At 38.9% G+C, this 60,948-nt stretch overlaps 1 long non-coding RNA gene across 5 annotated transcripts; it reads right to left on the bottom strand.

The window, feature by feature from the left end:
• Positions 1-2,730: 2,730 nt before the first annotated feature.
• On the bottom strand, positions 2,731-10,804 carry LOC133803528 (uncharacterized). Of its 5 annotated transcripts, XR_009878001.1 has the most exons (4): positions 10,601-10,804; positions 9,127-9,207; positions 3,012-4,959; positions 2,731-2,833 (listed from the first exon to the last, which is right to left on the bottom strand). It is a non-coding gene; the product is annotated as an uncharacterized LOC133803528 (long non-coding RNA). The 5 variants fall into 5 exon arrangements; XR_009877997.1 differs by having other exon boundaries at positions 2,731-4,959; positions 10,601-10,797; XR_009878000.1 differs by having other exon boundaries at positions 2,731-4,959; positions 10,478-10,601.
• Between the last annotated feature and the right edge of the window lie 50,144 nt (positions 10,805-60,948).

The following is a 60,948-nucleotide window of genomic DNA, read 5'->3' as shown; positions in this document are numbered from 1 at the left end:
AGCAGTCTTAACAGCAGGGGAGTCAAGCTCGACATCTTCAGACCCAGAAGAAGCCAAATTAATGCCCTTAACCTTTCTAGTTATGGTAGGAGCAATATAACCTTTGACCTCTTTGACAGTGTAGGTAGAACCAACCAAAGGAGGAATTAAAGTCTCATAAGACTTTTCAAAGGATATTGAGAATCCAACAATTTGTAAAATGACTTGAGGAAACATAAAGTGTTGACCCTTGCGCTTGGCACCGCTCAAAGACACTATCTGATCAAAGATAGCAACAACAAGATCAACAGTGACACCAGTCCCAATTTTGAGCAATAGGAAGGCCATATCTTGGGTTATGGTCGAGGAATAACCATCCCCTTTCTTCTAATGTAATCAATACCCCAAAAACACGATGTGGTGCAAATGAAAATTTTGTTCACTAATGAAGTGATGATGCTCATAAAATGGCATACTTTTCTCATTACCATTAAAAAAAAGTAAGAGAATGGGCTTTGAAAGAGGAACCAGAAGAGTGAATTAGGACACCTTTGTGTTTGGAGATTTTGGCAGACAATTCGAGAAAAGTCAATGGAATTTCGCCTTTCAGATCAGAGGCTACAGGATTGGTTTCTAATGGGTCTTCTTCAGATTTTGTTTCCTCTTCCAAATCTTCAAGAAGAGGATCTGCATGTGGTTCTTCAAGAACTGGCTCAGTTAGATATGGGTCCAGCTCAGGCATCGAGTCTTCAGTTTCAGGAGAGACATCCTCCAAGGAGATGCAAAGAGGAGGATTGATTTTTGCCTTCATTTTGAATTTGGATAAGGGAGTGGAATCAGAGATGGAGCTAGTACCTTTCTCCCGGGCTACTTTGGCCTTCTTGGTCTACTTTGTGCTAGCGGCTTTGGATTTTCACTTGCCCTTTGCCTTGTGTGTCAGTACATCAGGAGATAATGAAGACTCAAAGTCTTGAGCAAATGGATCGGTCTCAGCTTCGGTGGAGACAAATTAGAGATGGCTTGGGGTCGAAGAGGGCTTCTATTTGGCAGGACCTTCGGGTGAGGCGAGTGGAACCGCTAAGGATAGACTTTGCAGCACATTGAGGTCAAGAAAGGTCACGCATTTACTTGAGGCCCCAATTAATGGAGACCCCTCAGGACCTGGAAGGTCAAGGACATTTTTCCTTGTTGTGGTTTTGGGTCGACATCTAGATGAGCAGATACAACTAGGGGCAGTGAAGCAGCGACATGTGGGGTCGATATTGGAACTAGTGGAGTGATCGAGGGAATCATCTCTGGAACTGTCTCCTTCTGAGACTTCATGGCTGCTGAAAGGAAATTAAAAGAGAAACACACAAAGAACAACAAGACCATAACCTTAGGCAAAAGTTAGCAAGAAAGGGGAGCAAGAAAATACTTAGAACTAAAAATCCAAAGGGAATCCGAATATATAGAGATTTCAGTGAACATACGAGGCAAGTTCGAAAATGGGTAATTGATTTTTGTATGATAAATGCCAAAATATCTCCTTTTTTAAAATATATTCTCTCACACCTTAAAATTGGAAACTTTTACAAGATTTTGAATATAATGAGATCAAACAAATAAATTGTATTTATTTTTGTTTCAAATTTGATTTGTCTTTAGTACTCGATCAACAAGGAATTGAATTATTTTATTTTATTATACTTTTTTAAAAAATTGCTGAAATTAAAAGGTTAAATTGTCATACCATATGTGTCCATGTAAATACCAAGTCCTGTTCAAGAGAAACAAGATAATCATTTTCTTAAAAAATTAGAAAAATGAATTATAATTAGAATAATAAGTGATAATGATAACCATAATTAGAAAAAGAATATACCAATTACAAAAAAAATATTTTAATTAATTCATTATGTGTATGAGTCTTACAACATTCATACTCAGTCTAGTCAACAGGCATTTGTGTGTGCATGTGTAATCAATTTGGCGTTTCTTTTTGGCCTTTTAAAGCTAGGGTCATTGCCCATGTTTGGAAATTGTAGCCTTTTTCAAATTGTAACCATAATGGAGGCTATGACTCTTATACTGATGGTAGCCCTTTACACTGGTAGAGTATCCTCCAATATAATTGTTAATTACCTGGTACCAACTTACTCAGTGTCGACTTCACACATCAATATAGGTAGCTATTTTCAAGAATGGAGCTTGAAGAAGAAACTGGATTAAGGAATGCTCATACTAAAATGGACATAATAATTTGATCAAATATAAATTGGACGGTCTACAACTTTTTCAAATATAGTTTTTATTCCTAAAAAAGTATATAGTTCATTTTCCAAAAATTTAAGAAATATGGTCAAAAAATTTCTTCCAAACAGGACAAGATATTTACAGAATAACATATGCAAGGCAAGGTAATCAATTATTGGCAATTTCAAATAGAAGAAACCCCAAGGATTTCTTGAGGGAATCAAATTTGACTGCGTCTAAAGCTTTAGTCAAAATATCTGCAATTTGTTTGTTAGTCTCAACATATCCTAAAATCAGAGTTTTGTTTTCAACAAGTTCCATGATAAAATGATGACGAATGTCAATATGTTTGGTACGAGAGTGTTGAACAGGATTTTTTGGAAATATTAATAGCACTTGTATTACCACAAAAAATGGTTAAAGTATTTAGATCAAACCCATAGTCAACCAACATTTGTTTCATCCATAGAAGTTGAGTACAACAGCTTCCAGCAGCTACGTACTCAGCCTCAGCTATTGACAAGGAGATGTAGTTTTATTTTTTACTATGCCAGGAAACAAAATTGTTTCCTAAATAAAAACAACCACCACTTGTAGCCATCAGTGTTTCCTGCCCAATCTACATCATTATAACATACAAGGTTAGAGTTTGTTTCTTTGGAGTACCAAATGCCTAATTCAATAGTGTTATTGATATAACGAATAATTCTTTTCACAACAGTCACATGAGACTCCTTGGGGTCCCCTTGGAAGCTAGCATACACTCCAACACTATAACTAATGTCTGAACGACTAACCGTTAAGTATAGAAGACTCCCAATCATACTCCTGTATAGAGTTGGATCGACTTTCGTCACATTCTCATCTTTAGATAGTTTGACAGTGGTTCCCATGGGATTTTTAGCAGGTTTGGATGCCTCAAGCCCAAATCTCTTCACCAAATTCCTGGCATACTTGGTTTGTGAAATGAAAATTCCCTCATCTGACTGCTGAGCCCTAAGAAAAAATTGAGCTCTCCCACCATGCTCTTCTCAAACTTTTCCTGCATTTGTTTCACAAATTCCTGCACTAGAGAGTTAGTAGAACCAAACACTATATCAACAACATATATTTGAGCTATCATAATATTGGTATCAACATTTTTTATCAAAAAGTTTCTTGTCTACTCCCCCTCTCTTGTACCCCTTTTAGACCAAAAAATAGGTCAATCTTTCATACCAAGCCCGAGGGGCTTGTTTCAACCCATACAATACTTTTTGCAGCTTAAAAACATGATTTGGAAAGTGAGGGTCCTCAAACCCTTTGGGTTGCTCAAAATAAGCCTCTTCATTTAAGAGTCCATTTAAAAAGGTGGATTTGACATCAATTTAGAATAATTTAAAACCAAGAACACATAAAACATCTAGCAATAATCTTATGGATTCAAGTCTTGCAACAAGGGCAAATATCTCATCAAAATCAATTCCTTCAACTTGAGTGTACCCCTGTGCAACTAGCCTAGCGTTATTCCTTATTATGGTGCCAAATTCACCAGTTTTTTTTTAATATCTATTTTGTACTTATAACATTAGTATGGCTCTATCTAGGGACAAGAATCCATACCTCATTTCTTATGAATTGATCTAGCTCTTCTTGCATAGCATTAATCCACGATTCATCATTTAAGGCTTCCTTCACATTTTTTGGTTCAAATGTAGAAGTAAAGCAAAAAAATTGAACCAAGTTTACATACCTCTTTCGAGTGACCATATTCTCTTCAAGATTTCCCAAAATAAGTTCAGAAGGATGATTCTTTTTTACTCTGGTTGAGGGTTCTTTTTTAATAGAGTCAGAAGAATTAACTAGAGTTTCCTTCTCTGTTTATTTAGTTATTGTCGCAACATAATCTATGTCTGATACATCATCAGCAGAAGTTCACTACTACAAAAATGGGCTTTCCCGACAGTTTTTAACTGTCGCTATTGAGCAATGACGACAGTCGACTAATTGTCGTATTTGCCTATGCCGACATAGGGGTACCTACACCAACAGTTAATAAGTATCGTCGTTGCTGGCTACACCGACAGTTAAGGTGTTGTCGTTGTTGGCAACACCGACAGTTAATAAGTGTCGTCGTTGCTGGCAACGGCGACAGTTAATAATCGTCGCCGTTACTGGCTACGCTAACAGTTAATAAGTGTCGCCGTTACTGGCAACGTCGACAGTTAATAGGTTTCACCGTTGCTGGCAACGCCAACAGTTAATAAGTGTCATCGTTGCTGACAATTAATAAGTGTCGGCGTTGTTGGCAACGCCAAAAATTGATAGGTATCGACGTAATATTAAATTTATATATATAAATAATAATTTTTCAATATATATTTTTTAAAACTTTTAATTATATTTTTAACAATTGAAGTTTAATATAAATTTAAATAAAAAATTACTCACATAATTAATTATTATTGCCATAACTTGTAAAAAAAATTATATTTATCATAATAAAAATTCATATATATACAACATTTATTCATACAACTGAAATATAAATAATACATCAAATCCCCATGAGACTAAATAATTCTCAATAAAAATTCATTATAATATTATAAATCTATAAACTTCAAAATATATAATACAACAAATCTCAACAAGACAACATAATTCTCTTCTCCAAATTACTGCAAACTCAATCATGTTTCTTTTCTTAATATTCTTCCTAATAAATCTATGCATTCACCTTAAAAGTCAGTCCTATGATATTCCCTGCACCAATGAATTAAAGACTTCAAATTATAATTAAATAGTATATCTTACAATAATATACTAATGAATAAATAAGAGAACCAACAATATAAATATGTAAAATTAGCTGATTAATCCCTTAGATATTATTAAACAAAAACTGACATTGTAAGAATGCCGACAAGGTTTGAGATGATTGGGAGACCAGTGACGTGAATTATAGTATACATATATATAAATATAATTAACCATAATAATAGCAGAAAGAAATATACAACAAAAACATATTTTTATATATTTATATATATACCAAAATCAATGTAAAAAAGTGAATCACAAAAAAGAACATAATTACAATAGTACACATATATACTCTAAATCTGAATAAACATAACAAAATCAAAGGTAAAGTATCCAACAAAAAATATATATACAGAATATATACTAAAATAAACAAATCTAAAAAAAAAATTAAGCACTGACATCAAAACACAAATATACCCTAAAGCTGATTAACATAACAAGATAATAAACAAAGTCTTCAGCACTAACAGAGTAAACACACAAATATGCCATAGAATACCAAATATAAAATTATATCACTACAACATTTCAGGCTATATATACCACTAAAAATTACATTTTCAAAAAGTGCTATTAATTTAGATATTGATACTGCATATTGGGTCGATAATATTATGTCCATATTAAGTTCTAAATAATTTTAAGTATTGGGCCTACCATTTGTTTTTTTCCATTATTTCTCTCTTAGCCTTAGATTCTCTCTCTCTCTCTCTCTCTCTCCTTTCCCTGCCCTCTCTCTCTCATCGGTGATCTTTTTCTCACTTCACGAAAATATCTCCTCCAATTCTCCGTCCTTTCTCCCGAGACTCTGGCACCGATGAAGCTCTTCTCTCCTATGCTGCATAAGATTTTCTATCTCTTTGGATTTGCGAGCCATCAGAGGTATCAATCTCCATCTCTCCTGTATTTGTGTGTATATATGTAGAACGTAGAGATTGATTGAGAATGGGCCATTCTAAGTATCAATCTCCAATTCATTGCTCTGTTTCTCTTTATGTATGTTATGCTCTTCATTTAGCTTATAGTTTTTACTTTGAATTAGATGTATTAATATGATTTAAGCATTATTGTGATTTGATTTTAGTGGAAATTGTTTATACTCTGTTTTCTTACTATATTATTTATGCTCTGCTTTCTTACTTTATAGTTTATGCAGATTGAATTGTATCATATATACTTAATTGATGCTATATTTATAGTTTAGTTGTTTTGTTTCTCTAAGCTGATTAATTGCTTGCAAAGTGTTTGATAAATTACCTCTTTCATTATTTAACTTACTTTCTTATTCTTATAAAGTTATATACGTATTAATTATGTATATGGATCAATAATCAAATATTTTAGAAAGTGATTTTCATTTCTCTTTATGTATTTTCTTGGTGAGATTTATGTATGAGTAACTTATTACTATGTCGTAGTGTATTCCTCTCAAGTTCCACATAATAATTAGGTGCGTTCCTGTAATTGATACAGTACATATCATATAATATTACAGCAAACATAAAACACTTTTCTTACAATGTCAACTCTTTTACATTCATTAGATTTGCCTATAACTTAAGGAATATTTTTGTAAAATTGTTGCCGTACACTCCAACATTACGGGATTATGGTTAACTTGCTTTCACGAAAATTATAATTGTGCTATGTAGGCTAACAGGCACACTATCATCATTGATGCATACTATTCATAATAGAGAAACAAAGACATGTATGGATTATGTTCAAATAAGTCAAGCTGAGACAATGTTCACCAATGACAAAACTTACAAAAGTCTTGGAAGGCGTCTATTTGATGTCTACATTCAGGTAAGTCAGATCAGAGATTGGATTGGTCTTCCATTGAAGTATAATAATATGTTGACTAATGTACAAGTATGTTCCAGGGAAATCTAGTGTTGAAGGATTTCAATACTGCCAATGAGGCTGGTGGGGTTTGTATTGAGTTTATAAAATAATGTTGCATTTGAGTGTGTGTGTGAATTATGTTATATTTTAGCTTGATTTCGTCCAAAGAAAAATGAGTTCATAAAAATGATGTTGTATTTATCTAAATATTTTGGTGCACAAAAGAATCATTTTATACTATTTTATTATTCCAAAAAGATATCTATATATGTATATATCATTATGTTTCCTAAAGCATCATCCTAATTTTTCGTGAGACCAATTTTTGTGAAATAAGAAGTGGTGAACTATTAGGCATGCACTTACAATCATTCACTAATATAAATATATATATATATTTATATATGTGTCAAGAGTACGACACTGCACTTTTGTCAAAACATTTTGAAACTCTATCTTCTTATTTAGTTATCTTTACTCGTTTGAAACACTTTATATATGTTTCTTTATAATGTTCTCTTTTTATATAAACACTTTAGATAAGAATTTTTTGTTCTTATCTCATATAATTGGTATTAATTTTAGACTATTTCAGTAAAAAAGAAAATATAGTACACCAGATAGTTGACAATTTAATTTTAGAGTTTGTGTATATTGGTGTAGACTTCTGCAGGAGATTATTTGGTGTGTCTATAATAATCAGGAGGTAATTTTTTCATAGCATTATTAATATTAATTGGCTAAAAAAAGGTTTAGTGCATATATTTTATCTTTTGAAAGTAAAAATCTCTTTCTCTTTCTTTATTAATATTATTGTTATGGCAAGGCTTGGCAATATTGCTATAGGTCTGTTCTATTTTGAATCAGTACTCATCAATATTTTTCAAAGCTCTTTATCAAATTTACTATCATTATATAATTGCATTGTCTTTGTTGTTTGACTATCATTTTGTTGTTTGAATACAGGTTAAAGCCATTGTGGCATAAACTTAGTTATTCCTTCTTTTTGGTTTATCCTTAAACTTTTAACTAAAATGTTGCTGTTGTTATGCTATATTCAATAATTGTGTGATTTTTTTGTATACCATTCAGAATAGTTTCTTGCTTTTTTTTTTGTAGGAATATTATTATAAGAACAAGTTTGTTGGGTTTATTAGTTATACATTGTTTAATATTATGGCATTTAGTACTATTAGTGCTTTAATGATGTTGTTGCTATTGTTTCATTTCTGACCCTTCCACAGATAGAGGGAATCAAATGGAAGGTCATGATACACTTTTTGGGCTCGGAAATAGGATTTCAAAGCAAATGGAAATAACAAAGCATCATAATATCTTTAGATCTCGTTGTTCACTTTTTGAGTGAAACATGAAAGTTTTTTCAAATTTTAGCTACACCTTTTAGCTACAAGTTTACCATGATGACTTTGATTCTATAAATTTACTTTTTGAAAGTTGTTCACTTATTAAGTTTAACATGTATTCAGACCGAGTTACTTAATATGATATTGATATTTTTGTAATTCTAATATATTTTTTCATTATTTTGTTATCAAGGTACAGAGTAAATTTTATTAAAATATAATATACATAAAAAAATAACAACCATAACCAAAAGTTATTATTAATGTATTATATAAGCACAAAATGTTATGAAAGAATGCATAGTCCAAAAGAATGAAACTTAGAGTCCAATATAACTATGAATTATCAACAAATATGCTAATAATGTCAAACTTTTGTATAGCACTTTATACTATTGAACCTAAACGTGATCACAAGAACCAAAAGTGATGCTCAATGTTATAAATCACCTCACCAAAGACATTAGACAAGGGACAAGAAGAAAACTAACATATATAAAACAAGAAGTACAAAAGGTTATCCTATATGTTTATGCCAACACACAATAAGTACATTCATACAAGTATGTGTTATAATCAAACCAATCAAATAAACACAATTCAATTATAGGATAATCATAGACAAGTCTACATAAAATCGAACAATATTTTCTTCATACTAGCAACCAACCATCTGCCAATATCAATTCAAACACACAAGTTTTCTTTCTTATCTCCGCAGCACACAAATTTCTCAGATCCTACTTCACTAAAACATACAAGTTCTCAACCTTCCGTTATTACCACAACACACAGTAACAATACCAGAACCTACTTCACTATGGATGAATATTTAAGATATTCAAACTCCTCTAACATTTGCATAGTATTAAAATAAAAGTTAGAGGCATACCTCTTGCAAACTGTTGAGTCAAATGCTCATCTTACTCTTTCATCTCAGCCTTGGGTTGAGTCAAATGCTTAGCTTGTCCACCTAAAATACATAGAAAACTACATCATAACTTAATTTATACTATTTTCAAAATGTAAAGATGGATTACACTTTTGACAGAAAACTAATATATATATACATATATTTATACCTACAATCTTTATAATATTTATGTGCATGTAGAAGAATCACCACCAACGATCTATATGTTATATATGTTGTAGCTAGAGTGATGATAAATATAACTAATGTTCCATATTTCAATCACATGTCCAACAAGTGCCCTACCATATCTCAAATCAAGTTTTCTTCAAATCTTCTTTACGCTGCTCAAGAAATGAATAAATAAGAAAGCTTTATCAAAGTGATTGTGACTTTGAGGATTATCCTTCATTTTTCAATTACAATATAATAACACATATACTAATTCTTATATATAACTAATTCTTTATGATTTCGAACCACCACACCAATACCAGATCGACCACAAGACTGAGAGATTGCATCATCAACATTGACTTTTAAATGTCATTTAGCTGGAGGAGTCCAAATAGGATGTAACCACTGCAGCTTTTGATCTTGAAATTGGAAAATTTGCTGAGCCTTTTTGTACTCTTCAATGTAATTCAAAGCCTAAACTGAAATTTCTTGAAAAGGCAACTTGAACTTCTTGTTGAAAAAAAAAAGTCTTTGGAAGTATCAAACTGTTGTGAAGCATTTATCAATAAGTCAAACAAATCCATATGAGGTTGTTTAAAGAGAAATAAATAAAACTCAGTATGTTTCCAAATTTTTTTTTGCTTTGGAACACTTACGTATTACTTGAGTGATATTTTCTATATTGGTGTTACAGTAAAAACAGATGAGAACATGAATAATCCTTCTATGCATCAAATTCATTCCTGTAGGCAGAGAGTTATGAATAGCTCTCCAAATGAAGTATTTTATTTTAGGTGGAATTTTTATATGCCAAAAGAAAGACTACCAGGATTTAATTCTAGTAGGGAGAAGACACAGAAGGAAGAGCAGCTCAGGAAAAGGATAAATGGTACCGTGCTTTTACAGAATAAACTCCAGAAGTAGTGTGTCCCCAAATTAAAGCATCATTCTTATTCAAACTGACTAGAGGAATGAAAACTAATAGATGAAGAAACATCAGGTGTAAAAAAACTCCTAAGCTTATCTATGTCCCGTGAGCCCGAGGGAGTTATAAAAAAACTAACTTTATCAGAATCGGGCCTAGAGTCAGTGGAATAAGAGAGATATCTGAAATTAGAAACTCAATAATCAATTAAGGTGGAAACAGTAGTACCATTCCCAATTTTCCAAATCAAGTCTCGCTTAAGTAAGTCTTTTCCCCAAATCAAACTCTTTCCAAGTATAAGAAGAATTTCGATCAGGCTTTGCATCAAGAAATGTAGAGGAATAGAAATACCTGCCTTTTAAAATACGACTGAGCAAAGAGGAAGGGTCTCCATGCTTGCTTAGCCAACATGACTTGATTATAATGAGAAATTGAACGAAAAACCCAAACATCTACAAGAGAAAATGGTTAGAGACCTAGAGAGAGAGCCGAGAGGTTAGATAGGTTTGAGAGATTGATAAATGAAATAATAAAAAAAACACAAATGTATGCATTGATTTCATATGGCGCCTATTATTTCATTTGCCACCTTTAATCTTGTTTTGTTCCAAAATTTTGTCCACGTTTTTTTACCACATATTTTAATAAACCATTATTAATGGCATTTGTTAAATTTTGTAATACTTTAATGTAATATTTGGTTAAAATTGTTGCAGTGTTTTAAAAGTTAATTAATACATATTTTTATAAATATATTTACATAATTCAGTTATTTTTTAATTATGTTTCTTGGTATTTTTTAATTTGGACTTTGGCAAAAGCTTTTAATAAATAGATACATTTTATAAATATAAATATATATTTACATAATTTAGTTCTTTTAAATTAAATTATTCATTAATTATATTTTTAGTTTTTTTATTTGAATTTTGTGACATTTTATGATTGTCGGTATTGGACTTTTATTAACTATCAGCGTTGGGGTCAATAGCGACATCTTTTAACTGTCGGCATTGGTCTCAAATTAAGTGTCGGCATTGGGGTCAATAGCGACACATTTTAACTGTCGGCATTGGGATCAATAGCGATACATTTTAACTGTCTGCATTGGTCTCGAATTAACTGTCGACGTTAGGGTCAATAGTGACAGTCAAAAGCAACGGTAATAGTTATTAGCTGTCGGCCTTGGTCTCTATGCCTACAATTTTTAACTGTCGGCGTAGAGTCCCGCTGAGCAATTATGACAGTCAACAGAGTTTTGTAGTAGTGCTTGTCGCCACTGAACAATCTTCTGTCAGATCTGGTATCCCTTTCTGTTGTTGAACATCAATGAACCTGTCAATTTCTTCCTTATGGTAGTGTTGGTAATAGTGTCCTTAAAGCAATTGCAGTTGACAAATATTTTAAATGAAATAAATAATTGAATTGAATTATTATATATATATAGACTATGTCCGATATTATGTTAATAATATTAAATAAATATCAGAAAATTCCAAAGTTCATCTATGTGGTCTTAATCTCATATTGGTATGAGAGGATCGAGATTGACATAAGAACTTGAAACAGTTCGCAGTAAAATAGTTTGGAATCTTTAGATTAATTACTGTTAGTACAGTTCGCTAGTATTATGAATACAAGTGACCTAAATCTGGGTCACTAGTGTAGTAGGACACTTTAGTGAATGTACTTTATATATAGTGATATATAGAACTGGACAAGATGTGATTTGTTCATATTTTTTTAAACACTATTTCGTAGTATTAATCAAACACATCAAATGTTGATCATATACACGATGATCTTAATCCTGAGGTTACTATGAACTCCTATATATGTCATATGATCATTTGATTAATGCGTTAACGTTTGTCAAAATGATCAAGGTAATAACAATTGTTTTGAGGACTCAATGATATATATGGCTGGCGACATAGTTTAACAGATATGGAATCTATACATTCTTATAGATTGAATAATGGTTCCCTAATGGGTTGACTTTTGGAACTAAAAAGGTTATGAACGCTCACGTCACAAACTTGTTGTGACACAACCTTCACTAGTAAAGTCAATGGTACACTAGGAACTAGATATAGTTAAAAGGGTAAAACAGTAAAACAATAATTTTATTCCCTTTTAATTATGAACCATTAATAGAAGATTAACTTTGTATGTAATGATTAACATTGAGAAGAATTTTATTCTTCGGGTCAAATATACAATTATATGATAATTGAGGTTGAATAATTAATTTGGAATTAATTATTAAATTTCGAAAATATATTTATTTATTTAAATATAGAATTTTTGAAATATATATAATAATAAATTAATTAATTATTTTATTTGAGTTGGAGAAAATAAAAATGGTAAGTCAAAATAGTTTTGATTTATTGATTTTTAAAAGATGATGATAATGATGATCATTGATTTGAATTTTGAATTTTGAATTTTGAATTTAAATTTGAATTATGGTTGTGATATTTTCCTTAAAAAGATAAATACCATTTTTTGTGAGAAGAATTTATTTAAATAAATAAAAGCAAATAGGAAAATTGTAATTTTCCCTGAAAGGGAATAATGCTGCATGAATGACACAGTCCAAGGACTATACCATGCGTGTATATGATACTGATAAAGTATCGGCATTGTTTTTATTGAATTTATTTAATTAATTAATAATTTGAAAATAGATATTTTTGAAATTTGGTAAGTTAGATATTACATAAATCAATTCCTATCATCATTATGATTATATTATTATATTATTATTGTTATTATGAATAATAATGTAATATGTAATCTATATATATTATGTGATAATAAGAGTGGTGATTCAGAAGAGTTTTCATAAAATTGTCAAAGAATAAATTCTTCATCTTCTTCTCTTATTATTCTAACATTTCTCAAACCATAATCCAAGTACTCGTGTCTTGAGATAAACTTGTGATTTCTAAACTACAAACCCTTATTCACTATGTGCCCACCCACATCTTGAGGTGTAGAGAACACTCGGGAAGATCGTGGTATGAGTACTCAAAGCGCTGGATAGGATGATCGTTATTTATACAAAAAGACTTCAAGGACACTTGATAGGCTTCAACAGGTAAATATTTTTTTTCTTGAATATTTGTATACATGTGCATATAATATATAAGTATGTGTGAATATATATATGTTGCATGATTAATGATATTGCATATTAATGAATCTTGTATGTATTCTTGAACATATAAACAGTTTATATGAGAGGTGATTTTTTTTTTGTAGTTTATCAACTGAGCCCACTCTGAATGTTTTTTTTCCAACATGGAGTACTCAGAAAAATCTTTCAAATCATCGACAACCATGTTAGAAGATTCCATAACTGTTTGGGTTCTCATGTTATAAACACGATAAGCCTACTACTATTATTGGAATAACCAAGAAAAACTACTAGATCGCTTTTGGAATCAAATTTTCCAAGATTCTCACAATCTCTAAGAATATAACAAAGGCACCCAAAAACATGAAAAAAAATTGACATTGAGTTTCCTACCTTTCCAAATCTCATAAGGAGTTCTATTTGTATCGAGACGCAAAAAAACATGATTAATTGTGTAGCAAGCAGTGTTAATTGCTTCAACCCATAATTTTTTTGTGAGTTTTTTGCTATTCATCATAACTTTGGCCATTTCCTACAAGGTACGATTTTTTCATTCCACTACCTCATTTTGTTAAGGGGTTTTGGATGCAAAAAATTCATGCAAAATTCCAAAAGATTTACAATATTAATTATAAACAGAATTTTCAAACACCTTACCATGATCACTTCGTATTCTTATGATTTTTCCAACATTGCAAAGTTTCTCAACTCTTAGTCCTGTACAGAGAGTTTTAAAAGCATCAAATGTGTCTGATTTTTCTCTTAAGAAATCTACCCAAGTAAATCTAGAAAAATCATCCACACAGAAAAAAATGTATCTACTACCATTAATACTTTAAACTTGTACATGACCCATGAGATTCATATGCAATAATTCCAACACATTTGAAGTATTAATATCAGATAGAGCTTTATGGGAAACTTTCAACTGTTTTCCCAATTGACATGATTCACACTTACCAGGTGATTCTTTACCCAGCTTGGGTATACCACAGATGAGACCTGTAATAGCAATCTTTTTCAAATTTTTGAAATTTATATGACTAAATTTTTCAGGCCACAAATCAGTATTATTAAAACTGGATGATGATGCATGATATGTGAATTTTTGTATGAGTGTGTAACAACATTGATTTACAACATTACACTCATCATGCAAAAAATTAACAAGGAAACTTTGGTCATAAATTTGGCTTATGCTAATTAAGTTAGCTTTCAGCCCATCAACAAGAAGAACATTTTTCAATTTTTGTAACCATTCAATATTTAGGGTACCTTTTCCTAAAATGTTTCCTGTCATCCTATCCCTGAAAGTTACTACTCCACATTTCAAAGATTTGAAGTTGGTGAGTATGCTGGCATTACCTGTCATATGTCTTGAACAACCACTATCAAAGTACCATGAACTAGATGCATGTATTTTATGACATGTAAAGGAAGTCAAACAAACCGAGTTATTTTTCTTAACCCACATTGTTTTTTTTCTTGAATTTCTTTTGGTCAAGAATTGATTCATTCTACCAAAGTGTTTAACATAATTCTTTTTAAACAAATTCAACAGAGAAAAACACTTAGGTCTTATGTTTCCTTTCATACCACAAAAATGACAAACTGGTACAAATCGTCCAATTTTTGTCTTCAGATAAATTCTCTTTAGTTGTAGATCTGTTGGAACAGATGACAACTGTGTGTTCTCCGAAGAGAGACTTATTCTTGCAAAAATGTTAGTTGTCACAACAGACGAATAATTCAAAAATTTTACAAAAACCGCTTTCATAGAAAATTCAACCATTAGATCCTAATCCACTGAACTCACCAGCTCTTTTTCCTGCAGAGAGAACATCATCCAAAATTCTAGATCTTGGATTAAGCATCTTGACACATTTTTGCATAAGATCAATTTCTTTACTCACAAAATTAATTTCATTATTTTTGGAAGCAATAATCAATTCAAGTTTTTTAATTTTTTCAACTGATTTCTTGTTATTGCTAGCCATTAATCGGTTCTCAGAGAAAACTTTTAGCCATTGATCATACATTATCTTGTAAGAATCTTTCAATGACTCCTCATTAAGTCAGATTCATCAGTGTCAGTGTAAGATTCTTCATCATTCTAAACAAAATTATTAAGGCATACCAAATCCTTGGAGTCATTTGAAGAGAAAAACATACATTTGTGAACAGAGGTTAAGGCAACACTATTGTCTTCCTTGTCACTCTGTTTAGAGTCTTGATCACTCCAAGTACCTGCCATGACTTTCTTTTTCTTTAAGGTATTGGCACGCTTGGATTGAATGTGTCCAAATCCATCACATCCCCTACACTGAATACCTTTTTTGTTAGTTTCAAAGGGTTTAGAAAAATTACCTTCTGGGTTTTTGAATATAGCATTTTTGTTTCCCCATTTTTTTTTTGTACTTTTGAAATTTTTTTATTAACAAGGCCATCTCATCATCCTCATCATTTGAACTTTCCTTCTTTTATATGGAAGATTTCAAGGCAATATTTTTCTCCTTGATTTCTTCTATTTTACCTTTTTGTTTGATTTGTTGATTCAGTACAAAAGTTCAAAGTGAACCCATCAATTCTTCTACTATTATTTTGTCCAGATCTTTTGCTTCCTCAATTGTAGTGAGCTTAGTTTGAAACCTGTTAGAAAGAATTCTAACAATTTTTCGGACCAAAACATTCTCTTCAAGTTTCTCACCAAGAGAAAAATATTCGTTAGCAATATCGACATTTTTTCATAAATTCCGGTGAGGGTTTCATATTCATTCATTTTCAAATTTTCAAATTTTGTTGTGAACATAACAAGCCTAGAATGCTAGACATCAGCAGTTCCTTTAAATTGGGTTTGATGGATTTTCCAAGCATCTTTGGCCAAAACAGATGAAGAAACTAATTTAATGTAACCTTCACCAACACCATTAAAAATAGCATGTAATACTTGATTATTATAACTATACAATTTATCTTCAACATTAGTCCAATCAAGGTCAGATTTTACCTTAGTTATGTCATTGCTTTCTAGTAGAGGTGTCCAACCACTCAAAATAGCTCTCCAAGCCTTTTCATCATGAGATTTGATTAAGGCTCTCATTCTAACTTTCCAATTTGGATAGTTAGAATCATTGAGAAAAGGGGAGCGAGTTTGTAATGACCCAACTACTCTAGACTTTGGACCATTAACGACAACTATACATAGACACTAATTCTTTTAATAAAACTTACGAAAACATACATTTGAAATAACATATCTTTATTAAAGGCTTAAAACTATATAAAATTCATAAGTAGGATATGGGATCCCATTGTTGTTAAAAGAAAAACATAACATGATTTTGAATAACTTGAATTACATAATAAAGTGCGGAAAAATACATATAAAATTTAAAAAGACTTCATCCTCGATCGAACTCTCGGTCCATTGACTCCATTCCGCCTCAACACACATCCCCAAGCTTCCAAGAACCTTTCCCGCCACTAACGCTATTTTCTTGCACATATAAACAAAAAAGGAGTGAGCCTAATGCCCAGCAAGGAAAATCTAACACATAAATCATATTCATAAAATTCATATCAACATATACTAAAACATATCATAACATATGTCACATATACTATAATGGCCATTATTACTTGGGGTCCCATAAACTAAACAAGTCATATGCCCATTAGATTAGTGGGGCTTGCTAGCTAAGCAAGTCATATGCCCATAATTTATTGGGGCTTGTTAGTTGTACAGGTCATATGCCCAAGTCTACAATCATACATATTATTGCATGTTACATAACACATAATCATAAGATAACATTTATCATAACATATAAATCATATAACATAACACATAAAATCCTGTCCTATTTTCCTTACCAAAATTACCGGGATATGAGAACAGGTTTGGGACCTTGGAACACTCCTAAAAACCATAAATGGAAGGGGAAGTATACTAAAGAGAATGAGATGAAAAGAATGGACGAACTATACCATTAAGAATATACTTACCAAAAACCTTATGTTCAAGATCTTAGATTTCCTAACCAAGAATAAAGAATAGCGTTAGGATGTTGAGTAGAAAACTATAAGAATTTTAAGGAAAACAATACAGAAATGGACTAGAGTTTTGGAATACCTTGAAGACTTATATGACCGATCTAAACCTTGAACCGAAATGAGCTATAAATCTTACTTCCCAAGTGTTTAGTAAGCTTATAATCCCCAACCCAAGTGTTTACACTCTCAATAATAACCTAGCAACTTACAACCTCTGAACTTAGCTTGATGAATGAATAAATAGCTGGGTACTAGGTCCTATTTATAGAGTTTAAGGATGAAAAGATCTTCATTTAACTTGAATAAAAATAATGGCTTTCTAAGTGAAAAATATTTGAATTATCGTTCAGCAGAGGCTGAAGACTCGGTTAGAAAGATGTTGGACTTATCAAGAGGTTAAAGATTTAGAATGGGAACATTTTCAAAAACTTTCAAAAATATAAAAAGGAGCCGATATATCGCCCCTTGTAGGCGATATATCGCCTGGGCTAGCATGCCCGAGGTGATCGTACGAAGTTTCGTGTTTTTCGTATCCCCGTGTTGCGATATATCGCCCCCTATAGCTGCGATATATCGGCATACACTGAATATTTAAACACGAAATTACACAATTTTAGCTTAATTTGAATTGAGTAAACAACCTTGACTAAGTCCTCTAACGTTTTCAAAGCTGCTGACAGACCCTAGGATATTCAAATATTACTCTTAATAAACTTATTCCTCAAAAATACTTAATTATCATTAAACATACACATGACAAGTGTTACTTTCTTATTGGGTCTATCTAAACCTTATAATATAATAAATATCACCATCAACATCAGTCATATTAATCAAACCTTAGGTTAAAATTAATATTCTTAAACTATAGGTTAAACTTAGAAAATCTACAAGTGTTACTATGAGTGTCCAAATAAATCCTGGTCTGAACCAAAGTCCATAGTCATAACAATAATACTACTATTACTATAATACTACTATCTAACTAGATAAGTAAAGTTCTTGGACTCTACAGAGTTATGGAACCTCATTCTGTTAAAAAAGACATTGGAAGAACAAGAACAACAAACGGAATAAACCAAGATCACACTCAGAAATGAGTGACCCGCTCTGATACCAATTGAAATTATTTTTTTAGTAATTACCAAATAAATTAAACTATGTGAATTAATTAAGGTGCGGAATGGTAATTATGATAGGAATAGTTCCTAGTGCGCAACGAAAATTGCGGTAATGGTAGAAATGTATACAACAAAAAAATTTCATATAAACAATTTTATATGATGATCCTTTAATATGCAATATATTAATCAATATAATATGTATATGTAAAACTAATACGAAATGATTTGCCTCTTGTAGCCTATCAAGAATCCTTGAATCTTTTCATATATATTTCGATCTTCCTATCCTCGCTAGAGTACTCACACCTAGATTTTCCAAGACGTTCTCTATGCCTTAAGATGTGGGTGGGCACATAGAGAACAAGAATCAATATTTGTGAATCAAAAGTATTCTCAACACACGAGACTCTTGATTATAGGCTAGAGAGAAAGGTTTTTCTTTTGTGTGAAAAAAATGATAGTTTTTATTCTCTATGTAAAAACTTGTTGTTGTCTTTCTTCTATTTTCTATCATATAGAATATACAAAAATTATTATCATAATAATATTAATAAAAAAAATTGATCATCTTTAATAATAATAATAATAATAATAATAATGATTAAATACAAAGTCTTACATTCCATTTCAAAAAACTTTTCAAAATGTTTTATTAATTAATTAAATAAAATAAAAAACAAATAACTAATCACCATCAGTAGTACTACACGCATAGGGCAGTCCAAGAAGCCCTATGTGTGTGGCACTCTCGCTGAAAAAATGGGATTTGATTTTTTCATGCATTTTTATTTTAATTAATTAATAATTAGAAATTCACATAAAGTCTCATTTTATCAAGGAAAAGATAGCAACTTAAATTTTAAATTTCAAAATTCAAAATTTGAATTTTCATTATCATCATATTATTAATTAAATAAATATAATAGTCAAAACAAATTTGCAGTATCCATATTTATCCTTTCACGCATAAATAAAATAATTGTTTCAAATCAATTACTTTTATTTCTGCACAATTTCGAAAATTGCACAAATGCAATAATAAATTGTGCAACTTCAATTATCACATAATTGCACTTTTATCCCAAAGAATAAATATTCTCTCAAATATTTCATTCACAATTTGACCCTTGTATCAACTCTTACCTTGATTAGTGTTGATAGAGTCGCCTCGGGGACCTATGGACCAATAATTCGAAGCTCCAATAAATAAAAGATTATTAACCAAAACTCTTTGATTCAATAATTATATTTATTAATCTAATGATTATTCCACTATAAATATGAGGCTGCATTCTTGAGAATTAAAGACATATATTTACTGAGTACTTTGTTGTAATTGTTATCCCCAAAATTTGAAAATGATGGCGTGGCAATAAAAGTGACAAGTGGCAAGAAATGGCTGGGTCAAAGGTTTTAGATTAATATGGTGATATTACTGGCATGAAAATTGTTTATCTAGTTTGGAAGTGATCTGTCCGACCTGGTAGAATTTCTGTCCGACTGGAATAGATTTTTGACTGACTAGTGAAGTGCTTGGCCGACCAGTCATCTATCTTGGCTGACCAGTCATCTGTCTTGGCCGACTAGTTATCTGTCTTGGTCGACCAATGAAGTGTGTGGCCAACTGGTTATCTGTCTTGGATGACCGGTGAAGTGCTTGGCCGACCAGTCATCTGTCTTGGCCGACCAGTGAAGTGTGTGGTCGACCGGTCATCTGCCTTGGCCGACCAGTCAAGTGCTTTGGCCGACCAGTCTCTCTTCAAGGAGTGAAGTTAGCCGACTAGAGAGATCATCATTATGCAGGGAGATTTCAGTACGGACTTCCGCTAGAATTAGTCGTACCCACGCGGGAATCCTTCATATTATCCCAAAGAAATCGCATATTGTTGTATTTTAAATTTTATTATTAATTAAATATCGTGAGAGCAACAGAAATATCCCGATTATGAGGGATTTCGGTTTGTACGATCCTGAGCCTATAAATAAAGAGCTCATGGCATCATTGAGAGGATTCGAATTCTGATTTTCCTGAGAGAGTATTTGTATTCTGAGAGAAATATTGTATTCTTTTCATTTACACTACACTTAAGAAACTTAGTTGACACAGGTTCATCTGATCTTGAGTGTAGATCCATAAATCACAACTCTAAGTGGATTAGGCTATTATCAACATATTGGGGTTGAACCACTATAAAAATTATCAGTGTCGTTTTTTCTCTTGAAGGTTTATTGTAGTTTTGACTTCTACTCGTCGTTGGCCAAAATCGTGGTCAACATTTTGGTGCTTTCATTGAGAGCCTGAAGAGAAGAAAGAGACAATTACCATATTATTATGGCCTCCAAGAACACCAATGCGGCCTCCAAGAAGCCAGGCTCATCTAAAGAGCCTGCAAGACTAGAAGGCCTGGCCCTCAAGACCATGAGACTGAGCCCAGGGTCTTTCTCAAGAAGATGACTCCAGAGGTTGAACAACTCCAGGAAGCCATATGGGGGCCTTCCAAGAGGAGATGGCGCAATTCAACGCCCGGCAGGAGTCATTTGCTGAAGAGATGGCTAGACAGAAAGCTGCATTTAAGCAGCAAAGACTGGAGATGGACGCCAGGAGCGAAGAGATCAGGCGACGGCAGGAGGAAGCTGATAGGCGACACCGCGAGGCTACACTCACTCTAGAGGCAGCTACGCAGTTGACCCAGGCCAATGCCCAAGCTGCAGCACGAGGAGCAGCTACCCAGGGAGCAAGAAATACAGATGCTGATCGAAAACCCACTGACAGACCAAATTCTCGAGGACCGAACAGAAGCGGGAGTAACCCTCCTAGTCGGGAAGATGATGGAGTCTGATCTGGCACTTCCTCGACTCAAAGGGGGAACTCTAGAACCCCCTCTAGGAGCCACCGATCAGAAACTTCTAGATCCGGGAGTCACCGATCGGGCAGTAAAAAGACTCCACCCGGGTAGGAACAAACCAGAACTCTTCGAGGTAAAGGAGCTTCGCACTTCAAAGATGGGAATGGTCGTGATGAGGCTGATAGTCATCACACCAACCAATCGAAGGAAAAAAGATGGCAACGACCAGTAAGGAGGAAAAGACTGCCCGACACAGACAGAAAGGCCACCACTGCATCCCAGCCAGTAGCACAGTGGGAAAGAGCACGTCCCGCGCGGTAAGCCTTCCGAAAAAACTCAGAGCATAGTGTTCGATCGATTGGGAAGACGTAACTCTTAGAAGGATTTAAGAGATGTCATTGCTGACAAAAGAAGGACTTCCCGGTCGAAGGGCGAGATCCGACCCGACCTGCCAGTCAAGTAGAAATACTTTATGTCAGTGCGCCAGATAGGAACGCCCGATCAGGCGGTCCAGACCTTGAGCCCTCAGCGGTCGTCCCAGGCATCCAGGCCCAGCTTGATGCGCTAACAGCTACAGTTCAAGGTATGTCGAAACGACCTTCTACAATCGATCTGGTAGACCACAGGAGTGGTAGCCCATTTTGTGCCTGAATCAGAGCAACCCAGCCGCCAGCAAAGTATAAAGCACCGGTACTACCAGTTTATACAGAAAAGGCAGACCCAATAAGGCATGTTGGGATTTTTGAAGACCAAATGGAGCTGCTCGAAGTGAGTGATGACTATCACTGCAGAGTTTTCCCCACTACATTGTCCGATACTGCCCAAGAGTGTTATTGGAAATTCAAGCCAAACTCCATTACCTCTTGGGAGAGTTTCAGGAAAGAATTTTGTAGACAGTTCAGCGCTGCTCAAACTCTTCCCATTTATGCCAATCACTTGGCAGATATCAAACAAGGGAAAGATGAATCTCTCAAGAACTACATATAGAGGTTCGTGAGAGAAGCCAACCGAGCAACTGCTGTTGGAGATGAGGGGAAGATGGTTGCCATATCTTTTGGTATAATCTATCGACGTCCCTTGTGGGACAGTATTCATCGCAGTCCAATTTCAACACTACAACAATTTCTTGACTGGGCGGACAAATATATGAAATTGGATGACGCGATTGAGAAAGGAGAGAAAGGCCTAAACAATCTGGGCGGATCAACTGATCCTCCTAAGAATGGTGGAAATGGACAAAATGGTGGGAAGACACGTGGAAATAACGGGTCTGACCACCATGAGGAAAAGAAGGCTAAGTCGGGACCAAACGACAAGCCAACTAAGTATGAATCTCGGTTCACCAATTACACCACTCTTTCGGCCAGCCGAGCAGAAATATATCTGGCGAGTCATCAAGAGGTTCCTTACAGAAAACCCCCCACCCATCAGGAAGGAGATGAGTAAGAGAGACTTGAATATGTTCTGTCGTTTCCATAGAGATTATGGTCACGACACAAATGAATGCAATCATCTCAAAGACGAGATATATTTTCTCCTCCGGTCGGGAAAATTAAAAAAGTATCGAGCAGAAAAGACCCAAGGAGAAGGAAGTAACAATAATCCTGGGTTTAAGTGATAGCAGTCTCCGCCCTTGCAACCTGAGCCTGTGGACTTCACTCTAGACACTATATGTGGAGGTCCACATCTGGCTGGGGATAGCAACAAGGCAAGAGAGTGATATGCTCGAACGCTTCGACATGAGTTGGATGCAGCATCGACATCTGAGGTCATGGCTATAGAGGAGCGACCTCCAAAGAGCCCACGGTATGAAAGTGAGTCTATCACTTTTACTGAAGATGATGCACGGCATGTGAGATATCCTCATAATGACCCCCTCGTCATTACAGTCCAAATAGCAAACATGAAGGTGAAGAGATGTCTGGTCGACACGGGGAGCTCTGTGAACATTATTTACAAGTCATCTTTTGAAAGGATGAAACTATCCATTAATGACTTGAAGCCATGCTCTCAAGTCATTTCTGGATTTACTGGAGAAGGGTTGTCACCGGCCGGAATGATCAAGTTACCGATCACAACAGGAGATGCTCCTAAGCACGAGACAGTTATGATGGAGTTTTTGGTAGTCGACTATTTGTCAGCTTATAATGTGGTAATTGATCGACCACTACTCTAGGCCTTACATGCGGCAGTCTCTATATGGCACCTTTCTATGAAGTTGTCGACCATTGCAGGAATAGGTTGTGTCCAAGGCGACCAAAGAGAAGCTAGAGAGTGTTGCAATGCCTCGGTAGCTAAAGCACGAAAGGGAGCTAAGGAGAATAATATGGCTGTGTGTGTAGATAGAGAAGAAGTAGAGGAGATGGATGTCAACCAACAAAGCATTATGGTTGTAGCCAATAAGGAAAGAGTATTAGAAGATGTTAACCAAGGAAGCACTCTTGGTTTCAATAAGCATCAAGCCCCATCCGGTGATGAGGTCACCAAATAGGGCATTGCCCAAAGCGAGAGAATGGACTTTGATCCTCGCTTTAGGGATTTCGATAGCGAAGTGGGACCCATGGAAGAATTAGAGGAGGTCTCAATAGATGAGAATGACCTGACCAGAGAGGTCAAAGTTGGAAAAAAGTTGAAGTTTGAAGTAAAAGCACAGCTAGTAGAATTTTTGCGGAGGAATCAAGATGTCTTTGCCTGGTCTCACAAGGATATGGTGGGTATCTCACCAACTGTGATTAGCCACATGCTCAACGGGGATGAAAGCTACCCAGTAGTGCAGTAGAAGAGAAGATTGCTTGACAAGGAGCAAGCAAAGGCTCTTAAAGAGGAGGTAGAGCGACTAAAGGAGAACAAGTTCATAAGAGAGGCTTATCACCCCACCTAGGTTTCAAACCCAGTATTAGTGCCCAAGTCCAATGGGAAGTGGAGGATTGTGTGGACTTTACTGATCTGAATAAATCATGTCCTAAGGACTGTTCTCCTTTACCAAGGATAGACCACTTGGTTGATGCGACCTCTGGCCATGAAACTTTGTCTTTTATGGACGCTTACTCGGGGTATAATTAGATTAGTATGCACCCTCCCGATGAGGAGCATACCAGTTTCTGAACAGACATAGGGTTATATTGTTATAAGGTCATGCCATTCGGCTTGAAGAACGCGGGAGCCACCTACCAACGTTTAGTGAATGGCATGCTCCGTGACTTAATCGGCAAAAACATGGAGGTGTACGTAGACGATATGCTGGTAAAGTCAAAGGAAGCTGAAGGACATGTACGAGATTTGGAGGAATGCTTTGCAGTACTGAGAAAGTACAGCATGAAGTTGAACCCCCTCAAATTCTCGTTCGGAGTAAATTCTGGAAAATTCCTTGGGTTTATTGTTAACTCACGAGGAATAGAAGCGAATCCCGAGAAGATAAAGGCACTCGCAAAAATAAAGTCTCCAGCCAGGATTAAGGATGTGCAAAGTTTGACTGGGCGGATTGCTGCTCTAAGTAGGTTCATTTCCAAATCAACGGACAAATGTGTCCCATTTTTTAACTTACTTAGAGGAAGCAAAAAATTTGAATGGACGGAAGAGTGTGAGCAAGCTTTTCAAGCCATAAAGAAACACTTGGCTCAACCTCCTGTTCTTTCAAAGACAGTAGATGGAGAGGACCTTTTTGTTTATTTGGCAGTCACAGAGCATGCTGTCAGCGCTGCTCTAGTGCGAGAAGAAGATAAAATGCAGCATCCAGTATACTATGTTAGCAAATGGTTGATAGGAGCGGAGTCAAGGTATCCCGTGATCGAAAAGCTGGCCTATTGTTTAGTATTTCCATCTCGCAAATTACGACCGTACTTCCAGGCACATCCCATTAAAGTACTTATTGATCAGCCCTTACGCCAAGTCTTACAGAAGCCAGAGTCATCTGGTCATTTACTTAAATGGGTGGTTAAGTTGGGCCAATTTGAAATCAAATATCAACCAAGGTCCGCCATTAAAGGACAGGCTTTGGCGGATTTTATTGTTGAATGCACTGAGATTCTTGATATTCTCGACCGACATGAAAATGTGACTGTGCAGAAAGAGAATTTTCCTACTTGGCAACTTTTTGTTGATGGGTCGTCAAATGAACATCATTCAGGTGCGAGAACTATATTGATCACACCGGAGAAGCACCGAATTCATTGCGCGTTTAGGTTCGGATTTAACACTTCTAATAATGAGGCAGAGTATGAAGCCCTCCTAGCAGGATTGCGCCTGGCTAGAGATGTTCGTGCCCGGTCGGTTGAACTAAACAGCGATTCCCAGTTGGTGGTCTACCAAGTCTTAGGGGAATATCAGGCAAGAGGTTTGTGCATGGTGGCATACTTGAATAAAAACAAGGACTTGCTAGCACAATTCGAGGAGTATACTATTAAGGTGGTACCACGTGAGCAAAACTCCAATGCAGACACTTTAGCAAAGTTGGCTAGTGCAAAAGATGCGGAAACTTTGAACATAGTACCAGTAGAATACTTGGCAGAGCCAAGTATTAATGAACGGGAAGCCATGCCCATCACATTAGCTGACACTTGGATGACACCCATCATTACTTACCTTGAGCAAGGAGTCTTTCTAGATAATCGTAATGATGCCAAGAAGATTATGAGGCAAGCTGCAAGATATATTATGATGGATGGGGTATTGTATAGAAGAGGGTACTCTATGCCATTGCTTAGATGCATAGCAGCCGACCAGTCACAAAACTTACTGACCGAAGTGCACCAGGGGTTCTGCAGAGATCATGCTGGGGGGCAAAGTCTCTCCAAAAAGATTTTGCGGCAAGGATTTTTCTGGCCTACAATGAATGAAGATTCCATGGAGTATGTGAAGAAGTGTTATAAATGCTAGAGATTTTCTAAAGTACCTAGGGTGCCTCCAAATGTCTTGAAGCAGATGCAGAGTCCATGGACTTTTGCAGTGTGGGGAATTTATCTGATCGGGAGACTACCCAAAGGAAAAGGAGGAGTGCAGTTCGTGATAGTTGCTGTGGATTATTTCACCAAGTGGACCGAAGCTGAACCACTAGCAATGATCACCTCGAAGAAAGTGTTAGATTTTGTGGTTAAGAATATAACATGTCGTTGTGGTCTGCCCAAGAAGATAGTCTCTGATAATGGCACTCAGTTCGATAGGGACTTGTTTACTGATTTTTGCACTAGACATGGCATTACAAAAAGTTTCTCCTCGGTAGCTCATCCGCAAGCCAATGGGCAGGTCGAAGCCGTGAATAAGACTTTGAAAGATACTCTAAAAAAGCGTCTAGAACAAGCTAAGGGTGCTTGGGCGGAGGAATTTCTAGAGGTTCTTTGGTCATACAGAACTACTGCCCGGACAGCAACTGGTCATACTCCTTTTTCCTTGGCATATGGATATGAAGCCATGTTGCTTGTCGAGGTCGACCCACCACCTCATCGAAGAACCACGTATGACCAGGAGGAGAATCACCAGTTGTTAGCTAAATCTTTGGGCTTTGTTGAAGAAAAGCGAGAAAAAGCAAGCTTGAGGGTTGCTGCCCATCGGCAAAAAGTGGCCCGCTATTTTAATTCTAGAGTTAGAGATCGGAAGTTCTAGGTCGGAGATTTGGTCCTTAGAAAGGTGTTCATCAAAGACCCAGCAGCTGGAGTGCTAGGACCAAATTGGGAGGGACCATATCAGATTGAGCATGTCCTGCCACTCGGCAGTTACAAACTTTCTCGATTAAATGGAGAGCTGATCAGGAACTATTGGAATGGCGAGCACTTGAGGCAGTATTATCAATGAATACTGGTTACAGAGCAGTATCTTAGTTTCAAGTGTTTAACTTGTTATTTAAGTTTTTTTGTGAACTGGCCATTTGCTAAACAGTCATTTTATTTTTGAACAATTTTATTTTGTTTAGACTCGTAATTAGATATGCTTTGTCCTTATTTTTTACGAGTAATAAAAGAGATCATGCGCAGCGCGGTCAAATCTTGCTAAAAAAATTTCATATGTGTTGATTATTTTTACTTTGGCAGTGTTCAACTGTCAATGCATTTTAAAAAAAAAAAGTTTTATGAGAGGAAAAAATCGGGCAGTGTTCAACTGGTCGGTATCCATTAGATAAATTGCCAGCATTTAAATGGTCGAATATTTTTGTAGTGTTTAACCGCTGAAATATCCTCTTTATATTCGATGTGTTTCAAGAGTAATAACTGCTCGAACAAATTCGGTCAAGTAGCAAGTGATCAAGGATTTTTCGACCCTCAATCACTTGGGGGCACATAGGGTATACTGGTATGTGATTCAACACAGGCAATAAGAGCACGAGCAAAGATATTTGTTTTTAGGTTGACTTGTAAATTTTTGAAGTCAAAAAAGGTCATTAAGCTAACTTGTTTGACAAAGCATAAGTAACTTGGAATTTTTTCAAAATTTTAAGTTAAGAACAACTATTCGTGTGTAAACAAAACACTATGCTCATAAAATGTTAGGGCAATAAGAATGTGAGAAAGCATACTTAGTAGTGACTTATGAAATGTTTAGAATTTCTAAGTTAGAAAACTAAGTACTCATATGAAAATGTAAGGCATCTATCAGAATAAAACTTTTAAATGACTCAAGTCTAAAAAGTAAAGTATTCATGCCAACAGCTCGGCCAAACGAGGAAAGTATAATAACAAAATAGTAAGATAAGTGTCTACTAGTCGGATGAGGGGTTCTCTGGTCGGCTAAAGTCTTACTGGTCAGCTAAGGGACTCCCTGGTCGGCTAAAAGTATGGTCACTGGTCTGGTAAACTATTAATAGGTTGATCAACACCATCCTCAACATCGGTGACTTCCTCTGGTCGGAATGATAAAGCAGGAGAAAAAGGCATAACACCAGCAGGATTGGCTGCCTCCTCAGTGGCCTTTGCCTCGCACTTGGCAAGTTCTTCTGCCCTGGCCTCTTCTGTGAGAAAGACGAGGTTGAGGGGCTTGTTCAACTTCCACACCTAAAGAAGCAGTTGAAACAAATCTCTTCATAGCGAGCAAGATCGGCTTCCTTTTCTCGCTTTAGCTCCTCCTTCTCGCACGTCATTTTCTCGAGTTGATCAGCCAACGTCTTGTTGGTTTGAATTTTTTTCTTTATTTCATTGGCCAGCTCCCTTAGAGATCCATCCCGCTCGGCAATGCTCTTCTTTGCCTGTTCGACCTTGGATCGAAGATCCCTTTCAGATGAAGTTAAAGTTTCTATCTTGGCTTGGGCTTCCACCAGCTGATCATTTAAGACCTTGATTAACTCCTTATAGTCTACTGCTCGGTGCTGAGCATGACTGATAGTAATAAGTGACTGCAGTGGAAAACAGAGAGTTACTACAAGTAAAAACAATTAATAACGAAATGGGATGTCTTATGATAAAATACTTACACTCATCAGTTGGGCAAGACCCCTTTGCAAGAGGACTTCAACACTGAGCCGAGGCAAAGATTCAAAGGTTTGAATTGTTGAAGCATTGTGTAGAGTTTGGTCAAGCAATTCCTTCCCAATGTCACCAGCGATGCGAAGGGGCTCACTTAAGCCAACCGAGCGAGTAGGTGTTAAACTAGCAGAAGGAGGAATTGATGAGGGAGTCAGCTGCTGGATGGTGATGGGCTGGTCAGGTAATCTCCCCTGACTGGTCGATATTTTCCTCGCAACTTTGCTTGGAGGGTTTGAGCTACTTCCCTCCCCAGGTTTCCTCTTTTGGGCAGAGGTAGTGTTGAATTGCTTGAACATATCTGAATCTGCAAAAGAGTGAAGCACAAGATTTGTTAGTAAAAATTGCAACAATATGTAGATAAATAAAAATTTTACTACTACCAGAAAACTCTACAGATTTCATACAACAATTCTTGAAGAAAGTTACTTATAACAAAACATCAAACTATGGTTACTGAACCTGAGTTTAGAATTTGATCAAGAAAGTCATCCTCTTCTTCAGATGATGAGCTAAAATCTCTATGGAGCTCAATGGTCTTCCCTTTCCTAGGCTGTGTAGGAATGACACGTCTACGCTGGTCCTCTGGAAGGGGTTCCCTAATAATAAGGTCGCCTGGTCTACGAGAGTAGGGAGATGGTTCAGGAGAGAACTGATCGGTCACTACTTCAGTGTCAGCGTTTGACTAGTTAGTTGCGTTCGCTTCTTTAGTAGTGCTGTCTCCTATGATGTTTTGATTGCTTGGTAACAACCCCACCATCTAAAGATTGTCCACGTTGACCAACCCTTTTACATCTTTCTCCTCGGTAGACATGTTAGCCAGTTCTTCTGCTCGGGAACACATTTCCTTGGTTGGCAGAGGTTGGTCGAACGGACCTGCATGCGTGAAGGCCAGGTTGTTGGCCTTAATATCTGAAGTCAAAAAATACTCTGTATAGTATTTTTCAGGATTTGATTTATGTGCAATACCATGTAGGTATTTGATCCCTTTATGCCTATGGAATAAGTGGAAGAAACATGTATTTTTGTGGCTCAAATTGGTCCTAAAGTCGAAGAGGTAGTGCACTTCATGAGGAGTGGGTGGATCCCAGCCTTGAAAGAAGTATAGAATGTATAAAGCAGATAATGCCTGAATTCCATTGGGAGCTATTTGGAAAGGGGAGACATTGAAGTAATCCGCTACTGATTGGAAGAAAGGGTGCAGTGGAATAGTAGCTCCTGGAAATACATGGTATCTAGACCAGGCACAGTAAGGTCCACCAGGCTTGTTGGCTCTCTGATGAGGTCGTGGGCATATCACATTTTCCCCTTCTAGGCCCGAAGCTTGAATGTGTTTATCGATCATGCTGGAGTTAAGTTTGGAAGGTTTGGATATGAACCAAGCAGGTGTTTCATCTTCGTCTTTTCTTGGTTTTTGAACAGCCAATTATTGAATCTCAGTTGTAAATTTCTGGATATTCTTTCTCCGGGGTTTGCTAGTTTTTTGTATCTGGCGCGGCGGTCTTGAAGAAGCTATAGTCTAGACTTCACAACGTTCCACTACCTTCTGTGCCGCTCTACGAGCCACTTGACGATCTTGGTCTTGAGGAAGTCGGTTGGATTTTTTCACCCTCATTTGTGGATGTTGAAGCTGTTGATTCAGAAACTGTTCTTTGTGAAGGAAATATAAAGCTGATCGGGGAAGGATCTTTTTAAGGCGACGAAGGCAATCTTCGGGAGTGCGACTGCTAGGGGACTTGGATGAAGAGTCACTACTTTGAGGAGTGTCGCTTGATTGGGGAATTGAAGTGTCAGAGTTTGTATGGTTGTCGCCTCCCTTGTAGTCGAAGCGATTCATCTACAAAAAAATAGTATGGGGAGGTGAGTAACCAAACAAACATAAATCAATAAGTGCAAAGGAAAATATTTATTTACTACTCAGAAAATATTTTTCTGGGTAGTAAAAATATATTTTACTCCCCAGAATAAACATGTATGAGGGAAAATAAATTTTGATGCCTAAAATGTATGGGTCATTTTTTACAAGCCCAAAGGCTTGGGGGCATTCACATGTCCAAGCAGATGTGTGCAAATGACTGATCGATTTGGGCACTGATCCGAGTGGATGTATGTGCCCAAGCGGATGGGCGTGTCCTTCGAGTGATCCGCATGATGCCCGAGCGGACGGGCTTATGTGTCCGAGTGGATGGGCGCAGTGTCTGAGCGGAGACGTGGCATATCCGAGCGGATGGTGTTGTGACCGTTTGGCTGGGGCGTGTCTTCCAAGTGGTCCGCATAGCGCCCAATCGATGGTGTGCCATCCGAGCGAATGTATGTGCACCCGAGCAGCTGGGCGTATCATCCGAACACGTCCGAAGTTACCTGATTGGATGGGGCTAGTCCGAGCGGATGCAAGGCGTTCGAGCAGTTGACATGGTGTCCGATCAGTTGGGCATTGATCCAAGCGGATTGGAGGAGCGTCCACTCGGGTGTCGTGCGTGTCCCAACAGCCAGGGTCGGTGTCCGAGCAGCCATGGGCATCTCCGAGTGATTGTGTCCTTGCATCCGAGCAGGAGGAGGCATGCCCGATCGACTTAGGTATACGTTCGAGTGTCCCAATGGTTAGGAAAGTATGGCCGATCGGCCACGTACATGCTTTCCCAATATACTGTTTTCGAAGGGACAAATCTCAAAAGGCATGGGACACAAACACATTTTTCTTACTCATAGGACACTACAACAAAATCAAAAGGTGGGATTTGAAAAGTTCATGAAGTTCTAGGGATTTTATTTGCTCATCAAATACCCATAAACCCAAATATGCAATTTGGGGTGAAAATCATTTTTTCTTCAAATTTTCATGAAATTGGAGACAAAATTGATTTACCCATAGCCTAAACTACATCAAAATAGCCACAATTTGCATCATTCACCAAAGATTCATACACAAATCCAAGAGTATATTCTAAAGGGGGTTTCGACATACAAGGGTTTTAACAAGATTTAAGTTTTTTTTTTAAAAAAAGCTTACAAATGGAGATGAGGAAGAAGAGCTTACCCAAATGTCTTGAATAGGTGTTGATTTCTTGAAGGACCCTTGGATTTTCTTGAAGAAAATTGGAGCCCTTCTTGGAGTTCTTGGAGGATTTTGGCCAAGAGGAGGAGATGCTTTGGAGCTTTCGGCCAAGGTACAAATTGGGAAGTTTGTGAGCCTTTTTTTTTCTTTTTGCTTATGGATTGTGAGCACTTATGGGTCTATTTAGAGGGAAGAGTGGAAATTGTCACTTAACTTTAGACTCTTGAAATTCTCTTGGCTATTCTCTCCCCCATGATTGGGAGAAGTTAACTACAATGATCGTGGTCTGGTAAGACGTCGTGGTTTGTTTGCAAAGGCGGGAGAATGTGTAAAGTCAGTTTTGTCTTTTTTATACCGTCAGCAGTTGGAGAAAAAAGTTTATTATGTGAGTATATCATATAAACTTGGGGGGCAAATGTTATCCCCAAAATTTGAAAACAATGAAGTGGCAATAAAAGTGACAAGTGGCAAGAAATGGCTGGGTCAAAGGTTTTAGATTAATATGGTGATATTACTGGCATGAAAATTGTTTATATGGTTTGGAAGTGATCTGTCCGACCTGGTAGAATTTCTGTCTTATCGGAAAAGATTTTTGATTGACCAGTGAAGTGCTTGGCCGACCAGTCATCTGTCTTAACCGACTAGTGCAGTGCTTGGCCAACCAGTCATCTGTCTTGGCCGACCAGTGAAGTGTGTGGCCGATTAGTCATCTGTCTTGGCCGACCAGTGAAGTGCTTGGCTGACCAGTCATCTGTCTTGCCCGACCAGTGAAGTGTGTGGCCGATCGGTCATGTAACGCCCTACTACCTTAGAGCCGTTACTAAGTGAGTTTAAAACAGAAATTGTGCATTTAATTGACTCTAAGTGGTTTCTAAAACCAAAAGTGTGAATTAAACCAGAGTTTAAGGCTGTACTCTTCGAAAATGATTAGTTTCATTGAAAAAATTAAATGTAAAACATCTGGGATCCCAAAATAAGGTTTACAAAATATTTACAACTCAAAAATAGATTTACACTTGATCAGTTATCAAAAGAATGATTTAATACAGCCATATACAAAATGCCCCCAACCAAAGCAGTCGGGCAGGCCGAACATGTACGCGCCGCCCCCACGCTCTCCACACTCATGGTCGGTTGACTGACTCCTTGCTTTTACCTGCCACACGGAGCACCCGTGAGCCGAAGCCCAGCAAGAAAACCCAAATAGTACATAACATATGCAAATCATATAGCTGGCATAATTCACTGATAAATAGGAAAACCATCATAATAAACAAGTACGGCCATGCCGCCCCAGAGGCCTTACCAAAGCCTGGGGTTTCGGTTCTCACCGCGAGGATAACTCATGTATCCCTTGGGTCCCACCCTGACTATAAGCATCCCATGTGCTGTGTGTTACTTTCGGCCCCACGGCCGTACCCGGCCTACGCCGCACTCGGCCCCTTGCCGTTCATTTCATTATAATCACACATATAGTACATTCGAAATAATCATTCACACACATCATGATTCATTTAAGGTTAAACATTTGCACATAATACAATCTGGGGTCATGCCCTGCAATCACACAGTGGGGCCATGCCCTATTCTCGGGTGTTACGGTTTTCTTACCTGTATCCCGAGCTTTCCGATGCACCACGGTCACGAGCACGGTCCACTAGCATGAGCCTCTCCAAAATCCTAGTCACAACACACATAAAACACTTTTAATACTAACCATGCCCAAAACTACTTCCCGGGACCAATCCCGTACTCTCGGGACCTCTAAAACCTTAAAACAACACCCCGGAGACATCCCCTGAACCCCCGGAGCAAAGGCCTAAAATTGCCAAAAATGATATCCTGAAATTGGCCTTGTGCCGCGGCACCCAGCAAGTCAGAGGCTCCACGCCGCGGCACGCAAAAACTGTGCCGCGGCACGCCTTCGCAGGCCCAGAATTCTGGGTTTTCCTTCGCGTTTTCCCGAGCTTCAACCTCTCCAAATCACCCCAAACCAATACCTAAACCCCAAAACTCAAATCCAAACTTCATATGAACAATCTATCAACCTATAGACACTAGAATCAAGATCAAAACATCAACACACCCAAGATCCACACCTTTGATCTCTAATTTCAGCAACCAACCCAAAACTTAACAATGCTTAGCTTAGGCTTTAAATTCCTCAAATCAAAACAGAACCCAAACTTAAATGTGTATAAAACCCTTACCTCAAATGGAGAATTCACACAAAGCTTCCTTGATCTCCTCCTAGACTCCCACTTCTCCTTCTCTTCTTCTTCTTCTTCTTGCCCTAACCTTTCTTTCTTCTTCTTTTTCTTCTATTCTAATTTTATCAAACACTCAAATTCCCAATGCCCAAACCGTGCCCCCCTAAATCCCAGATGCAATTTGTCTATTACCCTTGCCAAAAGACCATTTTACCCCTTCTTCATAACCCTTCCTAACTAAACCTTCAAGGGCACTTAAGTCCTTTCACTTCTATTTCATTTCTACCATTTTCTATCTAAAACTTGTTACTCACAGCAGTTACAAATGGTTACCCAGGTTACCCAATTACCAATAACTAACCACTCATTCTCAACTCACTTATAAGATTCCCGAAGTACCCCTAGGCTCCTCCCGAGCCGGGTACAACATCCCGTTGTGACTTTTAGACTAACTGGCTCACTAGGACCGTCTCGATGCGTGCATCCTGATAATAACATCACACTCACATGGCACGATCACATAATACAATTATCACAGTTGTGCTCTAAAATGGCCAAATTACAATCATGCTCATTCTAAGACAATCAGGTCTACATGCATACTAATTCACATAGTCATGCATCTCAAATAATCAAATAGTCATATAACGTGCAATAAGTCATAATCATGCATTAAATTCATAAAAGTCACACACAGAATCCCATTATGCCCTCCAGGCACACTACTCCAGGCCCTTAAGCCTTAATAGCGAATTTGGGGTCGTTACAACTATCCCCTCCTCATGAAAATTTCGTCCTCGAAATTTACCTGAACAACTCGGGATACCACTCCCGCATATCTGATTCCAGTTCCCATGTCGCCTCTTCGACCTTGCTATTCCTCCACAATATTTTAACCAAGGCGATGGTCTTGCTCCTCAAGACTTTGTCCTTTCTGTCAAGGATCTGAATAGGCTTTTCTTCGTATGATAAATCCCGATCCAACTCCAAGTTCTCATAGCTCAACACATGAGTAGTGTCCGATACATACTTCCGGAGCATGGATACATGAAACACGTCATGAACCCCTGATAGAGCTGGAGGCATTGCTAACCTGTAAGCCACCTCCCCAACTCGTTCCAGAACCTCAAAGGGGCCAACAAACCAGGGACTCAGCTTGCCCCGAACGCCAAATCGTTTTACTCCTCTCAGGGGTGAAACCCTGAGGAATACATGATCACCAACCTGAAATTCCACGCTCCTGCGTTTCTGATCTGAATAACTCTTCTGGCGACTCTGGGAGGCGAGCATACGAGCTCTAATCTTCTCAAGTGCCTCATTGGTCCTCTGAACCATCTTAGGACCTAAATACCTTCTCTCCCCTGCCTCCTCCCAGTGAATCGGCGATCTGCACTTTCTTCCATACAGCATCTCATACGGAGCCACTCCGATAGTCGTCTGATAACTATTATTGTACGAGAACTCAATCAGAGGGAGATACCTACTCCAAGATCCCTCAAAATCCAACACACAAGCTCGTAACATGTCCTCCAGTATCTGAATTGTCCTCTCAGACTGTCCATCCGTCTGAGGATGATAAGCGGTACTAAATCAGAGCTGCGTGCCCATTGCCTTCTGTAGGCTCTTCCAAAACTTGGAAGTGAAAGTGGGGTCTCTGTCGGATACTATCGACGTCGGAGCCCCATGAAGTCGAACAATCTCCTTCACATAAAGCTCTGCATACTGTTCCACAGTATAAGTTGTTTTCACAGGTAAGAAATGGGCGGACTTCGTATACCTGTCCACAATCACCCACACCGAGTCATGCTGACCCACGGTCTTTGGCAATCCAACCACAAAGTCCATGGCAATATCTTCCCATTTCCACTCGGGAATCCCTAGAGGCTGTAATAATCCTGCTGGCCTCTGATGTTCCGCCTTAATCTGCTGACAGGTTAAGCATCTAGCCACATAGTCCACCACGTCCCTCTTCATGCCTGACCACCAATACAACACCTTCAGGTCATGGTACATCTTCGTAGAACCTGGGTGCAAAGAGTAGAGAGTGGTATGAGACTCGTCCAGAATCTCTCGCCGAATGTCTGGATCAATCGGAACACAAATCCGTCCTTTGTACTTCAACAAACCCATCTCAGAAATAGAGAAGTCCTTAGCTGCTCCAGTTAGGACATTCTCTCTACGTTCAACTAACTGGGGGTCCCTTCCCTGTGCTTCCTTAATCCTCTCGAGGAGCGTTGACTGAAGAGTAATGTTGGCTAACCTACCAACCACTAGCTCTATACCTGCTCTGGTCATCTCTCCAGCTAATCTGTCAGATATCTGCCTCGAACTATACAACTGTCCTGGGCCCCTCCGGCTCAATGCATCAACCACTACATTAGCCTTCCCAGGATGGTATAGGATATCACAATCGTAATCCTTTACCAGCTCTAGCCACCGTCTCTGGCGCATATTCAAGTCCTTCTGGGTAAAGAAATACTTTAGACTTTTGTGATCAGTGTATATCTCGCACCTCTCTCCATACAGATAGTGTCTCCAAACTTTAAGTGCGAATACCACTGCAGCTAACTCCAGGTCGTGCGTGGGATATCTCTGCTCGTACTCCTTTAATTGCCTTGATGCGTACGCTATCACTTTCCCAGCCTGCATCAACACGCATCCCAGACCCTGTCTAGAAGCGTCACAGTAGACCACAAACTTCTCATCATCTGTTGGCAGGCTCAGCACTGGTGCAGTAATCAACCGCCGCTTCAACTCTTTAAAGCTGTTCTCACATCGCTCTGTCCACACAACTTGGTCTTCTTCCTTGTCAATTCTGTCAATGGAGTAGCAATCCTGGAGAACCCCTCTACAAATCGCCGGTAGTAACCTGCTAGTCCAAGGAAACTTCTAACTTCAGGAACATTGCTGGGTCTAGGCCAATCTCTTACTGCTTCCGTCTTGCTTGGGTCGACCAGTAACCCATCCTTACTGATAATATGGCCTAGAAATGAAACTTGCGATAACCAGAACTCGCATTTGCTAAACTTAGCATATAACTTATGCTCTCTTAACCGCTGCAACACCAAGCGCAGATGATGCTCATGCTCTGACTCTGACTGGGAGTATACTAGGATATCATCAATAAACACAATCACGAACTTATCCAGATAATCCTTGAAAATTCTGTTCATCAAATCCATAAATGCCGCCGGGGCATTGGTTAATCCAAAGGACATAACCAAAAATTCATAATGCCCATACCGTGTCCGAAATGCAGTCTTTGGTATGTCCTCTTCTCTGATCCTCAACTGATAGTAGCCTGATCGGAGATCAATCTTCGAAAACACTATACTCCCTTGAAGCTGATCAAATAAATCGTCGATCCTAGGCAATGGATACTTGTTCTTGATGGTCAACTTATTCAACTCTCTGTAATCGATGCACATCCTGAGCGATCCATCCTTTTTCTTAACAAATAAAACTGGAGCACCCCACGGCGAGAAACTTGGTCTGACAAACCCCAAATCAAGTAGTTCCTGCAGCTGAATCTTCAATTCCTTTAATTCTGCTGGAGCCATTCTGTAAGGTGCCTTGGATACTGGCTCTGCTCCCGAAGCCAACTCTATGACGAACTCAATCTCCCGCTGTGTCGGCAACCTCGGCAGATCCGCTGGAAACAAGTCTGGAAACTCACAGACAACTCTGGTTTCATTCGGTCCCACTGCCGCCACCTTGGAGGAATCTACTATACTCGCTAGGAATCCTATGCACCCCTCCTGCATCAGGTCCCTAGCCTTTAGTGCCGAGATCAGAGGCACCCGTGGTCCATTCACCGTCCCCACAAACACAAAGGGTGCCTCGCCTTCCGGTTCAAAGGTCACCATTCGTCGCCTACAATCAATTGTTGCTCCATACCGCGTCAACCAATCCATTCCTAGTATTATATCAAAATCGTCCATATCTAGCTCAATCAGGTCAACAAATAATTCTCTACCGTCTACTACTACTGGTAATGCTCTAACCCACCTCTTAGAGAGTACCAATTCTCCTGTAGGCAATATAGTCTGAAAACCCCTAGCATACAAAATACTAGGTCTACACAGCTGATCAATCACCTTAGCAGAAACAAATGAGTGCGTAGCACCAGAATCAATCAATGCAGTAAACAAGGATCCAGCGCTAAAAATCTGACCTGTGACCACTGAGGGACTGGCCTCTGCCTCCGTCTGAGTCAAGGTGAAAACCCTAGCAGGAGCGAGGCTGTCACCCTGCCTTGGCTCCTCTTTCTTAGCCTGCGGGCAATCTTTCTTCAAGTGACTGGTGCTCCCACAAACAAAGCATGCCCTGGCCCGGCACTCGCCCTGATGCCATCGCCTGCATCGAGGACACAATGGAGAGCCCCTCCAGCTGTCATTTCTGCCCTGGCGGCCACCCACAGAACCGCGAACCCTCCTGTCAGAACCATAAGGAGCAAATGAATCTGGTGCTCTCCTCTTCTGCTCACTGGGGCCGCTGCCCCGACTAGGCCCAGAAGAAGAAGGCACTACCCTCCTGGTATCACGCCTAGCAGCGTTATCCTTCCAGATCTGATCCTCAGCCCTCTCAGCAGTGAGGGCCTTGTCTACCACTTGCGCATAGGTAGTCTCTGGAGCCATTGTAATACTCACGTCACGGGTGATCATTACATTTAATCCCCGTACAAACCTGTCCCTTCTGGCCGTATCAGTCGGCACTAGCTCTGGCGCAAACTTCGCCAATCTGTCAAATACCAGGGCGTACTCAGTGACAGATAACCTGCCCTGAGTCAGGTTGTTGAACTCATCCGCCTTCGCAGCTCGAACAGCTACGCTGTAGTATTTCTCGTTAAAAATGCTCTTGAATTCTTCCCAAGTCATAGTTGCAGTATCCCTTCGCTGCCCTACTACCTCCCACCATATTCGTGCATCATTTCTAAGCATATAACTGGCACAATCAACCCTATCCCTTCCTTCAACCCTCATGAAGTCCAGGATTATAGACATTGTACTCATCCACTGCTCAGCCTGCAGTGGGTCTGCTCCACCCTCAAAGGTAGGAGGTTGCTGTTTTCTGAATCTCTCATATAGAGGTTCCAACTTGTTCTCAGTCACAGGTTGAACCGGAGCCGGTGCTACACTCGGCTATGGTATCACAGTGGCTGGTGGAGGAGCTGGTTGCCTCAACTGACTAAGCTCTTCCTCTGTTTTCTTCAACCTAGCCTCCATCTCGGCTAAGATCTGCTGGCAATTCTGAGGAGCAGGTGGAGGGTCCTGCCCCTGGTTATCATCCTCGGCCTGAATGCCGCGGAGTCTCGACGATTGGCGAGGCATTACAACTAAATGCCTGCAATCAGTGACACCGCTCATTAGGCATGATAACAAGGTCCAATTTCCACCTCTCAATCTCAACAACAACCAAGATCAATCGACCAAAATGTCATACAAATATCATACAGCATACAACAGGCCTTGCCCTAGCATCATGCATATGTTATTTCAATCATCATGCTCATAACAATCTAGGCAGGCACACAAAGCATTAAACACATATTCAAGAATATATCAATCGACCATACCAATCAACCCTGAGTCGAGCTTTTCAATGGCAGCGTGCGTACATGTTCGGTCAATCTCCAGAACCAATAAACCTTGGCTCGCTCTGATACCAAGTTGTAATGCCCTACTACCTTAGAGCCGTTACTAAGTGAGTTTAAAACAGAAATTGTGCATTTAATTGACTCTAAGTGGTTTCTAAAACCAAAAGTGTGAATTAAACCAGAGTTTAAGGCTGTACTCTTCGAAAATGATTAGTTTCATTGAAAACGTTAAATGTAAAACATCTGGGATCCCAAAATAAGGTTTACAAAATATTTACAACTCAAAAATAGATTTACACTTGATCAGTTATCAAAAGAATGATTTAATACAGCCATATACAAAATGCCCCCAACCAAAGCAGTCAGGCAGGCCGAACATGTACGCGCCGCCCCCACGCTCTCCACACTCATGGCCGGTTGATTGACTCCTTGCTTTTACCTGCCACACGGAGCACCCGTGAGCCGAAGCCCAGTAAGAAAACCCAAATAGTACATAACATATGCAAATCATATAGCTGGCATAATTCACTGATAAATAGGAAAACCATCATAATAAACAAGTACGGCCATGCCGCCCCAGAGGCCTTACCAAAGCCTGGGGTTTCGGTTCTCACCGCGAGGATAACTCATGTATCCCTTGGGTCCCACCCTGACTATAAGCATCCCATGTGCTGTGTGTTACTTTCGGCCCCACGGCCGTACCCGGCCTACGCCGCACTCGGCCCCTTGCCGTTCATTTCATTATAATCACACATATAGTACATTCGAAATAATCATTCACACACATCATGATTCATTTAAGGTTAAACATTTGCACATAATACAATCTGGGGTCATGCCGTGCAATCACACAGTGGGGCCATGCCCTATTCTCGGGTGTTACAGTTTTCTTACCTGTATCCCGAGCTTTCCGATGCACCACGGTCACGAGCACGGTCCACTAGCACGAGCCTCTCCGAAATCCTAGTCACAACACACATAAAACACTTTTAATACTAACCAAGCCCAAAACTACTTCCCGGGACCAATCCCGTACTCTCGGGATCTCTAAAACCTTAAAACAACACCCCGGAGACATCCCCCGAACCCCCGGAGCAAAGGCCTAAAATTGCCAAAAATGATATCCTGAAATTGGCCTTGTGCCACGGCACAACTTTCTTGTGCCGCGGCACCCAGCAAGTCAGGGGCTCCACGCCGCGGCACGCAAAAACTGTGCCGCGGCACGCCTTCGCAGGCCCAGAATTCTGGGTTTTCCTTCGCGTTTTCCCGAGCTTCAACCTCTCCAAATCACCCCAAACCAATACCTAAACCCCAAAACTCAAATCCAAACTTCATATGAACAATCTATCAACCTATAGACACTAGAATCAAGATCAAAACATCAACACACCCAAGATCCACACCTTTGATCTCTAATTTCAGCAACCAACCCAAAACTTAACAATGCTTAGCTTAGGCTTTAAATTCCTCAAATCAAAACAGAACCCAAACTTAAATGTGTATAAAACCCTTACCTCAAATGGAGAATTCACACAAAGCTTCCTTGATCTCCTCCTAGACTCCCACTTCTCCTTCTCTTCTTCTTCTTCTTCTTGCCCTAACCTTTCTTTCTTCATCTTTTTCTTCTCTTCTAATTTTATCAAACACTCAAATGCCCAATGCCCAAACCGTGCCCCCCTAAATCCCAGCTGCAATTTGTCTATTACCCTTGCCAAAAGACCATTTTACCCCTTCTTCATAACCCTTCCTAACTAAACCTTCAAGGGCACTTAAGTCCTTTCACTTCTATTTCATTTCTACCATTTTCTATCTAAAACTTGTTACTCACAGCAGTTACAAATGGTTACCCAGGTTACCCAATTACCAATAACTAACCACTCATTCTCAACTCACTTATAAGATTCCCGAAGTACCCCTAGGCTCCTCCCGAGCCGGGTACAACATCCCGTTGTGACTTTTAGACTAACTGGCTCACTAGGACCGTCTCGATGCGTGCATCCTGATAATAACATCACACTCACATGGCACGATCACATAATACAATTATCACAGTTGTGCTCTAAAATGGCCAAATTACAATCATGCTCATTCTAAGACAATCAGGTCTACATGCATACTAATTCACATAGTCATGCATCTCAAATAATCAAATAGTCATATAACGTGCAATAAGTCATAATCATGCATTAAATTCATAAAAGTCACACACAGAATCCCATTATGCCCTCCAGGCACACTACTCCAGGCCCTTAAGCCTTAATAGCGAATTTGGGGTTGTTACAGGTCATCTGCCTTGGCCGACCAGTCAAGTGCTTTGGCCGACCAGTCTCTCTTCAAGGAGTGAAGTTGGCCGACTAGAGAGATCATCATTATGTAGCGAGATTTCAGTATGGACTTCAACTAGAATTAGTCGTACCCACGCGAGAATCTCTCATATTATCCCAAAGAAATCGCATATTGTTGTATTTTAAATTTTATTATTAATTAAATATCGTGAGAGCAACAGAAATATCCCGATTATGAGGGATTTCGGTTTGTACGATCCTGAGCCTATAAATAAAGAGATCATGGCATCATTGAGAGGATTCGAATTCTGATTTTCCTGAGAGAGTATTTGTATTCTGAGAGAAATATTGTATTCTTTTCATTTACACTTAAGAAACTCAGTTGACACAGGTTCATCTGATCTTGAGTGTAGATCCATAAATCACAACTCTAAGTGGATTAGGCTATTACCAACATATTGGGGCTGAACCACTATAAAAATTATCAGTGTCGTTTTTTCTCTTGAAGGTTTATTGTAGTTTTGACGTCTACTCGTCGTTGACCAAAATCGTGGTCAACAGTAACCATACAATGTCCATTGATATAATCATTACATACAAATTAATCTTCTACTGATGATTCATAATTAAGTGGGAATAAAATTAGCGTTTTACCCTTTTAATTATATCTTAATTCCTAGTGTACCATTAACTTTACTACTGAAGGTTAATTCATAATCTGATTATGAATTTGACATCAATAACATTTTTAGTTCCAAAAGTCAACCCAATAGGGAACAACCACTCAATATGTAAGAAAGTATAGATTCCATATCTATTAAGCTATGTCCCCAGCCATATACATCATTGAGTCCCCAAAACAATAGTTCTTAGCTTGACCATTCTGACAAACTGTAACGCATGAATCAAAGGATCAAATGACATATATAGGAGTTCATAGTAACTTCCGGATTAATATCAGTTTGTATATGATCATCAGTTGATATGTTTTATAATACTACGAAACTATATTTAAACAAGTATTAGTAAATCACATATGGTACGGTTCTACATACTCTCACCATGCAAAGTACCTCCACTAAAGTGTCATACTACACTAGTAAACCCGGATCTAGGTCACATGTATTCATAATACTTGTGGACCGTATTAGCAGTAATTAATCTAAAAATTCCATAACTTTATTTTACTGCAAACTATTTAAGTTCATTATCTCAATCTCGATCCTCTCATACCAATATGAGATTAAGACCACATAGATGAACTTGGGAATTTAATGATGTTTACTTAAAATTATTAACAATAATATAGTACATAATCTACATATATACAATAATTCAATTCATTAATTTTTTTCATTAAAACTATTGTCAACTACAATTGCTTTAAGGGCATAATTCCCAACAAATTAAATGTTGAAACAAATTTCAGACCTGTTGAGACAAAATAAGAACTTTTCACGACATAAACTGAACACAATAAAAAGGCAGTGAAGAAACAATAAAGAACACAACGAATTTTTACAAGTTTCAAAAACATTTTCGGATAACCTACTCCTTGGGGCCACACCCAAAGAATAAAACCAATTAATAAAGAATCACAAGTACAAAATATTGACTTAAACAAAACAAGACACCCTCTTGAGATTTGCCGCAACTTTGTTGTACTTGTCTTCACTAATCTGATTTTGATTGAAATGCCTAACCACTTAACCTCCCTTCAATGGCCAGCGAGTTCTTGCATCCTCTCGATGCAAGGCTTATAAAAATCTTCTCCCAAAGACTATGAGAATTGTGTTCAAATTAGAACTTGTATTCACTCATGAATGTGGTATTGACTCACCACAAAACTAAACACTCATTTTACTACAAGAACACGCGAATACAATGATCTTGAATACAAACTATGAACTGTCATGAATATTACAATTCACTCACAAATTATTCACCAAAGGATTCACATTTTCTCAATGCCCTAGAAGCCTATTTATAGAGACAAATTCATGATAAAAAAGGCTTAAAAAGAATCTCCAATAAAAGCAAGAATATTTGAAGATATTCTTGATTAATGAAGATTTCCTATTTTTAGATGATCCGACAGACACGGATTTTGCCGGAATAGCTAATACATGCGTTCGATCAAATTTCTCAAGATAGAAATAACAATTAATTCATTCAAATATTGTATTCCCTGAAGTTAATTATCTTGAGCAACACGAAAATCAATAAATATACTATAAATGAATTCGAATAAGAACAAAATATTTTCTTTAGAACACCAACATACAAATTCCTTTTATAAACATATTGTGAGAATATCAAACTAAATAAGGAATTATTTGCAAACATTACAAATTAATCCAAGATATTAATTCCGAAAATTACAATAAAAAGAAATTTAAAATCATCTTCTAAATAAAAATATATCTCTATAAAATTTGCCAATTTTAGGATTTACAATTATACATATCATTTAACATAAAGATCCAATATTATTAATGTGGTCTTGAATTAAGAATATGTATAATGATAAAAATACAAGATGATTTAATTCAAGATAATAATATAAAAGTTGTCCATAATCTCTAAATAAAGTGTGAGCTTTATTTAATAAAGATTTTTAGTACGGTCTATCTTCTGTATAAGACATAACAGTTTATCCGAATTGTTGAGTGTAACGACTCAAAGAGATAGAGGCGCCTACAATATAAATTGTATTGGATTGGGACATGATGAAAGAAATAACTTCTTATTATCTCTGTTAAAATATAGAAGTTTAACATTCATCAATCGATGGTCATTTGAGACTTGATCTCAATCCTGAAGTAAGTAATGAACTCTTATTTGTGCTTTTATGACTTTTGACTTATTAGGTAAGCTTCAATATTCCTACAACCGATTTCCTGATATCTTGGAGTCATAGAAATACAAGTTACTCGGAACATACTTCACAAATATGGAATCTGCTCTTTACTTAAACGAAAACATATTAGTTGTTCCTTTTAGTATCAATTCGGGGCTTGAACATAGAGCGCTCAATTTTTGTTAGAGACCATAAATGTTATTCTATAATTAAATTTATACAATAATGTTCATTAAAGGATCAATGGAAATAATTGATAAAAACATAATTAGAGAGTTTAACAGACATTAAGACCTAGCTCTAATTATGAACAACTAGTAGATGGTCATAACTCATGTAATGACTAAATCAATGGACGAATTTATAGTTATAGCTTCTAATAATATAATAAGATTTTAGTTTTGAGAGTTCAACTATGAATTTCTAGTAGAATAATTCATAGTTAATAAATTAATTAATGAAACTACTAGTTAGTAAAATTTATTAAATAATTTGAGCTTAGAACTATGAGTTCATACTGTCCCCATACTATCTTGATAACACAGAGGTATGATTTTTGTATTAAAAGAAAATAATTGAAAATAATAAAGTATTATTTTTAATCTTACAAATTAATATAACATCAAGAGAGTAGAAGACAATTGATGCAATTTCACATTATTTGCCAAGAGTGAAAAATAGAGAACTTTGTTATCTCTGTATTGTAAGAAGAGTACTCTCTCATCTGTTGAGATTCAAAAGTGTGTTCTTGTCTATCCTACCAAATAGCATAAACATCCACTTGCTTCTTCTCTTTTAGTGAGCCACAGTATGGGCGATGGTGAGTTAGGAGGCTAAGACGCTATTCGATTTACAAGTGTTCTACATCTAGAAAATGTATTTGTAATTTTTTATTTTATTTAGATTTATGTCGCATTAGAAATATCACATTCTAGTTATGTTTCCTAGAGTGATTCGAACCCGTGTTTTAATAATTGTTATTATTAAATTTAAATGTTATCTCATCATTCCGCTGCACTGTTAATCACATGATTAAAAACCAAGAATTGGTACCAGAGACCAGGTTGAGAACATGTGTCAAGAATCTAATCTGTATTTATTTTGAATGTATGAACACGTAGAGCACTGTTCTTATTTCTTATATATTTTGAATATGTTTTATGGATGTGATGAATATAATTGATCATTAATTATATGGTTCTCTTTCGTTTTGGTTTTGTTCTTAATTTTTTAATTAGTTTTAATGTACACCCATATTGTTTTATTGGGTATAGGTTCTTTGTAATTCCTTAAATTTATAGTTTTTAGAATTTAAATTATATTTTTGAATGAGATGTGATTCTATTAGATTGAAAACTAAAATCGCCAAAGATTACGTTGAATGATTACTGTAATCATTTTAAAAAAAATTATATGCGTGAGTGTTGTAAATGCAATCAAGCACCATTAGGTGCATAAAGTAGTGGATGATCAATTATTAAATTGATCTAAATTGATCAATCAAATTTTTAAAGCTTGCCGTGTGAACCAACTAATTGATCAAAGTCCCATGCGTTAGTTGCACTACAATTTGTGCAAGAAGGATTTTTTGTTAATTATTTAATTTAAATAAAAAATATATTTTAATATTTGATATTATAATATGTATGAGAAATATTTGGATTGTTAGTTAAATAACCAATCTTTTTGTTTAAGAAACAAAAAGATAATATTCTCCTCTTAAAAATAGGAAAATTGGTCATGGTTATCAAATTTAAATTTAAATTAATTAATTATTTTATTAATTAATTAATTTTAAAATTTTCTAAAATTAACTATATTAATTAAATTATTTAATTAATTTATTAATTACTAAATTATTTGTTAATTATTAATTTTAGGAAACAAGACATTTATGTCTTGATTCAAAATTAAGAAAGCGATTTGTTCATTTTTCTTAATTTTATTATTGGGAATATTTGACTATTTAATTAGTCAAATACCTTGTTTGTCAAACAAGATAATTAGTATTCTTTTTTAAATGAGAAATATTTGATTTATTTAAATCAAATATTTGTTTAAGAAACTACTAATAAAATTAATAATTAATTTTCATTTAGAGAAATGTAAATTTTTTAACACCTTAATTGGAGTCAAAATTTAGTTTATATATACTAATTAATTATTAATTAAAACATAATTTGAATAATTATAATCCCAATAATTGTAATTATAATAATAGTTTAAGAAACTATTTATTATAAATAAAAACAATTATGAATTATTTTTTCCCAAAATTTAATAATTGTTTTGGAAACTATTAGTTATTAATTAATAATTTATGAAATTATTATTTAATAAATGGTAACTACTTTCCTTTAGTTATTAATTGATAATTCATGAAATTATCATTTTAATAACAAAAGTTTCTTAAAATCTGAATTTTGGAAATTAGGTCATCTCATTTATAACCTAGGGTTAGGGTTTAAGTGTGCAATCCCAGAAGGGCCACAACAAAGGACGAAGCCCATGAAGATTACAAGAAGCTTTGAAGTCCAATGAATGCCTTGGTGTATTTTTGTAATTTGTTTAACAAAGAAAACCTGGTCAATACCCTAATGTTTAATTACATTGTGTTGTGCCCAAAAACACGAGCTTAATCGTCTTGTTTGCATTTTAGCTGGCAGACAGATAATGAAGACTATTCGACCCTTGGAGCTTTATATGATTTCTACGACGAGTAGCTCGAGTAAATCCCAGCCGTGATCAGACATTGAGGAGATCGCTAGTTCAAGTCAACCGGCTGTTGTTGACGCCGTTTTTCGTCAACAGTGAAAGGAGAGCACGTAAACAATAACTGATAATGGCCAATTAAAATATGACAATACTAACACATGATTTTTACGTGGTTCAGCAGTTAAATCTGCCTAGTCCACGAGTCTCTGTTATTAAACTCAAGATTATCTCTGAAAATTCTTAAGCATGAATTCTTCAGAGTTTTCTCTCAAGGTTCAGAATTTCGGTCCATTACAATGGCGCATGACCCCTCTATTTATAGAGAAGGCTGCAGAATACTATCCCACATATTTTGGGTAGTTACTCTTTTGTGTAAATAAAATAAATGGCTTTAAATGCCTATAATCAGATATAAAAGGAAACGTCCCCTGAAGACCAGGGGGCGTATAACTAACCAAATAATATCCCATGATATTATGGGATTTACAACAATAAATGCAGACTGCGTCTCTTGTGGATACTCAAAGTCATAATCATGTCTCTCTCAGGCCTTAGTCCCTCAGATTTCTCATCAGCTCTCGAGCTAATGACATCTCCCGAGGTCACATGTCTTTCGAGATCGTATGCGCGTCAGGGCTCGGAACCCCTGATCCGAGGTCGTTCCTGAAGATAGATGCATCTCGGAAACTACCTTTCGAGATCGTAAATATTTCGAGGTCACCATAATCGAGATCGTCTCAGTTTTGCAAGCTCGATATTTAATCCTGGAGCATACTTCAAACTGTACGAGTTCATTCGCCACGAATCCAGCTTTCGAGGTCACATTTAACATGGCTCGAAAACTGGGTACAACATCTTGCCCCCTCAAAAGTATTTGTTCGAATCCTAAGAGAAGGAAACTTTTGAACTACTTTCCTCGGGAACCATACCGTCATACACTTTTTGAAAATGGACACGCGTCAGCCAGGTATTGCTCATTTTTGGTACTTGAGTGCCTTGGAAACATGCCCATGATCATCCGTCTGCCACCTTTTCGGCGCCATCTTGTCATTGATCCCCATCCGTTGGATCTAGCAAGGATTTCATTCAACGCCCCGGATTAATCCCCCTTTTTCCATCTATATATACGAGACCCCACTCACCATCTTCTTTTTTATTTTCGTTCACCAGAAGCAAGAAAAGAAGAAAAAAAAAACGAAACCAGAGACCTTCCTATAAAGTTTCTATCCTGTGCATGTTTTCTCAGCCAAAGAAACAAAGAAACCCTGGTTTGTTCGAGTCCGTGAGTTCTTATTTGCAACCTCTCCTTCAATCGACAATCTCTTTGCAATCGTCATTATTGTGTAAGTATGCAATCTTTGTTTTCCATTTTGTTAGTTTTTGTTCATGCTGTTCTTGCTGTGTCTGTGTATGTACTAGTTTACATCCTTAGCATAATATGATAGGAGGTTTCTATCCGATAGGCTCTTGTGCTTTTTTAGACTCCCAACACAGAATTTACATCACTGGTTCATATCCAGTTTTGATGTTTGAGCAAGATTCCTATTTTCTGGGTTTTAAAATTTTAAGAGACGTTTCTTGTACACCAAGATTTCGGGTAAAAAACATTGGCCTTGACAAATGCACGAAACCCAAGGCTGCCTTTTCTGGTTAACTGCCACTTTTTTTTCCCTTGATTTTCGGGATTTTCAAAAAATTATCCACTCTCCTTCCTTTCTCGTGGAACGCACGTCCTGACTCTTTAATAAGGGCCTTAATATATAGCTTGTTTTGTTCTTAAACCCCGAGCTCGTAACTTCGAGCTCGCAACTCTTGCATGCATGGCCCTCACCATTTTTTCTTTCTCGCTAGATGTCACAGAATCTGGAAAGACGGTGGGGGTCGTTGCTGGCAATCCCTTATGAGCCAAAAACCCCGAGCCCAGAATCGCTGTTCACCTAGAATCAACGTCGGATAAGGGAGTACGAGCTTGCGCGCGAGCAGGAGGATATTCGAGCTCATTACCGCCGCCAGATAGACGAGGTCATAGAGGGGAAGAGGAGAGTTCTTCGGGAGGCCCTCTATCCGGAATCCAATTCTGGACCTAGGCCGATTCCCCTCGACCTTGCACTAAAGGTCACTATCGCATACCATCCAGGAGAGCTCCAATTTTCACTAATGGGGGAACCTTCTTCCTCGTAGCCGAGGAGAGAAATGTTTGAGGCCGAGCACTATTGGAGCTCGGTTACCACAACTAGTTAGATAACTGAAATCCTGGCTTTCCACGGCCTCAACCTGTCAGGCTCCTTGAAGTGTTGAGCTCCGGCTGACCATGAACGAAGCTGTTTCGCCCCTGGGGGCCATGACGCCAAGTTGAAGTACGCGGCGTGGAGCCAGGAACACATGAGGGCGGGAGCACTGTTTCCCTTGAAGTCTTTTTTCAAGGACTTCACGGATTTTGTTGGGTTGGCCCCGTTCCAACTCAACACCAATTCTTACAGGGTGCTGTCTGCCCTGAGGTCCTTATACCACGAGATGGGGTGGAAAGGACCTTCGCCTCAAGAGATTTTATATCTCTTTTGTCTGAAAAGTAACCCCTCCCGAGCTAGGGTAGGGGATGGCTTTTATTATCTCTCGAGCTATCCCAAGGAGAAGAAGGTCTTTGAAGATCTTCCCAATCATCCACCTGATTTCAAAAGGGCCTTCTTCTGGACAGACGGTCTGTCCCCGTCTCGACACTACTCGTTCAGGCGGATTCGTAAGTATTCTCGTTATCTTTATTTCTGTGCTCGAGATTTTAGCTCTTAGATCCGTACTTAGTAGAAATATGTCTTGTCTTTCAGCCAATTTTTAGCGTCCCACTCCTGACGAGACAATGAAGGAGCATAGAGAGACCCCGCTCCAACTCCCCCATGGCAGGAGGTCTCTCTTATACCTTTTACACGAGGATAGGCTCCGAAAGTGCGGACTTTTGGAGAAGGGCCAGTCCACCTCTGACTGGTCCAATAAAAAGTATGGAGTAGGTGCCTATGCCCACAGGCGTCCTCCCTCCGAGGAGAGAGGCAAGGCCCCTACTTCCAGTCCGTAGGAGGAGTCCTCCGTCGGGGAACGAGGCCAATGATGAAGCCTCGAGCCCAGATTCGGATGAAGGTAAAGCCCTCCATACCTCGAGAATGTGGTCCCCCACTCTACTAAAGCATAAGCCCAATAGGTTAGTCTCATGCCCACAGGACAGATACCACTTCTACATATGGAGTTGGGTAGACGACTGTGTTCATAGGTTTGATAGTGGGCTCGGGAAGTACGACACCATGTATACTACGGACGAGGTGTGGAACGGGATAGCTGTTCAGTACGGGACCAACGATTATAGGGACCTTTCGAGGTTATCACCCACCTATAGGGAAGGTCCTCCCCCTGCTTCTTCTGAAGATGGGGGAATTTCATGGTCCCCGAGCTCTAGTTCGGGGAAGAGTTCCAGTTAGGTCTTTTCTTTACCTGGTTTTCTTTTCTCTTTCCAAACTTATTATCATTGTCTAACTTAGATTGGAACTGCGCAGGTGCCATGGATCCTGATCTCGACGCTGTGCTTTTTAGCGATGGGGGAGCCGAAGCTCAGAAGAGCAAACGTCCGAGAATACCGCAGAGGTCCGACCGACCAACCAAGATCCCCAGACGCCACGAGACGACCCCAACGACCCAGACTACTGCGAGCACAACCGCGGAACCGACTGTCCAGGTTGATGTGTCTGGCTCGACCGCGCCCCTCTCGCTTCCTCCAACCGATACTCAAATAACAATCGGTCGGCCCCCGAAGAAACCTTCTGTCTCCAAGGTCCAGCTGCCGACGGCCCGACCTCATATTGAGGAGTTCGTGCTTGATGGCATTGCTGGGACCCAAGGGGCTATGCTCAGCTCGGATGTCCTCTCTCGAGTGGGTCAGAGCTTTTCAGGCTTCGGCGCCAACCATTGGGACCTCGTGCACAAGGCCTCAGACTGCAATACTCTTTATGATAAGAGTATCGAACTTACTATCGTGGTAACCTTCGCAACTCTCCTTTAAATGTTTGTATCTCAACTTGCGATCTAATTCGTTCTTCGTATTTCAGGCCCTTGTCGTCTCAGCACAACTTAACTATAAGTTGACCAACGAGGTACACACGAGCATGTCTCTGGCCCAAAAGTCGAAGGATCTCGAGCTTAAAATGGCTGACGAACTTAAGGACTCGAAGTCTGAACTTGAAAAAATGAAGACCCGTCTCGAGGAGCTGGAGAAGACGAATGCCGAGCTTGAACAGGCGAAGACTCGTCTTGAGAAGGCCAATGCCAAGCTCGAAGAGGAGAAATCTGCCACCTTCGACATCATGGAGAGCGAGAAGGCCCGCCTCTTGGACGAGTATAAGGAGCAGAAGGAGAAAGCGGTCGACCAAGCCATGTACAAACTTTGGGCTGATAATGCTGACCTCGATACCAGCTTCCTGGGCCCTCTCGAGGCCAAGTATGTTGAGCAGTGGAATGCCCGTCTTGAGGCAAGTGAAGCTGCTCGAGAGGCTGCTCAGAAGGATAGTCATGCTATTCGTCCTGGGGGGTCCGGTGCTACTGATGCTGAGAAGGCCAAGGAGACTCCTCTTCCTTAAATCTGATCTCGGGGAAATCATTTATTGGGGTTGCGTCCCCTTATTTTTGTAACTATTTTAATTTATGTCCATGGGGCTGATATAATTTCTTTAAATATTACTTATATATGCTTTACATTTCTTGGCTTGAAATATTTTGCACATTTTTTATGGATGAATCATTTATGTTTATTTATTCATACAAACATATTGTGGATTTAGGTTCGAAGCTCAATGCATTCATGCACAGTTTGTTCAAATCATCCGCTTCCGACCTCGTTATTTTTCAAAGTCGGATATTACTTTAACCATGAATCGAAAAGTACTTATATGGCATGTAATGTGAATGATTTGGTTATATCTTTTTTGCTTAGTCACTTTTCCTCATCCTCAGTCTTTGCTCCAAGGTTAAGAGTTCGAAACTATATATATATTTTTTAAGACATTCCAGCCTCGTTCTCGATTTATCTCGAAGTAGGTTTAGGTTCCTACTTATCATTGATTAGTTTTTTGGCTGGTTTGTTCCAAACCTGTTGAGTTTGCACATTTGGTTAATTCTAAACGTTTTCTGTTTTTGATAATTCAGTTATGTCCGAACTATCTAAGCTCGCGCATCTGGTTATATCCAAATGCTTCATATTTTTGATAACTCGGTTATGTCCGAATTATCTAAGCTCGCGCATCTGGTTATATCCAAATGCTTCATGTTTTTGATAACTCGGTTATGTCCGAACTATCTAAGCTCGCGTATCTGGTTATATCCACATACTTCATATATTTTTTATTTTTTAAGCCGATGGTATATATACCAATGATGCCCCCTTAATATCCTATGAGTGTGACCATAGGTTATTAAATTAAGAGAGATTGCAAAAATAAAAAATAAAAAGAGATAATATACTGAACGAAATAAATCTTTATTTGATGGTAATCAAAAGACAAACAAACTAATACAAATAGAAACTCATGGTTATAGGCAACACTTTTCCTACACTACTGATAGTAAGGTCTAAGGTGTTCGCCATTCCATGCTCGTGGTACTAGGCTCCCGTCCAATCTCGCAAGTTTGTACACACCAGGCCGGATGATTGACTCTATCTGGTACGGTCCTTCCCAGTTCGGCCCGAGCACTCCAGCTGCTGGATCTCGAGTTGCCAAGAATACGCGTCTCAACACCAGATCTCCCATTTCGAACTTTCGATCTCGAACCCTCTTGTTGAAATATCTGGTAGTTCGTTGCTGGTAGGCAGCATTTCTCAGCTGAGCCTCTTCTCTTTTTTCTTCAATCAAGTCTAGGGTTTCTTCGAGCTGAGTGTGGTTTGAACTTTGATCGTAAATCTGAGTTCGGAACATTGGGATTTCTACCTCAATGGGCAGCATTGCCTCGCAGCCGTATGCTAGAGAGAACGGGGTATGTCCTGTTGAGGTTCGAGCTGTGGTCCTGTATCCCCAAAGGACTTGGGGCAATTCTTTGGGCCACCGTCCCTTTGCTTCCTCCAACTTTTTCTTTAAAGAAATTTTGAGAGTTTTGTTCACAGCTTCGACCTGGCCATTCGCTTGAGGGTGAGCCACTGATGAAAATCTCTTTATTATACCATTCTTTTCACAAAAGTTGGTGAACAAGTTACAATCGAACTGGGTTCCGTTGTCGGATACGATCTTCCTCGGCACTCCGTATCGGCACACGATGCTCTTTACAACGAAATCAAGGATCTTCTTTGAGGTTATAGTTCCAATGGTTCAGCCTCCGCCCATTTTGTGAAGTAATCCACGACGACTACAACATATTTCACTCTGCCTTTGCCAGTTGGGAGAGAGCCTATGAGGTCGATGCCCCATACCGCGAAAGGCCATGGGGATGTCAACATGGTCAGCTCGGATGGTGGGGCTCGGGGTATCGTGGCGAATCTTTGGCATTTGTCGCATTTCTTCACATACTCGAAAGAATCCGTTTTAATGGTTGGCCAGAAATATCCCTGGCGTATGATCTTCTTGGACAGGCTATGCCCCCCGGTGTGGTCTCCGCAGAACCCTTCATGAATTTCTTCAATGATTTTCTTAGCTTCGGGAGGGGTTACACACCTAAGTAATGGCATGGAATATCCCCTTCGGTATAGCTTTCCGTCCAAAATGGTGTAACGGGGAAGTTGATACATCAACTTTCGAGTCTGGTTCCGATCTTTTGGAAGAGTTCCATTTTCGAGATAATCAACTATCGGGGTCATCCAGGTCGACTCTGTTTCGATCATACACACATATTCCTCTTCTGGCTCGTTAATGCTAGGTACTGATAGGTGTTCTATGGGCACAACATTCAGCTCTTCATTTTCGGCGGATGTGGCGAGTCGAGCTAAGGCATCGGCATTTGAGTTCCGTTCTCGGGGAACCTGTTCGATTGCATAAAACTCGAAATACTCCAATGCGGATTTTGCCTTCTCCAGATAAGCTGCCATTCTAGTGCCACGAGCCTGATATTCTCCTAGGATTTGATTAACCACGAGCTGGGAGTCACTGTAGCAGTGTATAGCTTTAGCTTTGAGCTCCTTTTCTATACGAAGTCCTGCGAGTAAAGCCTCGTTATTCGATGCTTTAAAGCCAAATCTTAGGGCAGAATGAAATCTGCTTCCTGCGGAGGTAACCAAAATGACCCCTGCCCCTGCTCCATTTTCATTTGACGAGCCGTCGACGTAAAGTTTCCACAGCTCGTGGGCCGTGGTTATTACCTCGTCGTCGGTTATACCCGTACATTCCACTATAAAGTCCGCCAATGCCTATGCCTTAATGGTCGTTCTCGGGTGGTAGGTGATCTCGAACTTTCCGAGCTCAACAGCCCATTTAAGAAGTCGACCTGAAGCTTCTGGTTTAGACAGGACTTGCCTAAGTGGTTGACCAGTCAGCACATGGATGGGATGTGCCTGAAAGTAGGGGCGGAGCTTACGGGATGAATGAATTAGACTGAGCGCGAGTTTCTCCATCAATGAATATCTTGATTCTGCCCCCAATAATCTTTTACTGATGTAGTAAACGGGTCTTTGCACCCTCTCTTCTTCTCGGACGAGCACTGCACTTATCGCGTGTTCGGTAGTTGAAAGGTATAGGTACAGTATTTCCCCCATTTCAGGTTTTGACAGGATGGGTGGTTCCGCAAGGTGCTTTTTGAGCTCTTGAAAGGCTAGCTCGCATTCCACCGTCCATTCAAACTTCTTACCTCCTCTCAATAAGTTGAAAAATGGAAGACCACGATCTGTAGATTTCGAGATGAATCTGCTTAGGGCTGCCATCCTGCCAGTCAGACTTTGGACGTCTTTATGCCTTCGAGGTGAGGGCATGTCAATCAGGGCCTTGATCTTGTCGGGGTTAGCCTCGATTCCACGAGAGTTTACAATAAAGCCCAGAAACTTTCCTGAAGATACCCCAAAAGTGCACTTCTGAGGATTTAGCTTCATGTTATACTTCCTGAGCTCGCCGAAGCACTCTTCGAGGTCATCAACATGGTTCTTGTTAAGTTGAGACTTGACAAGCATGTCATCAACATAAACCTCCATGTTGTTCCCTATTTGCTTTGAAAACATCATGTTTACGAGCCGCTGGTATGTGGCTCCAGCATTCTTGAGCCCGAATGGCATGACATTATAGCAGTATAGCCCTTTATCCGTGATGAAGCTCGTATGTTCTTGGTCGGGGGCATGCATGGGAATCTGGTTATATCCAGAATAGGCATCCATGAATGACATCAGGCTGTGCCCCGCCGTGGCATCCACGAGCTGGTCAATCCTTGGTAACGGAAAACAGTCTTTTGGGCAAGCTTTGTTGAGATATGAGTAGTCAATACAGGTTCTCCACGTCCCATTGGGCTTTGGGACCAACACCGGATTGGCTACCCAGTCAGGGTAAAAGGCATCCCTAATGAATCAGTTCGCCTTCAACCTGTCAACCTCCTCCTTTAGCGCCTTCTTTCTGTCTTCGTCCAGCTGTCTTCGCTTTTGTTGCTTTGGGGGAAAGCTTTTGTCTATGTTTAGAGCGTGGCTTGCTACATTTGGGCTTATCCCTACCATGTCTGAGTGTGACCACGCGAAGACATCCTGGTTTTTCTTCAAAAAACAAATTAATTGCTATTTTGCCTCGTCTTGGAGGTGTTTTCCGACCTTCACCTTCTTCGAGGGATCAGTTTCCTCGAGCTAAAATTCTTTGAGCTCCTTTAAAGGTTCGAGGTCAACTTTCTCCTCAATCCTCGGATCAATCTCCTCGTCAATTTCTAAAACCGTTCCGTCTTTGTTTTTTATGATAACAAGTGCTTGAGCGTTCGTTTGTTTCTTTCCCCTCAAGGAGATGCTATAGCATTCCCTCCCTGCCAATTGGTCTCCTTTTAATGTCCCGACTCCGCTAGGGGTCGGGAACTTAAGGGCCAGATGCCTTACTGATGAAACTGCCCCCAGCCCGACCAGGGCGGGTCTCCCGAGCAGCACATTGTAGGCAGATGGTAAGTCTACTACCACGAACTCCATTATCTTGGTCACCGAGACTGGATAGTCTCCCAAGGTCACGGGGAGCTCAATGGATCCCATACAGGCAGTTCCTTCTCCTGAAAAGCCGTACAAAGTAGTTGCACATGCTTTCAGGTCGCGAAGGGAGAGTCCCATCTTCTCGAGGGTTGCTTTATAAAGGATGTTGACTGAGCTCCCATTATCTATGAGAACTCGGTGGACCCTTTTATTGGTCAACTGAAGAGTAATGACCAGCGGATCATGATGAGGGAACTGAACATGGGAGGTGTCTTCCTCGGTGAAGGTTATTGGTTGTGTTTCAATCCTCTGGCTTTTTGGTGCCCTAGGTTCGGGTTCATAAGGAGACCCGTCCCCTGTCTTCAACTCGTTAACATACCTCTTTTGGGCATTCCTGCCCCCTCCTGCGAGATGAGGCCCTCCCGAGATGGTTATTACATCCCTCCATTTATCGGCGGGGGCCTGTCTTCTTCCCGAGCTCGGGAGTTATTGTTTTGTGTCGTCGGAGGCGCGGCTACTCTCTGGCTCACGGCCGCCTGACCAGTACTCTGGTTTTTGACATATTGCCGGAAGTAACCTCTCGAGATCAACCCTTCGATCTCGTCCTTCAGTTGTCGACATTCATCGGTTGTATGCCCGGTGTCTCTGTGGAATCGGCAATATTTACTGGAATCCCTCTTGGATTTTTGATTTCTCATCGGGTCTGGGCGCCTAAAGGGGACCTGGTTTTCATTAGCCAGGTATATGTTCTCCCGAGACTCATTGAGCTCGGTGTATACGCTATACACGGAGAAATACCTCTCCCCTTTCTTTTTCTTTCCTCCCTCAGCTTCGGGGTTACTTCCTTCGTTCTTTTTTCTCTTGGAGGGGTTCTCCGTGGCAGGCTCTGGAGCTGCTGGGTCCGCCGAGGTTGAGGCAGAGTTGATGTTTATCGTTGTAGTTTCGGACTGGGGAGTCGCTTTGAGCGTCAACCTCGCTTCCTCTACATTGACAAACCTCTGCGCTCGTCTGTTAAACTCGGTTATTGACCTTATCGGTTTCCCTTGCATGTCGTCCCAAAGGGCACTTCCCGGTAATATACCAGCTCGGATAGCCATTAGGTGCCCACTGTCATCTACGTCCCGAGCTCGGGCGACTTCTAGATTGAATCTTGTTAGGTAACTTTTTAGTGTTTCGCCCGGCTGTTGTCGGACGTTAGTTAAGGTGGATGCTTCTGGTCTGACCCCCATCATTGCTCTGAACTGCTTCTTAAAGTCTTTAGACAACTGCTCCCATGAGGTTATTGAGTGTCTCTTATATTTTTCGAACCAACTTTTGGCAGGTCCTGCCAATGATGTTGGAAACAACATGCACTGGAGCTCGTAACCCACGTTACTGGCTCTCATGATAGTGTTGAACGTGCTCAGGTGACTATACGGGTCGGTTTTTCCTTCAAACGTTGGGACGTGAGGGATCCGAAACCCTTGAGGAAATTGAGTGTTGGAAATATGGGGAGCAAACGACTCGAGCTCCTCATCAGAGTCCTCATATCGACCATTTCCTCGTTCATTCTTTAAAAGCCTAAAGGCTCTTTCGAGCTGATCGATTCTTTCTTGGACTGGGTCAGTAGGAGGTACTGTCTGTAATTGATTGTCATTGATCGTGATTCCAGGCTCGCGTCTCCGCTCGGGGTCTCTACGCCTATTCAAGCGATTCCTCAAGTCAGGATTCGTTTGGTCACCATTACCCCAACTCTGATTCAGGTGGTCTCGCAGGTCGTGACGATTTTTGCGGCTTCCGATATTCTCACGACCTCGGTCATGCTTACTGACTGACCTGGTATCTCCGGAATCTTCACTGGTAAAACTCATTGCTTGGTTATTTCGTGATGGATTTTTCCCACGTCGCCTCGTCTCCGCAGTGCGAGACCAAGACGTCTGACTTTTCTCAGACGGGGCGCCTCTCCACTCCTGGAAAGTCTCCCTGTTTCCTTGTCTTTCCCCCGCACGCCCTTCATTCTGATCTCGAACGGGTTGAGCGTTCCTGCGGGGGGGCGAAGGATATCTTATGGGTGACGGAGGGAACCATATAGTCGACGGTGGCTGCCACCCTTGTCGCGGCCTAGAGGGTCCGGAATTCACCCGAGATGGGTCGGTCGCATTTGGTGCGCTCCCAGGTACCTGAGTCCGAGCCTCTGCAGGGGTTCGGTTATTCTCAGTTCCTACAGGCACTTCCACAGGCGGGTTAGCCGGGGCCCGAGCCCGAGTACTCCTCTGGGGCCTAGGTGGAGCGGATGGCTCTGCTGGTGCCGGAGGTTGAGTCGGCCTTCTTGTGGCAGCATCTTTTCGTGGACGCCCACGGGGTCTCTGGGGAGGAACATGCACGTCCCTTGGAGGAGGGACTTGGTTTTCGCGTAGAGGCGGGGGCTGAGCCACCTGCGCCTCTGTGGCTATCCTTGTCAACTCATTCCGTTTGTTGGCCTCTGCCAACAGCTGTTTCAACTGCCGGTTTTCAAGTTCCACAATAGGAACGTACCGCTCAGGATTGTAGTACATATCCTCATCTCTTGGTGGAGGAGGTGGTCCCCGGTAATCAGAAGACCCACTTCTCTCTTCAACATCCGGATTCTCCATTGGCTGTTTTCCAGGACGTCTTGGGTAATTTTCTTCAGGTGTGTTCTGATTGTTTGTGGCCATGATTTTCTCAGGGATGAATGCTTAAGGCTCTCAATGAAAGCACCAAACTGTTGACGCCGTTTTTCGTCAACAGTGAAAGGAGAGCACGTAAACAATAACTGATAATGGCCAATTAAAATATGACAATACTAACACACGATTTTTACGTGGTTCAGCAGTTAAATCTGCATAGTCCACGAGTCTCTGTTATTAAACTCAAGATTATCTCTGAAAATTCTTAAGCATGAATTCTTCAGAGTTTTCTCTCAAGGTTCAGAATTTCGGTCCATTACAATGGCGCATGACCCCTCTATTTATAGAGAAGGCTGCAGAATACTATCCCACATATTTTGGGTAGTTACTCTTTTTGTGTAAATAAAATAAATGGCTGTAAATGCCTATAATCAGATATAAAAGGAAACGTCCCCTGAAGACCAGGGGGCGTATAACTAACCAAATAATATCCCATGATATTATGGGATTTACAACAATAAATGCAGACTGCGACTCTTGTGGATAACACTTGTGGATACTCAAAGTCATAATCATGTCTCTCTAAGGCCTTAGTCCCTCAGATTTCTCATCAGCTCTCGAGCTAATGACATCTCCCGAGGTCACATGTCTTTCGAGATCGTATGCGCGTCAAGGCTCAGAACCCCTGATCCGAGGTCGTTCTTGAAGATAGATGCATCTCGGAAACTACCTTTCGAGATCGTAAATATTTCGAGGTCACCATAATCGAGATCGTCTCAGTTTTGCAAGCTCGATATTTAATCCTGGAGCATACTTCAAACTGTACGAGTTCATTCGCCGCGAATCCAGCTTTCGAGGTCACATTTAACATGGCTCGAAAACTGGGTACAACAACTGTGATGGAGGACGATTGACAATCCTTAGTTCACCTAAGCCATATCCTGAGAATCTCTATGTTTAAGTCACCATATCCTATAAACTTCCAGCTCGCGGAATGCATTCAACTCGCCAAAAACGCTTAGAATGCACAAGATGGAATTCCTAAAGACTCGGAGATGTTACACGAATTAATAACATGATGTAACTGTTGTAACCTCTGCCTAATAACATATAATATCAGGTAGTTAATGCTTTTATTACATTTATTTGTACGTTTTGGGAGTTACACAAGCCTGAACATTACTCATGAATCTCATTACTTTTTTATTTTAATTAATTTTGTGCTTTATTGTATTATTAATTGTTAAATGTTAGGAAATTATTTTTAATTGTTTGGTAGAAATTATGTGAATTTAGTTTGTTAATTGTTTTATTAAATTATTTTAAATTGCAAGTTCATGAGTTTTGGTTGTGTGCACCAAGGTACATGGTTAATAATGATAGACTTGAACACTTAGGTGTGTGCATGGGCATGGTTGCATGGTGAGAATACAATAGTTTTTCCTATGCATAATTATTTATTTATTTAAGAAATTAAAAAGAAAATAAAAATGGAAGAAATAGAGAGAGGGTGTGAGAAGAGTGGGAAAGGAAGAGATTTCATTTCCCATTAAGTTTGAAATTTAAATAAATGAATTAGATGTCTTTTATCTATTTTGGGTAAAGACAATCACTAAGTATTAATGTGGATATTTTTGTTTG

This window comes from Humulus lupulus, chromosome X, assembly GCF_963169125.1.
Source record: "Humulus lupulus chromosome X, drHumLupu1.1, whole genome shotgun sequence".
In the NCBI taxonomy this organism is placed as follows: Eukaryota; Viridiplantae; Streptophyta; class Magnoliopsida; order Rosales; family Cannabaceae; genus Humulus; species Humulus lupulus.
Note: the sequence above shows the minus strand (reverse complement) of the source record. Positions and strands in the feature narration are given on the sequence as shown.